Genomic DNA, 72,089 nt, shown 5'->3' with positions numbered 1-72,089 from the left:
CATTAACGTAATATCTGTCAGCTTTGGCAACACTAATCTCAACATCAAACACGGTGTTTTATATCAAACTGTGTCGATTAATGTGGACGAAAAACACGAGAAAACGCGAAACCTGACTGGTGAGATATAATGTCATGGTGAAATGTCAGCTAATGTTATGTGTTTCTGTGCTTTTGGTGGATGCAAATGTGCATGTTAAGCTACGTTTTTGGGCTATATTGAGGTAAATATATATACTGTCTTTATTGCTTTAAGATAGACGCTAACAAACGAGGAAGAAGTCATGCTGCGGTGGATCCTTGGTGGACGGGAGGCTCAAGGCTCAGTGGAGGTGAGATTATTTCAGTGCAGTTCAGTCCAATGAGGTTAAATTAATGTTTTTAGCATAAATGCTAAGATCCTGTAGTACCGATACAGTACTGTCATGATTAGTTAAAACAACAGTCAGGAGCCCAAATGGACATTAAAGCCTGTTTTTTCTTGCTGTAATCATTCCTCCTGTTCATATTAAACATTAGAAGATCCCTTAGTAATGCACTTACAATGTAAGTGATGGAGGACTAAACCCACAGTCCTCCTTCTGTGTAAAAAATAAATGTATTTGAAAGTTGATCTGAAGCTTCAGTCGTCCAAATGAGTCAAATCAAGTAGATCTGTTTCAACATTAGTCTTTTTAGTGCCAAAGTCCCTCTTTTTAGTTGCTATTCTATTAATTGTTTAATTTAATAGTTGGAAATGAATCAATTCATCGATTAATTGTTGTCATCTTCCTATAAACCTGTTTGAATAAATGACGAGGCTTGCAAAATTAATGTCCCCAAACACTTACAGTCACACTAGGAAAGTATCTTTAAAAAATAACAGAGTGCATAATGTTTGATTTTAGCTCCTACAGTATAAATACAAAAGCGCTTATAATGCTGTCTGTCTTAAAACAACAGTCAGGAGCCCAAATGAAAGACTGATCCTCCTTCTGTATAAAAAAATGTGTTTAAAAGTTGAAGCTAATATGAAGCTTCAGCCGTCCAAATAAGTCAAATCTTCATCTTCTATGTTTCAACGTTACAGTGGTTTTAGTAGCAAAGTCTTTTTGTCACTATTCTTCCTCCACAGCTCAACAGGGAAACACAAAGAGGGAATTTAATGCTAAAAAGACTGTAAATGTGTCAGATATCCACTTGATATGACTAACTCAGACTGCTGAAGCCTCATATAAGCTTGAGATTTTGAGCTTTTAAATGCATTTTGCAAGTATTGGATTTTGGACCATCATCACTTACATTGTAAGTCATTATGAAGGGATCTTCTAATGGTCAGTATGAAAAGGAGGAATGATTACAGCAAGAAAAAATGAAGGAAAAACTGTCTTGTGTTATCTGGATGTTTTTCTTGCTGTAATCATTCCTCCTGTTCATACTGACTATTAGAAGAGCTCTTCATAATGCACTTATAATGTAAGTGATGGAGGACTAAATCCACAGTCCTCCTCCTGTGCAAAAATAATTATTTAAAAAGTTGTTCTGAAGCTAATATGAAGTTTCAGTAATCCAAATGAGTCAAATCAAGTAGATATCTTTCAATATTATGTATTTCTGGTGCCAAAGTTCCTCTTTTTGTAATTATACTTCCACCACAGCTCAACAGGGAAACACTGTCCAAGGAAACACAACATTTTATACATATATTGTACATAATTCAGATTTAGATAACTTTGACCATAGTTACCATGGAAACAACTCCCTAGAGACTGGCCTGGTCCAGGTCAAAGTAAGCTTAAAGGGCAGGTTCACAGTTTTCATGTTAGAAGCTGAAAGTAGGGAATATTTTGCCTTTTTGCTTAAAAAATTACTAACTTAAAATAATGTCATGCTGAATGATTGATTGATTCACTTATAATTGCAGCTGCTCTGTTTTTTTGTAAGGTGGCACTGGCACCCACCATAAAGGTTTTGAAACCACTGCTTTTTTGTCTTTTATAATCTTATCATATGTCGGTGTAATATAATTTCTTAATCTGAGATAAAAGTAGTCCAGTAAAAAACATTTCCCAATATTTCCCTCTGAATTGTAGTGTAGTATAAAGTAAACTAAAGCAGCTATAAAGTAGCAATAAAATGGAAATACTCGAGTGAAGTACAAGCCCCTCAAAGCTGTGGTTAAGTAGACCGTCTGCCTGTGAACCACAGCCTGTTTGTCTCACTACTTTCCCTCTTATGTCTGCAGAAAAGCTCTGTGTTGTGCATTGGAGAGGAACAGCCCAAAAACTGGTTCACTGAGCTGCAGGTGCTGAAAGGACATTTTGACATTGTTCGATTTCTGGTGCAGATTGATGACTTCAGGTAAGCAGACCACAAACCCCCTCCCCCACTTCTTTTCCCTCCCTCTCTAACCTCACTCCTCTCTACCCTTGACTGGCCTCTATCCCCTCTGTGATTGACAGGAGATCCTCACCTACAGCAAACTTACAGAGCATGACAAGAGCCCGATCATCACCGCTATGTGATTGTCTGTGCACAGTACAGTAGAACCAAAGCCCCCCCTTTTAATACCGTCCATGCACACATGCACGCACACGTATAAAGGTTTCGCACCTGCTCTCCTCTCTCCGTCGCCCCTGCCTTTGTGGACACGTGCTGCACACCGGCATGGTAGAGTGCGTCTGCATAAGTGCTCAGATTGGGATTTATAACAGAACTAAGTATGTGTGTGTGTGTTGTGTGTGTGTGTCAAGAGGTGGAGGTCGCTTCACGCCTGGTCTCCTCCAGTAATAACCCCCTCCTCTGGGTCTCGTCCTCTCCGCACACAGGTCCACAGTCGGGGGCAAAGGCCAGAAAATTCTCTCCAGATTGCTTTTGAAGTCCGAAAAATGTATCCTCGACAGTTCCTCTCTTCTCATTTTATCTCTCTGTTTTTTATCCAGTCATCCTGTCTGTTGATTTTGGGGAGCAGGTAGTGCGGATGGCGGAGGGTCAGAGGGCAAGTGAAGGCGGTAAGCCCCAGGACAGATATTTTTTAAGGCGTCTTAAGGTGGTAGATGGACCAACGGGGAAATGATCCCTCACACACATAGAGATAGATATTGTCTTCGCTGTGTTTGACTAGCGAGCCTCCGCTAAAGATGAGGCCTGCCAAGTGCACATCTCACACTGAGGTATTTATGTCACGTATGAGTCTACTCCTCCAGAAACAACTCATACCTTTCATCTCATGTTTTCCAGATGTGCCTCAGCGGGGGATGATGGCCTTGTGTTGGTGTGGAACGTTGAGGTAATAATGCTGAGAGTTGATTATTCCCGTGCATCGTATGAAATTGCACACGACACACTGGCACTAATTGCTTTTTTTCTCCCCCTTTTTTTTTGTCTGTTAGACTGGCGAGAGGCTGCAGGAGCTGAGGGGCCATTCCCAGCAAATAACAGCCATAACAACCTTCACTTGTAGTAATGGACTCATGTCGCACACTTCGCTCATCACCGCCTCCTCAGACCGAAGTCTAAGTGTATCCTCAATCAGTTGATCAATACCATTCGCAGAGAAAACACGCCCACACTTTAAACAATCACTGAATCCATCCATATGTAATTATTGTGTTTGGAAAGTCAGGCTTGATTCTCCTTAATCTTATTTGTCAGTTGTGGGATCCTGATACAGGAAACAGGGTTCAGACTATTTCAGATCTTCAGTCGTCTGTAAAGGTAACTGAGAAGCTCCCCGTCCAGATGTGAACCTTGTTATATGTGTCAGTGACAAATAAGGGTTGGCAAGATGAGCAATTCAAAAATATCTTTAAAAAATGTCTTAAAAGCAGCGTCAGGTTTGTTAAAATGTACATTTTGTATTTTTAAACAAATAGAAATAAGAGGAAACGCTGCTGCACTGTAGCAGTGTTTTCTGTCTGGTCAAAGTAAAAAAAAAAAAGAAAAAAGATGAACTCTGAACAGCTAATCTGCTGTAGCCGGCCAAACAGGAAACAGGAAACACATGCTTAAATTTGTTGGTTAGACGGGCTTGTAAATGGGGGGAAAAAAGCAACAAATATTTGTGCAACGGAAATGTTATGTGACCGCACCTTTAAACATCAAAGTTAGGTCACTAGCAAATGAAGAAGAAGAGGAAACTTTATTTTGGACACATCTGCAGGTTTATATCAACAAAACAAACATAAGACATGATAAAAAATTAAATGAGCAGAGCAGAACAGGAAGGTCTTGAATTGTAGGAGTTAACACATTAAATTTGATTTGAGCGTAATTGTATTTGTTTAGTTTATGTCATTTATCATTATTAGATTATTTAACATAAACCAACCAATCAACTTTTGCAGTTGGAATTATAATGAAACTAATCATTAGTTGCAGTCTTATATTATATCCTTAAAGAGGTTTAAAAAGGTCTTAAAAGTCATTAAAATTTGTTATTAAAATATGTTCAGATACTCTGGGGAAATGTAAAGGTTTTTAATATTGATTGGGTATCAGTCAGACATGATCAATCCATAATCTGTTTAATAAAGTCAATATCTGGACTGATACTGATACCAAATCTCTTGACACATTCTCATCCAAGTTCCATAAAGTTTGCATCTATTGCAAACTATTGCACTGGATTGCATTAAAAGTGTTCATAATATTACATTCACCTTCATGCATTTCACAATTTGATGCATTTTAATATTTCTAAAATTAATAATTAGCAAGTTTTCCCATTAAGATGACCCAACACGCACTAAGATATGTCATAGTGTAAAAGCCATATTACAGAAAGCTGCACACTCTTTCTTTAATTATCAATGTAATGTAATTCAAAGCCAACAGAAGTTAATATTAAGTCCAGTTTAATCTTAGCAGCTGTTGAATATCTATGATGATGCTCTGTGTCGCCAGCAGCTTGCAAAACAGCAGTTTATGTGATTTGTAATTAGTACGTAATAATCAAAGGTTCCTGTTGTTAAAGCTACTTGTGCTTCATGTTGCGTCTAGTTCTTGTATTAATCATTACTCTCTGATAAGAACCAGCCTGAAATACAACCCACTAGTAAAATATCTTTAATTTATCATTAATTTATAATAGTTTTTACAGTTTTTAGTAGTCACAGCTGTAGAAATCTTCACTCTTTGCTCGATATATACTAATATACAACATATACAGTACGTCTTCGTCCCTCACATCAGATTTTCTTCTTATTCCAGTCGTTACTATACCAGACTTTGGGCAATTAAGTTTGTGTTGGCAAGATATGTAACACACCAATTACAATATTTGACAGTAAAGGTTGTTCTGCCAATTATAATTTAAGATAAAATGGTAATTGCCTCCTCTTGATCATAGATTAAGGTTAATTGCAGCACCTATAGGCTAATTACATTTGATTTCTTCTCTGCACTGATATTTTAGTGCGTGTGCGTCTGTGTACTGGATGTGTGCTAGCGTGCATGTCCAAATTAAAGCTTAGCACATGTGTCCTTATTTCATTTGTTTTTTTCCCTCCCTTCCTTCAGTGTTTGCTGGTGCTGGAGCGGCTGTGTGTGTGGGTCTCCGGTGGGGAGGAACTGTGCGTGTGGAACAAAGATTTTCAGCTGCAGTGTCACAAGCAGAACCACAGCGACACCGGTGAGGAGGGAAAATAACCCACGCCAAACATTTCTTGTGCGTTCGATTGTTGCACCAACTGCGTCTCACCCCTGACACCGCTGTTTGCACACAAACTGATTAATGTTGTTATTGTGTTTTTGGCATTTTGCAGGAATTACTGCCTTGATAGAGCTGCCCAAGAACTGTATAGCAGCAGCGATGGATAAAGAGATCGGTAAGAGAAAGATTCTGATGATCTCCAATGTTTTTTTTCTCAAATACTTGAAATCTACATCAACTTTAAACTAATTTGGAGCTTTTTCTTTTCTGCGCAGTGATCTACAGGCTGACGGTCTCCACTGATTCCTCTATGTCAGTGGCTGAGATCCGCTGTCTGTCCGACCACCAGGATCAGATTCGAGCTCTTATCAACGTCAATGGTCAGTCGGCCATGAAACTCTGTGAAACATAACCAAAATCAAGGCACCTGCATTTGATAACTTAAACTCTGGTTCAAAAATATCTTAAAAATAGTTTAAAAAGCAGCATCAGGTTTGTTAAAATGTACATTTTGTATTTTTGTTGGTTTTATGTCATTTGAAATGACATTTGCACCATTTTTTTAACCAAAAGTAAGACTGAATGCTCCTAAAAATGTCAAATGGTGTAACCACAAAAGAATGATAAATATTATATATTTTATCCACCTACAGTGTATTTAAGTGGACTTATACTAATAATTACTTCATTTAAAATATATTAATGGTTCCTGATCTCCATGATTCCCCAGATTAAATGTAATATTTAGAACAATTGTATTTCATTACCTTTATTTAATATAAAAAGTTATAATGTAAGATCATGCCAAACTAGTTGATATGGTGTTTTATTGAGAATTTAGTGTTTTTAAGCAAGTTGAATTATTTGGTACACATTTTTTAGGGTTACACCACTTAGACATTTTTGCCATAATCTTCCAATATATTCTTTCAAAATGGATTAAAAGCTGAAATTTTATGCTGGTCCACAAAAATAGAATGTGTGCAAGTTATTCATATGTCGATTTTCACATTTGAACCCCTTTTTAAATTTGACTAAACCACATGGACACAAAAAAACATAATTGACCCATATTCTCTGTGTTCCTTTCTAGACGGGCTCTTCGCCAGCGGTTCCCACATGGGCGAGTTGATTCTGTGGGATGCGATCGATTGGAACATCCTGGCCTATGAGCACATCCTGTGGGAGGAGTCTCAGGCCCAAGCTGAAATACGAATGGGCGCTCCCAAACCCAGCGAGATGTCCATTCAGCATCTGACCACCAACGGAAAGGTGAGGAGGATGAGATGGATGGATGGATGGGATGTAAACTAAACTGCTTTATAATCCTTAACTTGATATTTGTGTGTTTTCTAGCTCATCCTGGCAGCTGTGGGCAGCGGTCTGTACGTGTACAGTGTCCTGACGAAGACAGTGGTGGCGTACAGGAAGGTCGCCCATGACTCCAACATCTTACACACCATGCTGTTATCTGACAGGTAATATATCCCACATTAACTCACTCCTTCTTATTTCCAACCTCTCCAAAGTGTAGGAAATCAGGGCTGCAGTATTGAGTGCTTCCTTGAATGCACTGTGTGTGTGAGAGTAGCTTGCACTTCATCTTTTACCCACATGGGGGCGCCACTGCCCTTTAAAAATGCTTTAAAGCCAGATCATATCAGTATATTTACATGAATTCACTGAAAATGCTCCTGAAAGTGTAGCAGAACTACAAAATACACTTCAAATTCTTTAAGATATGTCAGATTTTATTAATTTATATTTCATCAATTTTTTACTGGTCAGCTTATGCTGTCTGGATCTGTGGTGTATCTGCAAAAACTTTAATTATGCAATAATAATTTTGCATATTGAATTCAAGATATATTTAAAACTGAAAATGAATATATGCATTATCAATAAAATATCAATTTAATTTTAAACAAATGGAAGCAAATATAGAAAATCATAATGTACATTTCCACAAATTCAAAAAGCAAATGTTGCAAAAAATGTAGTTTATTACGACAGAAATTTCCATAAATCTCACTTAAATTAAGTTTTTGTCATTAAAAAGAAAACTTTACATTCAGTATTACCTTCAGATGACCTAAGCAAATCAATAAAATGTTGTTTTTTTCAAATAGTGGATTCTTTGGGGCCATGATACCAAATTAAATCAATCCTCAACAACATAAAAAGAGGCCTGTAAAAAAAGTCAGGAGGCTGTTAACAATGAACCTGGACCTGGACATGTGTGTCCAATACACTCTGAGTAAGACTGCTTCTGGTTATCATCAGCTGGTGTGTCTCTGTTTCAGTGAGCTGATGTCCTGCTCTGAGGACGGCAGCGTGAGGATGTGGGAGATACAAGACCTGCCTTTACCTGCTGAACCAGCCACTCCAGGTGACACACACACACACACACCCACACACACAAACATGCAATTTCAGGTCTGATAGGATGCTACGAACACACAGACACATCAGGGCCATCGTCCCATCTTTGCTCCCCCCTGTGGATTCGCCATCTGTGGAAAGCTGGATGTCGTTCATACAAAAGTATGAATCAGAAAGTTCAAAGTCGGAGTAAAATTGCCTGCACTCAGTGTGTGTGTGTGTGTGTGTGTGTCTGTGTGTGTGTGTGTGTGTGTGTGTGTGTGTGTGTGTGTGTGTGTGTGTGTGTGTGTGTGTGTGTGTGTGTGTGTGTGGTTGATTGTCCTGATATGTGGGTGGCTCGGAGGTGCGGTAATGCAGTCCAGATGTGCTATTGTGTATATCAAAGGGAAAGTGGACTTGCAGCAGCACTCAGAGAGGCTGTGTTTTCTACTTTAAGTGGGGTGGTCTGAAGCTGAGTGTGTGTGTCTGTGTGGTCACGCTGTCTTTGATGGTCTAACTGTCTGCAGTCGGTGTGTAGCAGCGGTTAGATTGCGTAGAGATCTTGGCCGGCGACAGCGCTCGGGCCGCATCGCTCGCTAATCATCACCAGAGGCCACTTATTTGTCTTTAGTTTGTTCTGTGTTTCCAGGAAAACGATCAAAAATCAATCACTTGCATCTCGTGTGGTCTTCTGGCTTCTTTGTCAGTGTGTGTGTGTGTGTGTGTCAGTTTGTGCTGGACTGTGGTGTGTCAGTTCTTCATCTCCTTCTCTTTTATAGTGAGATTTGCACATCTGGAAGTCCAGTTTATCTGCTTTCACTCATGGAAAAAAGCTGTAAACACGTCACTGACATATTATCACCTTATAAATATACTGATAAGGCAAACTTACACCTACTTACACATCCAGCATTCATTCGGAGTCATGTTTTTGGTGACCTGACAAATATGGTCCAATATTTTACCTCCTTTTAGCTCTCCAACTCTACTGAAAAATATCTTGATTTACGATTGATCAAAACTGGTTCTTATGACGTGTTATACTACCACATTGGAAATCAAATGTGTTTCTAAGTGTACTGAACAGCTTTTCTTAAAGGTGGAGTGAAAAACTGACTGTCACAGAAAGAGGAGGGGGACCATGGAGACGTTATATTGTTTAAATCACAGCGATAACAGCACCTGGAAAGCAGTCAAAGTGTTGCTATCAGTTGTTCACATTAAAACATGACATAACTAGGTGTGTCAGGAATGAAAAGAGAGAGCAGTAAAAACTCTGGCTTCTTTCTCATCCTCCGCACAGCTGGCTAATAATGACATGAAGTGGGTGTGAGGGTTGAATAGTCAGTTTTTGTTAAATTAAAGAAATGGCCCTCTAATCTGATCTTGGAAATGTGTAGAGGGAAGAGATTTTCAAAGATATCCCACCATCTGACATGCACATCTAATAGAGTATAACAGCCTCTTAAAGTTTAATATTCACTCACCTTTTAGCTCTGTTTTGGTGTTGTAATCCTGCAAAAAAATATCTTATACTTAAACTGCTAAATGCTCCGTTTTGTTCGTAATCTACTTGTTAAATCTGAGTGGTGAGAGTGAACAAAAACTGTATATTTGTAGTCTGTAAAACCAAAACGAGCTGAAAAGCCAAAATCCTCTGTAGAGTTGAGGGGAACTACAGAGAGAGTGATAATTATAAAATTCAGAGACAGACTGTATAAATATTTTCACCCTCAAAACAAGTTGATAAATTCTGGTTGATGTTTTGCTGTGATGATGTAAAATGCTGTTTTTAGCTTCCATCTCTAACTCAATATATTAAAAAGAATCATACAGACTCAACTTTCTTATTCAAGTCTTCTTTTATTCATTATTCTAAATATGTTTTATTCCATTTTGCATTAAACCAGGGTTCTTTGGGATGTGGAGTTTTGGTCGCTCAAGTAAACAGGCTGGACCTCCGTTAAAGAAGATCATAGACGTCCCAAACATCCGGACGCTGGAGCTGACGGGCGACTTGATCGGTCACTCAGGAGCAGTCCAGGTAAAATCTCATCCTATATAAACTAATATTCCACTTTTATAAAAATACTGCTTTAACAATCCTGTTTTTACACTTCTGTCAGATGTTTGTCAGCTTCAACGAGAACGGGCTGGTGACGTGTTCGACGGATCACCTGCTGATCCTGTGGAAGAACGGAGAGAGGCAGTCTCACCTGCGCAGCCTGGTGCTTTTCCAAAAACTGGAAGAGAACGGAGGACTTTGACCTTTAACCTTTTGAGACACTGCCTTAAGAAAGAAGTTTACTGTTGTTGTTGTTGATGATGTGAATGTTTGCTACAAATCATGTGAATTTACTGTGATGATTGTTGTTTTTTTGCCTTATGAATTATGTAAAGAAGTATTTAATTTTTATCTTTTAAACCTAGTAAATACCTCACCTCAGAAACAATGTGTGAAGTGTTTTATTTTAGCCTGGAATATTTTACTGATGATTTAAATATAGCTGCAACTGACTGTTATTGCCATTAGCATCATTATTAGACTCCATGGTGACATCTTTAGACTCCTTGTTTTCCTAAACCAAACATTGCATTACCATCCTTATATAAGAAAGAAAAGCAACAAATCCTTTCATTTATGAAGCTTATTTTGCTTGAAGAGTGACTGATTCGATTATTCTATCATCAAAATAGTTGCCAAATCATTGACTAATCGTTGCAGCTGTGGATGTGATGTCAGTGGAGTCATCTCGTACTGGACGTTCCCCATTATGGATCATGTTCTGGTACATTCAGGAGGCTTGTCAGGGTTTAGCACAGTGAACCCTGCTCCTGGAGAGCTACTGCTCTGCATGTTTTAGGTATATCGCCCTGCTCTAACACACTTGATTTTAATAATGAACTTGTTATCAAGCCCTTTGACAAGCTTCAGCTGCTTGATAACGAGTTCATTATTAGAATCAGGTGTGTTAGAGTGGAGCGATATACCTAAAACATGCAGGACCGTAGCTCTCCAGGAGCAGGGTTGGAGACCACTGGTTTAGCAGGAATATATATGTTGACTGCTGCTGTCTCAACACCTTCAGACCTCCTTCTTATTCCTCTTCATGTTTGGTGTATAAGCCTTTTTCACGGCCCTTTGTTGAAATTTGGGGGATTTTTCAGCTTCAAACTACAGTCAATTATTTAAATAATTCACCAAACTAAAGCAACCAGTTGACCGTCAGTTATTCTATGATGGCTATGAGGGAAATGTTGCAGCTGCTGCTTTATCCTGCAGGTTTCCTCTTTATAACATCTGCCTGATCAGAAGGAATCTACACTCTTCTTCATCACCGTGATTTTAACTCACATTGATGTATTAAGTCTCTTAGTTTAAATTGGCTGCTGCCATTCATGTAACAACCATCATATTTAAACGCTTTAATCGTCTCTTACAATACATTTTTGTGTTTGACAGAGAACATCAAAATAAGACATCATAATCCAGAGAGAGCAAAATACATTAAACTTTTCAAACAAACATGGTCGATTTTAAGTGACTCTGACAGTAAAAGCTTTTGTCACTACTATGCATGAGGCAGTAAAATCTTTCAAAAACACACATTACAGTTCTCATGGCCAATAATAATAATAATGATAATAATAATAATAATATTTTTTTCTTCTTTGAAAAATAATATACTGTATATAACATTAGCGCTTTCTAATTATTGTTCAGTTTTTTTTATAAATTATACAAAATAACACAGAGTTGGCACGTTGTCCGCAGCCATAGCCATCAGTGTCAGAAATGAAGTAGACGGAGGAAATAGAAATCACTGTGAACGATGAAGGCTTATCATTACATAACAAGCAGTTATACAATCCGGTTCTGCCTCAGTAGACTCAAAGCGAGGCTGTCATCTGATCTAATTGATATCATCACATTCCAGTCATTGCTGCTCACAGAGGAATAGAGGAATAAAAAATGAAAGAAGAAAAAAAAAAAGGCATGTTTGTCTGACATGTAAATCTGAAATGTTTCAAATTGTCTTTTGTGAGTAGAAATCTTCATAATCGATTAGCAAAAATATTCTTCTCGTGATCCGTGAGAGCGGAGCGGTCATGAAACATTCAGAAGTGGAGCCATGTTTCAAGTCGCTGTAAAAAAAAAAATTGAAATCTTGTGTTTTGTTTAGTTTTTGAGAGTTTTTGGAAATTATCCCTGCAACATATAAACACCCCCCCAAAAACAAGAAAAGTTACATAAAAAGGAAATTATGCAAAAATGCAAAGCAAAAAAACTCATATATTGGCTGCGTATTTACAGTAACAGCAGGTACATTAGGTAGTTTACAGTGTATTGCAACAATAGCAGACCTAAAACAGTGAGACGTGACAAGATTAAGGCATTGATTAAGACCTTGATCAATAAAAATTACTACATCATCATAAATACATTTAAAACGTGGATGTGATCAGTTCTGTCTCGTTAAAGTGAAAACTGTAAATGTGTAATTCACATCTGATCCAACTGCACCTGATTCAGTTTCTGTCCTTTAATCTTTAAAAACTTCATAAGTGTACAAAACAGAAATGATCCAATGTTCAGGACCTTTGTGACAAAAACTATTAACACTGACTCACCAACTCAAACAACTGTAGCACAGACCATAAAAGCAACATTCCCAAAGTCAAATATATATATGTACTGTATATTTTGATCTCATAGGTTACTTTAAATAAAACATGTATGGCTTTTCTTGTATATTTTTTTGTCTTTAGAGGAGAGTAGGAGATACTTCAACCAACCTTTGTTTCTGTAAAGATGACCAAAGAATAAGGCACCTGTAAAGAGCTCTCTGTGCCTTTGGTTAATACTGTAATGTGTGTTTTTTTCTTGGATTAACACACACATACATTCATACATACTGAACACACACACAGCAACATTTCCCACTTCACTCACTCATATGGAGCCTTTTGGGTACAAGAACTGGTCATACATGATGATTCAGCTCAAGTAGTGTATGGATATCTGCAAATCTGCAATTCCTACTTCATATATTGATTTTCGGGATTCTCTTTAATGCTGGCATTAGTGCTTCAATACTGTTTCACCTTCAAATGTCAGAATTAAAAGAAAAAAAAAGTGCTTTGAATTATACAGAAACGCATTATCTATAACTTCTTCAATACTCAAATTTCTCCGTTTCTGTTTATAAATGCTCATTTCTTGATAAATCATGGGTTTGTCTACTCCTGATCACTTTGGGGTAATACTTTATTTCCTGTGGATCCTTCCCTGACAGATTTACTATATGTACGACTTCTGCAATACCCTATTTTAGCCACTAGAGGGCAGACACATCCTCCAAATCTCATAGCAAAAAAATGGCCTTTGTCTATTTAAAAATCATGTGCAACTAGATTTCTCCCCCCCCCCCCAAAGAAAAAGCCAACTGCAAGGTGAATTGTGGCAGAAGGAGTTTGAGACACAGTAAAAGTGGTTCAAGATTAAAATATGTGGGCAAAAGAGCTGATTAGACAGAGACTGGATCTAAAACATGGCTCTGATGCCTCCTTCACACGTCTGTCAACACGCTTTGAGGTCCATTTCCACCTTGAACATATAGCTACATGCTACTTTAACAACAGCACTGCACTGCAAGTGTACTGTTCAGATTTGTTTCTTCTTATTTGGGTCCAAGCATCTACAGTTTGTGTCCTGTCCAGTGTCACATAACTGAATATGTGACATCTGATATTTTTTGTACTGAAAGCTCTGATACAGTGCAGTTCTTTTCCTCCATTTGTTATCACCGCAAAAGTATAGCAGTAGTTTTTTTTTGGGGTGCGATATTCCTGTTACACCTGTTACGTGGCTACATGATCTTCACAGCCCTTCTTAAATCTCGCCTCTATATGTGGGACTGGATGTCTAGAAAACCTTTCAGCTGGACCCTGGTACTCAGCTAACTGTCTACGTACAAGTTTTGTACATACAGTACCAGCAAGGACCCCTGATTGCTAAGAATTTGGTCCCTGACACAAGTCAAAGTGTCTCTTATATTGTAGACAATATATCACAGCTCATAAGAAAGAAAAAAATCCAGCTGAGCACCTTCACAAGTTGGCAATTTTAAAAATAAGTTTGAAGGTGTAAAAAGGAGACACACACACAGATCCACCGACAAGCCTCGACAGATCTCTGGGTCTCTCTTGGTACTTATTTTCAATCAGTGCCTCTAGCCAAGATCACCACCTCGTCGCCACATTGCTTTTATGACAACAGACAGATGCAAAAATTAAAAATATTTGTGAAAAGAAAAAAGAAAAAAATTAACAAGAGAGACGAAAACTGCGAAAAAAAAGCAAAGAGTAGCTCAAAATTAAAATGTCTTGATTAGCTAAAGTGCAGGATTCTGGTGTGTTGCACTGTATGGTACAGATTGTCAGGTGAGCCACGAGGTCCACACAGTTTCATAGAGGTGCTATTAGGAATACTTAACAGAGCCATCGAGTGGCAACAGGAAGGAAGGGGGGTGGTAGGGGTCTTCAAATGACAACCTATTCTCCACTGAATCACACAAGAAAAGAGGCTGTGATTTGAGATAGAAACGGCATCAGTCGTTGACGTCAGCTCTCACGGTCCCTGGTCGCCCATCTTTGGGTCACGATTGTGTCCTGGGTCAAATGAGAGGGCACAGAGCTCCGTCGAATCACAGCCGAAGAGACTAATTGTTCCACCGCGCGGGGGGGGGGTCACACCCTGCTCGAAGTGCCGCAGGAGAGGAGGGGGTCGACAAGGAACCGGTCAAGAATCAGGGGCAGGGCGCAGGCTCTTACACTTCATCTCGTCCAAGCCTTTCCAGTACTTGTAATTCTCCGACAGGTGCTCCATGAGACCAGGCAGGCTGGCGAAGGCTGAGAAGAGAAAGAGACGTTGGGTTACAGAAGAAATAAACAATGACACACATACAGTAGCTTTTTTTTGTTGCATTCAATACGACTGTATGAACAATGAAATTTATTTTGTTCCTCATGTCTATACTAGCTGTAAGAAAACCCTTTATAATGCAATTCCAACAAAAGACAGAGGACAAAATCCACAGTCCTTATTCTGTGCAAAAATGCAAATCAAAGCTGAAGCTAATATGAGACTTCAGCAGTCTGTGTAAGTCAAATCAGAGAGGTATCTTCTAAAGATATAGAGCAGGTCTTTAGTTTAAAATTCCCTCCTTTTTAACACATGAATCTGCTGTGGCTCTACAAGAAAAGGGAAACAAAAACTAGTGAATTTTATAGGGAGGTAACTGATGAAACCAATTAGGGTTAGAAACCATTCTAAGGTAATTAGACACAATGATTCTTATTTTCAGGTGATTATACACTAATTATTTTATCCCATTTCTGCCAAGTCTCTTCTGCTAGATACCACTAAATTTTACACAATGGACCTTTAATTTTCTGACATTTTAAAGACGATAAACAATTAAATCAATACAATAATTGACAGATTAATCCACGGTAAAAACACAAAAATACTCAACAAGATAAAACCGACAAAAGCAGCATATCCTCAGATTAGATAGTCAGCAACTAATTTCTGTAATTTTATGTTGATCAACTAATCGTTTCAGCTCTAGAATGTATTATGTAGTTAAAAGAATGCAACTTAATACAAAATGGAAGAAAAAAACCCTGATTTGGCCAAATCTGACTGCAGCTGCCTCATATTAGCTTGAGGATTGATGGCATTTTTGCACATAATTAGGACTGTGCACTTTGTCCTGCAACAACTTACATTGAAATCACATTATAAAGTCATTTCTTCAGAGCCAGTATGAACAGCAGTGAGAACAGACTTGAGAATATGGGAGAATATCCTTCTAGGTAAAAGAAATGAATGAAATTCCAGGAACAAACACAAACACCTGTCAACTCATCAGAAACCTGATCATCTGTGACTTCCTGTCATTGTTCCTCATGATCTATAAGGGAGGACGATGTGTGTGTGTGTGTGTATGAGGGTGTTTCTGTGTGTGTGTGCTTAGTTCATGTACAGCGGTTAATGTTATGTACACTCTGCAATGTTGCTCCCACATAAAAAACAGAGACAGCCGGGGTTGAAAGGTCTCCCTGCCTTTCCTCTGTCTCTCTCTCACACACACACACACACACTGCAGAACTTGTGTGTGTGTGTGTGTGTGTGTTCTTGTTCTGTTTACATACAGATTTCCGGCTCGTTCCTGACCCACGCTGCATCTCCGCTCGGTGCCTGGAACTAAGCCTGACCCCCGCCGAGACCTCAAAATGACCCGTGGTGAATTGGAAGCGGCTGCGTGAGTGTTTTTGTGTTTAGGTGTAAGTGAAGTTCTACTTGAATGCTCGTCCCTCCCCGAACCGAGTGATCGTAAACCCCCATCCCCTCTCTTATTTTCCCAACTTCCCACTCCCCTGGCGCCCTCGCAATTTCTGTCCGTCCCCACTGGCATTTGAAATCTTTCCGTGACATCAGAGCCCTGTTGACAGTAAACAACTTCCCTCTTGGGGAGACTAAACTAAAAGAGAAATTCAGTGGGAATGGGGAGTTATAAGCACCATTACTATCCCTCCCCATTTTCTTATGACTCCTCCTCCTCCTCCTCCTTCTCATCCTCCTCCTCACCACCACTTTTCCTGCATTTTCCTATCCTGCAATCTGCCAAGAAAAATGAAAAAGTCATAGAAGGCTGGAGTAAATTTTTTCGGGGAGTTGTCTCTAAAGAGCAATATATCAAAAGGTTGTTAAAATGTGGTTTAGGGTTGCAACTGAAATGGAAATCCCATCAAGGAAACAGATCTGTATGAGGATCAGAAAGTCTCTGAACGACAAAAATGAATATTTGACTGTGTACGAGGCAAGTAAATGAAACTTGAGGTTTTTTTCTCTTTCTTCCCCAAAATCAAACCCCTGTGCGTCAAGTATAAACTCATACTTAATGTCTGTACTTAATTTAATTATCCACCAGGGAACAAAACTGCTTGTGAGTTTGAGACATTTATCACAAAGAAGGACAGACAATTTGCAATTAACTGAGGATGTGAAACAATATTCATCAAACATACAGTATAACCGGGCAACAGGCAGAGGAAAAGCAGGTGAGCAAGCACCAGCAAACAGCTACTACAATTCTATAAAAGTGAGCATTTAAGTATTTAAAGAGGACATATAATGCAGATTTCCAGTTCTATATTTATATTCTGGGTCTTCTTAAGGAATATCTTTACATGATTACTTCAGACCTCCTTCCTGATCTGACATTATTATAAAAAGTAAGCAGTAGTACCTTTGCAAATCAAGCTTTCAGAGCAGGCTGAAATCCTGATTTTTAAAGCTTAGGGTCCCTTTTTATACACTTTCATCTAAAGATAAGCAAATTCTACCATGTTTAACATAGAGATCTGACATTATAAAATTATATAAATCGCAAAAAGCAAGATATGACCCCTTTAAAAAAAAGCAGTGCGTTGCCATAAACAACTATAAACAAACATGCTTCCTGTGTGTCTCACTCACAGCCTCTGACTTTTGACCCTGATGTTTTACTCACATAATCAGACTTAATAGTAAAATGTATGGGGCGCACTAAGCTTATTTGGGAATAAAGTGGAAAAGGAAATGACTAAACACACAACAGTACATGTAAACAACCCACACAGAGATAAAACAAAAAAAAGAAGAAGACATGTAAGCACACTGTAGCAGAGGGAAAAAATGAATGAATGAACTCGTTGTTCTTACCATCCCAGGCGTCAAACATGTCAGTGATGAAGTAGTCTATGAAGGAGATTTGAGATTTGGGTATGCTACAGGTGTTCCTGTCAAACACTGGCATCACCACCGGCAGCCCTTGTCTTTTCTCCTCATCTGTCTGCATGGCACACACACACACACACACACACACGTACATCATATTTAAGAAACAAAAGATAAACACACACTCAATCTAAAGCTGCAGCTCGTAAAAATATGATAAATTATACAAAATGAGACAATGCAAAAAAATGATCCAGAGAGCTGTGTTAGTGTTGTTCCCGCACCTGTGCAAAGTACTCCTCGGAGATCCGCCCGGCCCATTCGATGCAGAGCTCGAGCGGCCTGCAGGGGTTTGCCACATCTGCACACTTGATCAACATCCTCTTTATCAGCAGACGGTTCTCTGGAGAGTTTCTAATGTTAGCCTGACCCTCGCAGTCGCTGTTCATGCTCTGCACGAACAATGTGGAAAAACATAAGCATCTGCACATACTGAAAAAATGATATATGCATGATACTGTATATAATAAGAAATAAACACTACTAACTAAATAACAATCTCAGAGCTTTGAGCTTTCTCTTTTAAAAAAAAAATACAAACCAGTAAAATGAAGTTTTACTGTCTTTTGTGGCCTTTCTGGGTGATTTAATTCAATCTGACACTTACACTTGTGCTGGTCTCTTCTATGGCAGCCATTGGCTTGTTGATGCTGTTGACGAATTTGCTGACGTGCTCAAAGTGTCTGGTCATCTCTGTGGCCAGCACCATGTCAATGATGGCCTGCCGCAGGTTTCTGAATTGATTCCTGTCAGCAACGTGAGGGGAGGATAATGTGAGATTTTGTGTCTAGGACTAAGCATGTGGAGGGAATATATATATAAAACCACACTAGTGCTATGGCTGCTACTACTATGGCTGACCTGTCGATGTTCTTGAAGATGTTGCTCTTGCTGTCTCGGACGGTGAGCTGGAAGGCGAGGGCGGCGTGGTGGCTCTCCAGCACCGCCGTGTCGTTGTACAGGATAGCCAGTTCACTGCTGGCGTTGCACAAGAAGGAGTTGGTCCTTCCCGGGTGATCCACGTCATGCACCGTGGCTGCTATCAACGCGGCCACCTCGTCCAGCTGGTCCAGACTGCTCTGAATAAAACAGCAGAGACACAGAGTCATGTCAGTACCGCTCTGCTCTGCATGTACACAGACACCAGCCAGAGCTTATTGGTTTTAATGAGTAATTAATAATGTTAATATATCACTCTGCACCATGGATTGCAGTGCTTATACATGCTTTTCATTATGATGTTGATTGGTTTATTTTGGGGGCTGTTGTGGATGCTAATGCTAATAAATCATGTTCAAAACAGAGCCAGCATACTCAGAGATGTTTTACACCATATTTGTGTTTTCACTTTAACAGCATCCGTGTCATCTTTGACATTTTGCAGCAGCTCACTCAAATAAACAAAATCAAAGCATACAACTTTGACATCTTGGCTGTCATTCAAACAATCTGTGTTTGTTTTTATCAGCTGTTAATTAGGAAACATCATCATGAGATTTAGTGACAAAAGGGAGACGAGTCTTTCATATTTTGGCCACCTAGTCATATAGAATATGTCTGATATGATTTTCTGTTCAGTTACAAGTGCTAATAAATTGAACACTGATTTAAAAACATCTAATAAGTCACATGTGTATACAAACACATCAACTCATTTTCCAAACAAGCACATGTCCAGCAACCAAAAGTGGAATTTGCAGAAGCTAAAAAAAACAAAAAAAACCTCGAAAAACAAAAACAGGGAATTACTTTTGTTTATTTTGGTGCCTTAGTGTCTTGTTAGTGTACATAATCCAGATTCTTGTAAGCAATGTTTTTTATTGGGTAAAATCTACATAGCACAAGTCAACTCAAGTTTATTTATACAGCCCAAAATCACAAATCAAAATTTGCCTCAAGGGCAAACAACACTCTCTGTCCTCAGATCTTTGGTTTGAATAAAGAAAAACCTCCCAAAGAAATTCATTTAATGGGAAAAAGGGAAGAAACCACAGTGGGAGCAACAGAGGAGAGATCCCTTAAGTCCTTATCAATCTTTTTCCTTGAATATAAATCAGTAGAAGTTATGAAATGCATTAAATGTTTCTTTTCTTTGGCTTTTGACACCATGTAGAGTGTTGATTTTATGTGTATACATGCATATTTTTATCTTGTGCGGGCAGTGCATTTTATTTATTTTATTGCTTTTATCTTTCTATTGTCTACTTCATCTTTTTATTGTGCTTCTATTGTGTTATCTATTTATTGTGTTTTATCTTGTTGTGCATTACTTTGGAAACCTTGTGTTTGTTAAAATCGTGCTATATAAATAAAGTGGATTTGATTTAACATTAATAGAATGAAAAAGGTATTTGTAGTCCTCATATAGCACATAGTATATTTAAAAACATTGCATTTGGTTGTGATTATTAAAATATGTTAAAACCAATGTAAAATTCATGATATGTAAAATATAATGTGGAGGATCTATGTGTTCTACAGCTATGCTATGTTGGTATGATTCCATCCAGCTGTTCAGGAAGTAACAACCGCATAAACTTAACTGAGCACATGACTAAAGCAACAAATGGAGCACAGCGTTAGTTCAGGCACTGAAGTTGCATGAGCTGTTTTTGCATTAGCTGTTTCATTCATGCTTCACAGTCTCACACTGACATCTCTGATGATACGTTTATGTTGATGCTGTAGCTCTCTCTGCCTCCCCAACCTCTGGTTCATGTGCTAAGATTTAATGTACACACTTTGGTTTTCCTGCTAGGAGTACGGTAAAGTTCTTTTAGTCTGCTAACAACAAGACATGACATTTGCACCATTTTTTAACCAAAAGTAAGACTGAATGCTCCTGAAAATGTCAAATGGTGTAACCACAAAAGAATGATGAATATTTTATCCACCTACAGTGTATTTAAGTGTGCTTATACAAATAATAACTTAATTTAAAAGAAACTTGAGATGGTTAATGCCAAACTAGTTGATATGGTGTTTTATTGAGAATTCAGTGTTTTTAAGCAAGTTGAATTATTTGGTGAAAAGTTTTTATGGTTACACCACTTAGACATTGTTGCCATAATCCTCTAATATATTCTCTCAAAATGGATTAAAAGCAGAAATTTGATGCTGGTCCACAAAAAAGAATGTGTGCAAGTTATTCATACGTATATTTTCTAGTTTTAACGCCTTTAAATTCGACTAAACCACATGGCCACACAAAAACATCACTGATCCATATACTGTGTGTAAATCATTTCATATGTGTGTGTTTTTTCCTCTAACCTTGACTCTCTCTTTGCGCAGGAAGTATGCAGTAGCGTGCAGCACATCTGCAGCGTGCGTGGAGTTGTGGTAGGAGTTGGAGGAGTGGTAGCTGGCCTCGATGAGCTGGAGCCAGGAGCGCAGCGTCGCCTCCGAACAGTTCAGGAACTCGCACACGCCGAAGCTCGTGAAGATCTTCAGCCCGAGGTAAGTCAGCGGTCTGCAGGGATCACATGGCGCATTAAATACCAAAAGTAATGTAGCCTTTATTCTTCCTTATGGCACGTTTGTTATCCTGCCTTCTAGCATCTTCTTTTACTGTGACTATGATTATTAGTTGAAATATCTTCATGTAGCCTATACCCTCATTAATTTGGATCATTATTAGCCATCTACTGAGTTATTGTAGATTTAAATGTTAGAAAAGTAGATTTTCTGTAGGTAGCAATATTCATAAATGGACAGTTTGACATTTTTGGGAATATACTTTTTCATTTTTTGCTGAGAATTAGATGAGAAGTTAGATGAGTGGTGCAAAAAAGTTATGTTTGGTTTATTTTGGTCATGAAACTCAAATGCACATGTATAAATAAAGTAAATAATTATATATCCTTGTTTTCTCCATCTCTCTTAGAAACAGTGACAAACCAACAAGAACAGGAAAAAAATAACTCTAGGCTAAAAGCAAATGAGTGTATTCTCAAAATGTCCAATTATTCCTTTAAATGCTTGTATTTATATTTTATGAAGAAGAAATTGACACATTGACCATTCACATAAGAGGGAGAAGATTTAACCACTTTTCTTTTTTCTTTTTATGTCAAAAGACATAATCTGCCAATTCTGAGAATACCAAAGACATGTGATGTAACAGTTATTATACAACCTATTTGATCTGGTCTTCTCATTGCCATCAAGAGCACAGACAGACATCTCTAAAGTGTCCAAAATTAAACGTTTTAATTCATCCAGAGGGATGAGACCTTGAATTTTTAATGTCTTCTGTAATTAATTCCACATCTATATTGTGCGAAATGGAAAGTACTACCCAAGTCCAGCATTCACTTCATCTTGAATATCTGTGATACAGTTTGAACAACAGTGGTTTTTAAGTTGTTGATATATTGCACCGAGGCAGCTTTTACTAGGAGACGTTCATAAACAAAAATTATATCAATAAACATTAAGTATCTGCTGAAATGTTACATGTTAACTAAATCAAACGACTTCAATTCTGAGCCCAAATTTAAAATCTTTTGCGTCATTCTGGCTCCATCGTCTCCGTACCTCTTGTGTGTAGCCGCCTCCAGCTCCAGGATGTTGAACTCCCAACACTCCTCATCATTCAGCATCTCGGCGATGGACGGAGGGACGTCATTCAGAGTGACTGGGATGGCCAGCTGGCTCTGGCTCATATCTAGGGAACAAACAGGAGCGTGCACACACACACGTACATTGAACTCATTGTGATTTTGACCATAAAAGGGGGCAAACCAAGAGGGAGCGCTGTGTGGGATTTGACAGATGAATAATGGACGACTGTATCAACCTTGGCTCTCTCATTTTTATATACATGTGCAAACACACTAAGTGTCTTACGTTGTAAATTTGGTCCTTTGAGCATGCAGTAGAAAGATGGTGCAAGATAAGATTGTTTAAAAAAAAAATCAGTACGAGCAGAGCCGAGATGACGATACTGTTTCCAACTTGATGAAAAAGAAGATAGCTTCTTGGAAAATACACCCTTGATTTAAATCCTCTCAGTTACCTTGTCTTGTGACTTTAATCATCATAACGGAGTTACGTAATAAGCTCGGATGGAGAAATTCACGCTAAAAAGAAATACTACTGCGCTTTCATCAGGACAATAACCACCCTTACACTTCATATTTATTCATGAGATTCACTCAAGACGGCAGACCTCATGTTCCATAATCTCAGTAGTGATTAAGGCCACAGGCGAACACTCCCGCCTGTTCTCGACTCAACCTCTCATTAACATTAAGTGCTGTTTGGCTTTGTCTTAGTCATCTTTTAGAGTGCGTTAATTACTGAGCTTTAGAGGTGCTGGTGCTGAACTTTGGACAGACCCAAGCTTCCCCCTTGTTTCCAGTCTTTATTCAAAGCTCAATAAACAGACACGAGAGTGGTATCAATACTCTAATTTAACTCCGAAAACACATATTTCCCAAAATATCAAACTATTTCTTTAAAAAGGATAGGCTCATCATTTTTTAGGTTTGTCTTAAAAACAACATTCAAGTGCCCAAATGAACACTGATACAGGTTTTAATCATTCCTCCTGTTCATACTGACCATTAAAAGATCTTTTCCAAAAAACGCTTACAACGTAAGTGATGGGAGACAAAATCCACAGTCCTTGTTTGGAGCAAAAATGTATTCATATTATCTGAAGATAATATGAAGCTTCATCTGTCTGAATTAGTCAAATAAAGTGCAAATCTTTCACTCTTACAGTCTTTTTAGTGCCAAATTCCCTCATTGTGTGTCAGTGTTTTCCTGTTCAGCTGCAGTGGAAGGATGATAACAAAAAATAGAGAGTTTGGCAGTAAAAAGACAGTAACTTTGAAAGATATCTACTTGATTTGACTAATTATGACAGCTAAAGCTTATATCACCGTCAAATACACTTATAATACTTTTTATTTTTTTACACAGGAGGAGGACTGGGGATTTTGTTCCACCATCATTTACATTGTAAGTGCATTATGAAGGGATCTTCTAATGGTCAAAATGAACAGGGGGAATGATTACAGCAAGAAAAATATGGGTCAGTATTCATTTTGGCGCTTCACTATTTCTTTAAGACAGATTTGGAAATTTGTGAATCTATTCTTTAGTGCAGGGATTCCATCTTCACACCACGACTATGTTCACTGCTTGACTTATTGTGTGTTATGACAGCACATTAGTCGCATTGTGAATGAAAGACACTTAATTAAGTCACAGTCTCTGCACACCAGCTCACCCACACAGGTGTTCTCACTTATCCCTGATTATTTGATCTTCTCAGTGGAACAGTACGTGGCTTTACTGAGAACCTCCTCACTCCTGTTAATCCTACTGCATCTGTTACATGTGTTCAAGACACCTTAACACCTATTTCTTTCTTCATTAGTACATCAGTTAATTCCCAGCATATCTCTGCCCTCAACTTCAACCCTTAAAATAAGTCTAATAAACCATAATAAGTGAAAACACATGTGATAGGTATTTAAAAGAAGGTAATAATTTGATTTATATTCATACATGATCAGTGACATGATGTGATGATTTGTGGGTTACTTACTTTTCGAGAAAACGTACTCGTTCCCAGAGAGTCTCCGTAGCCCATCCTGGAAAAAAAATAATGACAGAAATGGTTCAATTAATTAGATCTATAAACAGAGTGGTCAAGCTAGTAATAACACATCTTTAAAATCTGCATGCACTGATTTTTTGGCCACTTTTGGGGTAACGGAAAAAAGTTGCAAACACAACATTAAAATATCATCAGCTATTAAGTTGATATGTTGAACTTGTTAGCGAACGGTTACTTATTTCCACATCCAGCAGCTACGGAACAACATTATCATTCATTTGGAGTCGTGTTTCTGTCCACCTGCTGAATGTAAGTCCAATATTCACTCTCTTTTAGCTCTGTTTTTGCTCTCTACCAACTCCTGAGGGGAAATACCTGGCTCTTTTCGCTGCTAAATGTTCCACTATGTTCGTCAAATAGTCTACAGCTAACTGTGTCTGTTTGCCATTTGGTGCTGAGCAGGGTTGTGTAAAATTTAGAGCCATCAGTGTCTGAAAACAGCTGCCTGCAGCCGGACAGCTAAACAATGAGCTGAAAGTTGCAATAAATCTCAGTTCGAGGGGAGCTGCGGAGTCGCTGATAATTCTCTGAACTTTCATCACTTGAAATGATTCCTCTCACATTTCACACTGTTATTTGAGACATTATTATAATAAAAAAATATATTATACATATTCATTTATGCTTAAAAAATTCTGTTACACAAATCTTTACTATTAACAAGAATAGCAGAACGGGTTTAAAGGATAAAGCTGAAGGTTTTATTCTTTTTTCCCCAAAATTTCAGCAAATCTCATTTTAAAAAACCCCAAAACCAATCATGTATTGTCCGTCTGTCAATCCTCTTTAACTTCTCCTTCTCCTTCATCTTCCTACTGAAGATAAAAATCTTAAAAAACAGCTCACAAACATGTTGATACGTTTCTTTAAGGCTCAGTACTTTCCCAAAACAGCTGAGCTCGGTAGTTTTTAGCGAGCGTTATTCAAACAGGAGGCATGTGTTGGAGGGGGTGGGGTGTTATTTTCAGCTACGGATTAACACACATTTAGAGTAGCAAGTATTTTGGCAGCTGTCCAGCAGTGTATGTGGGATTGACTCGAGTCAAACTACAGCTAGTGTGTGTTCACGGTAATGAAGGAATATATCGCCCAGTGGCTCAGTGGTGTGTTTTTAGAGCTCTTTGGCACAAAGTAATAAGCTACTATATATCAGGCTTTTGGGGACAGAAAAGATACTTGTCAGCAGGATGAATTTATTGTTGTTGATCACTGATAGTTTTGGTCTTTTCATGGGTTTTGTTGACAAAGAAAATGGCCAGCTTCATCCTTTAAACTGCCTTGGAAGTGTGCGATAATTTGGTATATAAAAATCCTCCTTGCTGGAAGTTGATGGATTTGGAAATGCACAAATCAAACTCTGATTTCAGAACAGACGTTGACATCTGCATGATGCAGTGAATCACCCCGTAGTTCAACAAATTAGAAAAAAAACCTAAACATAACCTCTGTTGGCACTCCAAATAAACACATTAGATTTTACTTTGGAGGCCAAAAAATCCTCAGTTCAACAAGAATGCATGTTCAGTTTCATATGCATGAGGTAAGAACATTTTTAACCTCTCCTTATAAAGCATCTATACTTCTGAATGAACTCAAGCATACACTGTATTAAATATCTACACTCCCTCTCTCTTACACTCATGAGCCCCCCAACCAGGTCGTTGGTGTGGGGGTCGTCTTCTTTGGAGGCGAGCTGAGGGGAGTAGAGCTCAGTGGTCCTCAGGATCTCCAGCACACGGTCCAGAGCCTCAGCCACCGTAACCGGACTGCTCTCCTGGGCTGCGTTGATGATGTTTATTACCTAGGGAAGAGGAAAAAGAAAAGAAAAAAAGTCCCTTTCTGTTACAAAACAGACTCTGCATACAAGCAAATGCACAAAGAGCTCTCTGCAAAGACATGTCGTAACAGAGTGCTCCTTTCTTTGTGCGTTTGTCATGGAAATGTGCATGTGACGCTGGGGAAATGTCGTCTGGGGTAAAAACAGCTAATAAAGCTGCTTTTCAAACACAAAAGAGCATCACAGGACCTCGCATTAGGAAACAGAAAGAGACAACGTGACACACCGTACACTGTATATGTGTTATGATCCAACCTACAGCTTAACATTGGGCTCATTACTCCTCCAATAGACCTTCATCAGAGCAAAAAACAACCGAAATGTACAACAGCCTCTTCCCACAAGCCATAAGACTGCTAACAAATGCATAATGTTGCACTTTTTGCACATCTATACATCAGAAACCTCTTAGTTGATTATTTATTATGATTTTATCAGGCACTTAATTGCTAACTAATTGTTTTTTAATTGTTCTTATGTGTGTGTGTGTGTGTTTTTTAAGGTATGATTAGTTATTTATTCTATTTTCTCTTGAGCTTTGGTCCCGAGGAACGCAATTTATTTATAAATGTATATTATTTATAAATCCGCTGTATGTATTTAATAGGATATGGTTGGTATGACAAATAAATAAACCTGAATTTGAACTACATCACTACAGCAGAGTCATGGAGGACATCAACTGTGCATATATGTGTGGAGCAATAAATTCAAAGACATACTACGGTGCTCTTTCACCACATAATTATCAATTCTGTAAACAATTAATTCTGTAAAATACTAAAAAGGCACAAACTAAAAATCATCTAGCAAATAAAAGTTAGTTATGTTTTTTCCTGTAAGGAGAAGGTCTTAAAGGTTTACTATGCAGGATTTGTTGGTTGGTGTTAGTAAGCACAGCATTCAAAGTCGTCCCCTCCTCCCCGGCTCAACTAGAGAGAGAGAGAGCAGCGGTGGTGGCGCAAAGCTGTAAATCAGATAAATAAAATGTTTTCTGATTGTTTCATTGTGGTTATGTTTTAAAGCACAAATAAACACACTAACATCTCCAAACAACCATGCAGGAAGGCGTTATTTTGCGTGAATGAAGAGCTTCTTCCTTTCTGCTGTGGCCTCTCTGCTCTGTGTGTGTGTGTGTGTGTGTGTGTGTGTGTGTGTGTGTGTGTGTGTGTGTGTGTGTGTGTGTGTGTGTGTGACTCAGCTTTGCCCTCAGTCAAACAGACACACAGACCCGCTGCTCCTTATACATCCATGACACAGACACAGAGAACAGAGTTGAGCAGAGCAGATAGATGGAGACGGTGACGTAACCTGGTACGCTACATTACGAGTCCAGACCTCACACCCTGCACACTGTTATTGGCTGGAGGCTACACACCTGCTGGCCAAAGGGTTGATGCCCAGAAGTGCAAAATAATGAGGAAATAAGAAAATACAAGTGTACTGTCTGGGCGTCTTGTGTTGCATGTGCGGTCACAAAAAAAAAGGAAATGAGAAAATACAGGCAGAGGACAGAGGCTCTGCAGATGAATACACCGTCACACATTTCTACAGGGTCATAAATGATAGTTGAGAGGGATTTACTTTTACACGTTTTTTCATTGTTTTTAAGGAAAATCCTGCATAGTGCACCTTTAACATATCTTAAAGTGAATACATTTCCTCAAAGTCTGGTTACAGGGAATGATTAAAGTTTAAATATCAACAGGAAAAGGAGAAGCAAGGCAGTACGCACATCTAGTCAATAAAGGGATACAGTATCTTTTGATCTTGTTATGTCTGCATTTTTAACAACCATAAGAGAAAAACCCTTAATTATTGGTTCAATCAGACAAAACGGGGGCTGTAAAGGCAGCTCTAATGGCTCGTTTTTGGCTAAGCAGTCTTGCAGTAATACACTAAAATGCTCAAAGTGGCTTAATTTGGAAAAAGCAGATATCATGTTCCATCTTAGGAACCGGCTGGTGTGAAACAAGCTGCTAATGGGCCATAAAGGGACTTAATTCATGGTGGAAATCCGACATGTGCAACCTGATGACTCTACTGAGCAACTCATGCATCGGATGAAACAAGTGGAGTAATGTGTGTTTTTAAATTGCTTAAGGCGTTACCTCAATAGAGGATTCAATATGAAATTGTTCACTCAAAGAAAGATTCTGCTGTTCTCAGCGGTTTGGTAAAGCATATTTTGTGTTATGAACTCTTGTTTAAAAAAAAAAGAAGTGTTGAATTTAACTCAACCAGACTGAGACTTGGGCTAAACACACTCAGTTGAAGTCTGTTGGGCCCGGTGTATTTTTTTTAAATGTAAATACGTTTCAAAGAGCTTACTGAAGAAAAAATTATGTAAAGCCATAATCCCCCAAAAGCCTGACAATTTTGTGATATTTCTTAAAAACATGCATAATCAGTCAGTTAATATGTCCAGTTTGTTGAAATGTTGATTTTCAATTGTTGAAATAAATGCATCAGTGCAGTGAGTGTTTTCCCTCAGTTAAAAAAAAAGTAACATTTTTCAATTGACTTGAAAATTGCCACATAATACAAAGTATTCTGATTATAAACTAAATGATAAATTCTTATAAACTGTTGTCAGTATGATAAATCCAATGTGACCCCATTTGTATTTGTTGAAATGATTAGATCAGTATGATTGTTGATATTTTGTAAATGTTTTCAATGAAAATACAGTGATGGATTCTGTAGCTCCAGAGTCATACTGTTATTAAAAGTTGTGGACATTGACACTTCACTCTGATCACTGAGGGCAGTGCAGCGTTTGCCCCGAGGAGTGTGTCCTAATTGAAATGTATGAAAAATACTAAGTTCAACAATGGCTTGCATAAATCTACAGTGATCCATCTGTTGACATTTTATGCATATAATATCCTTTTTTATTATATTTTAATGCTTTGTTCAATTTTTTTAACATATAATTTGATTGTACTTGCATTTTATGTATGAAAGTTCCTCTTAAAGTTATTATCATTATTAGCCAAAAAAAAATGGATGAGCATGTTTGATCTAGTTATATAAAGATTATACTGCATATTATATGAAGTTTGTTGTTTTTATATAACCATTAGTTACTGTATGTTAAATATGTAAAATGTTTTATTTCTCAAATTTTATTCTAATTACACATTTATCTAGTCCATTAAATAGATGTGTAGTTAAAATAATCTTTTATTTCAATATATATATGCAGATTGCTGAAATTAAAGTCTTACTTAGTTGAAGAAACAAACAAACAAGTTTTTTCCCTCATAATTAGGGATGTAAAATGACTAAAATGACAGATAGCAGCATACCTTGGTGATGGGAGCCTCGATAGTCATGGAATGAATCCTGGCGACGGAGGAATATCTTCGATTCTGTAAACTGGAAGCTGCAATTCAAACAATAATAATTGTATTTACTGTATTATGATAATTATAATGGTTGATTGTTTGTCAAACCCATATAGACTTAAGTTCACAGTGCCTGGAATTATTAACCCTCATCATAAAAAGGTGAGCAAGCTTATGAATGAAAGACAAAAAACAAGGAAAGGATGTACAGTAGCTTATGAAAACGTAAAAAAAAAGGAGTAGGATGTTGTAAATACGGAGTAAATGTTAATATAAGGGGAGATGGAGGTTTAGAAGGTTGTGCATTGAGAAAGAAGGAAAGTGGTTTTGATTGAGGAAGAGAGAAACAGAAGCGGCACTGAGCTGAGATACCTGAAAATAGCAGCAGCTGCGTCAAAGTGAGTCGAGGAGGGAGGCATGTAATGTCAGCAAGCCCACCACATCTCTCGTTAGGATCTCTTTAATTCAAGTACCTACTACAACACAATCTGACTCATCCTCTGATTAGCCATCTCCAATCATCTCCCCATTCTTTCAGTTCTTTTTTTTTTACCCTGTTCTTCCTTTGAGTCCCTGCCTTTGTCATCTCACTTTATTCCCATCACGTAGTTATCTCATTCCTCTCGTCCTCTATCATTTTCTGACTCTCCTGCTTATCTTCCCTTCAGCACGGTGCTCCATCCATTCATTGAAAACAGAGGCTCAAATACAAGATAATGAATTTTGAATGGTCTTACCGTCACTACCACGCGAGCTGATTGATCTGGCATCAATTGAATCTTTCCTCCTGTCCCGGTGACGTAGGGAATGGCACTCTGTAGACAGTTAGAGAGGTGAAATGAACATTAGATGTACAGTACATGTTTATACCGGTGCAGACACAGATTTATACTGATAAAAATGAATCTCACTGCTCTATTTCATTTGAAAAATAGTATGTTTTGCTACCGAAGCACATCTAAATCCTCCAGTTTGTACCTTTCATGTATTTCAATTACATTTACGTCACAGAGCAACTGTACATATGTTTTTTTCCTGACAAATACATCAGTGATGAATAAGTCAATGATTTGTAGGTTTTCAAAGACTCGTCTGGATGAGAAAGTACTCAGATCTTTGCTTGATTAAAGTGTTTTTTAACTCATAACACAAGTTGCAACTCTTATACATGTCCTTGCATGTTTTGTTTGACACAAAAAAACATTAAAAACTTTTTTTTCATGAAAATATAAAATGATACAAAGTAAATTTGATAAAGAGAATTATAACTGAAAAAAAGATCATATAAAATTAAAGGATAGGTTCATATTTGTTTTTATCTGACTTAAAACAACAGTCAGGTGCCCAAATGAACACTGATACAGGTTTTAATAATTCCTCCTGTTCATACTGACGACTTACAATGTAAGTGATGGAGGACAAAATCCACAGTCCTCCTTCTGTGCAAAAATGTATTTAAAAGTTGATCTGAAGCTAATATGAAGCTTCAGTCGTCCAAATTAGTCAAATTAAGCATCTTTCATGTACAGTCTTTTTGGTGCCAAAGTCCCTCTTTTTGTTACCATCCCTCCACTGCAGCTGAACAGGAAAACACTCGCACACAAAGAGGGAATTTGGCACTAAAAAGAGTGTAAACATGGAAGATTTGCACTTTATTTGACTAACTCAGGCTGCTGAAGACTCATATTTACTCCAAGTGGATATCTGCCACATTTACAGTCTTTTTAGCATCATATTCCCTCCCTGTTGAGCGGTGGTGGAAGTATAGTAACAAAAAGACTTTGGCACTAAAAACACTGTAACGTTGAAACATAGAAGACTTGATTTGACTAATTTGGACGGCTGAAGCTTCATATTAGCTTCACATCAACTTTTAAATACATTTTTTTGCATTGACTGTGTATTTTGTCCTCCATCACTTCCATTGTAAGTCATTATGAAGGGATCTTCTAATGGTCAGTATTAACAGGAGGAATGATTACAGCAAGAAAAACAGGTTTCAGTGTTCATGTGGGCCCCTGACTGCTGTTTTAAGACTTGGAATAATGTGAACTTGTCTTTTAAGCAAGGAGACATATCGTTCTTTCTCCCATCTTTGACTGAAGTAGGAAATAAAATATTGCAACATGAGAAATGGGATAAAATACATATATTATTTTGTACAGCAAACAGATTATTTTTATACTAAATGGTTAACAGTGGAAAATATCGTTAAACAACCTAATGTGTTTTATAAAGATTGTTGGATAATTAATTTTGATGCTTGACTCGAAATGTAATGTTAATGCACAAGAGGCAAATTAGGGCTAATTAAAACCAGGCTGTTACACAATTATCAGTAAAGTGTGTTTACATAAAAATACACATGTTAATTTATGAGAGCAACACTAAAAACTGTGACGGTGTGAATTACCTGACTGAGAATGCTCTCCGCTGCATCTCTCTTCCTTGTTGAACTTGTGAACCTGACAGACAGAAAGCGTGAGCTGATTAAAGCCGAAGTCTGGACCGAAACCAAGAATCACTGTTGGTTTGCTTTCGCTGTGAGGAATATAATCAGCCTAATTTCCTGCTCCTTGAAAGCAACACACTGGCAGGATTACTTCTGTTGATTAAAGATTAAACGTGAGCCAACGGTTGGATGCTCTTTGAAGATACCTGACCGCAACAACCTGCTGTGTCTTAAAAATAAAGCAAAGTCTATTAATGCCTGATTATAAGGCATTTAAAGTGCACATGCATCAGAGATTTCGACATGTTTTAAAACTTAATATTTCAACACTTTAGTCCCTTTTGACCTGGATGCTGTGCCAATACAGCTAAATGTAACTTATTTTTCTTCTTTTCCCTTTTTTTAATCATGTGTCCCTGTGTTAATTGCTCATTTATCTCCTGTTATATGCCAAATATATGTCAAAAATCAGTATCAGAGTATTTTAACATAGAAATTATCTTCCTGTAAAATGGTTTCAAATGTCTGATGATGACTCATCCTGCACTCAGGGGCATTTACAAAAGTTCATCCAATGAAATGTGACTTTGAGCAAGTAACTAGCCACACTGGTGATATAAAACCACACTTCACTGTTTGTGGGTCGCGGTAGCCAACAGAGAAATATGGAGAGAGATAGGAGGAGACATGTGTTCAGATATCAGTGGGCAAAAACTTTGTTTTCGTTTCCAAAACAATGTGGCGGCTGAGGTCTAATCCGGTCATCTCTCCCTCATCGTCCTCCTGATCTAACAGCAGGTGAGGGAAGTGTGTCTGGAGCCAGCAGTCCTCTGGAGCTCTGTTTCTCTCTGCAGCTCAAACTCAAAAGTCCTGTCCACTTTTTAGCCGTCCAATCATATGAAATGTATTTGATTTAAATCCCTTTTGTAACTATACACTGCTCAAATATTCTGTTTTACTAGGAAATGCATCACAGCACAGAAGCTAAAGATGCTCTCTCTTTCGTTTCATGTGGTCTTCAAGCATTAAAATATTCTCTAAACAACAACAACCTGTGACTGAATGAATAAAGAGAAAATAGCTGATTGAACCAGTAGAGAAAGCGCTGCCCTACAAAGCCAAAAATATCAACAAAGAGGCAGCCAAGAGTCAGCTAGACAACTAAAACAAGAATGTGCCAAAATTAACTTTTGTATTCCCAAGTCTGTAGCTGAAAAATATCAGTTCTGACAAAACCAAGACTTTAATAACTCAGTTTGGTATCCAAAATAACAAAGTGATACAGCGGCTAAATCTAGTTATAATGATGTTTAGTATATATTTCAATAGTAGATAGAAAGAGGATGAAAACAACAAACAGCTAAATTAGTTCTGCTTAAAAATTGAATGTTATTATGAGATGTGAAGACCAAATACGGATTGGTTCTTCATCCGACTTTTAAAAAAAAGAAGGGATTATGTCTCTAATTGTGATATATTTTGTATGACTATCACCTACTTAAAAATAAGTATATAATATATAACATTATGGGACTAATAAATTAAACCTCAAGATTCACAAATATACCCTATATACACACCTAATTTGATTATATTGCTCCTGCACTTACAGCTGTAAAAGTGCACCTTGTAGCACATTTTGTACTCATACTAATATCCTTTCATGCAGGTAAGAATTTGTACAGTACATCCAATTAGACACAGTGAGGTAATGTAGATATGGATATGTAAAGCCTCTAATCCTGTTACAGAAGATTTTCCTCTCCCTGAGTGACTCACTGCACCTTTGCATCATACACTTTCATGTAATGATGAGCGCATACATCCAAACATACTGTATGTGTATTGATAATTTCAAGTACAAAATCAGGAAAAAATAATATTGATACAGAGAAAAATTATAAAATGTAAATGTTGAACAATTACATTAAATTTTAAGCATCCATGTCATTTTTTTGCTTATTACAGCCCCTCTCTGTCTACATTTGCTTTCTCTCAGGTCTCCAGTACCTCCCATACTGAGTAAATAGGATTAAGACGGTATAAACACTCCTAATGACATACAAGGTTTCCAGATTTAGCTGGCTGCATCCTAATGGGCTTCTTGGGCTGCAAAGCACAAACAGAAATGTAAAAAAAAAAAATGTAAAAAATATCTTTTGAATTAACGTGGACTATAGCTGGGAAATAGTTGAGATTATGATGGCCCTTAATTGAGAGGGGAAAGGCAAACAAAACTGACCCTAAACCTGCTGCAAGTCTGGAGTGGTTAGACAAATACTGCTAACTAAACAACACAATGAAATGGAAACCGTGGTCCACAGCCAAATGTCTGGGTGGGAAAAGACGAGGAATAATGTGTGGTTTTAAGTGCTCAAAAGGAAAATGTCCCAAGAAAGGATATCAGATCAGCGGTATCCTGAAAGAACCTCTGTGGCTTCGGGTTGTCTAATGGATACTGGTGTCTGAGTGAAGATGCATTACGACCCCCGACTACAACACGAAAACGTCCACAAATACTAAACATTTATTCTTCCTTTGCATCGGGGTTTTGTACTATAATGTGCGGTGAACATAAATTTAGAAAGAAGTCACAAAAAATACCACTCAGTTTTGACATTGCACAATTCAGATTGGCTTCCCTAGTTTTTCAGGAACTGGATCAGTCGCTACCATGTCTAAGGATTCCCAATCTCAACAAGCAGGAATGAATGCCATTTGGCTTTGGCAGACAGACGCCAACGGCTGATTCACCTTATGTACACACGATGAAAGAGAACAGTGAGCTAAAGCTAGTCCCTGTGCAGCTTTGCTTGGGGTATAAATAGCCCTGGCGCCTGGCTGCTAGCCCTCTCAGGCCTTAGCGGGGGATCCTGGTGCTTAGCCGTAGCTTAGCATAGTGTGACGTTATTGGCCTGGAACCAAGCTGAGAGCAGCGGCACACCTGCTTCAGGCACCGAGCTGGAAGCCAATGAGGCTGCATGCTCGGTTGAAGTATTTAAATCTGACACTTTAGCCTACAGTTCATTTGATGTATTTATATAAAACTAACTGCCAGCAATCCAAGAGGTTGCGATCCATGCCTTTTTGGACTGAAACGTTAGTTTCTCTACCAGGCTTGATTGTGCCAAGCTTTACTGTAGCATTGCTGATGGACTGACATTTGTTTAAGCTCTACAACATGACAGAAAAAAAACCAAACAAGCTCTCTTGTGTTGCTCAAAAGTGGTCTTATTTAAGTCTAAGAAATTAAACTTAGTGGGAGATTTCATTTTTAGCCTGTAAATTAGCATTTTTGGGCAGATTTAAGAGGTTTAAGATCTCAAAGCGCTGCTAATGTGCAGGTGCTCTTAATTTAAGGTTGGAACAGCATAGGCAAAAAAAAAAGAAAAAGGGTTGAATTATTGCCCCGGGTATCCAAACGAGTCGGTGTCTGATCAGTTATCAAGATTTTTATTGCCACTTTTTGAAAGCGTTTCAAAAGCTCTTATTTGACTTCTTGTTAGAAGAACCTCTATTGCTCTCAGGAGGCCTTCGGATTGTGTTAAAGCTGAGGTAAAAAAACAGACTGAAGACTGAAATCATCACTGAGTTCATCATTACCAAAGGATAACTAAAAAAGAAGATTGAAAGGAAATCAGAGTATTTATCCACTCACTTGATTATTGTTGTCTATGTGAGGTCTCTTGATGGCTACAAAATGACGAATTTTCCTGTTGGGAATCAAGAAAAGATTTTGAGTGTCTGATCTTTTTGGAAATGTACGCTACGTAACCACTTTTTGTTTATTTTGACTCACCCTCCTTGGCCGATGACCGGTGTTATCTTCACATTTTGTTGTATACTGTCGCCTGACTTCTTTCTGGCATAGTAAATACCCTGCCATTCCTTCAGAGAGAGAGCAGAAATCATGCCATGAAACACTCTCATCGTATTTCATAGGTGGGTAGATGGATAACTGGATGGATACGGTGTGACTGACCTTTCCTTTATTGATACACGTGTTGATGGTGTCCAGCAGGTCAGCTCTGTTCTTGTCGCTCTTGGGGAGTTCGGTCAGCTCTTTCCCGATCAGCTCCCCTTTATGGTAACCCATCATGCGCTCGAATGCCGGGTTCACATACTGTAACAACACCAGTCAAGATGTTAGAAGTAGAATTCAAGAAGTGTGATATTCTGTATTTTTCTCATTGTGAACAAATCCCATGAAAAGACACAAACCAGCAGCAAATTCATCCTACTAACGTGCATTTTTTTCTTCAAATCCAAAGCCTGATAAAGCTTCTTCCGCTGTGCCATAGAGCTCCATTTTTATCCAAACATGGGTGACATGTTTCTTCATTACAATAAACATGGGAGCTGTTGTTTACTTTAAATTGGTTCCACGTACACTGCAGCTGCTGTAAATGCTCACTACTGTGGGTATCATATCCACAGCTGAAAAAAGTCCCCAACACATGCATCATTTACACCTGTTTAAGTAACTTTTTATATTAACTACAGTGGCCAGATCTTGAAGGGAATTATTTAGCCTTTTTTTAAAAATAGGGTAGAGGAACAGAAGGTATTGGGAGACATTAACATACTGGGTTTCATGCAAGAACCACTCATAAGGACGTGGAGTCTTTCCTTAGAGTTTTTCCTTGTCGCTGCCGCCAAGTGCTGCTCAAGGAGGAATTTTGAGTCTCTTTAAATCAAATTAAAGAGTATGGTCTAGACCTGCTCTATGTATAATGTGCCTTGAAATGACTTTTATTGTGATTTGGCGCTATATAAAAAAAAGATTGATTGACTAATTCGTTCTTAGGGAGGTACATACAGTATGAATGATTTAAAAAACTTGTAGGTATGAATGAAATGTACAATTGTTCAGACTTTTGTCATACAAGTTGTGAACAGATAGTCTTGGCCTTAGCATTGTTTGACTTTGAATTGTAATGTTTCTGTTGGAGCTATTTGTTATTCGTGTTAGATTTAATAATTAAAATGTTAATTTATGTACTTTTTTGTTGCCGTTTGTTTTTAAGAGTAAAGCTTAATTAATTTGATTATAAAATACGTATCATTTTAGTTAATTTGAGTACTGGGTAATGCTTTTCTTTTGAGGGTAGTGAGCAGCTTGGGGCACATAGGTGAATTTAGACAGATATAGGACCAACAGTCAAGAGAGGCAGCAGACACCATTGTTTTTTGTCTGTTTGCAAAATGGTAAAATAAACCAAAATAAATGTCATGCTTGCCTAGACAATGCACTTTTTCCCCTGTGTAAGATTCATTCCTGAGGTGCCTCATTGGTCAACTGATTGAGTTTTTTTGTTTATTTTTTCTTAGTATTTTTATTTTTTATTTTTCTCAAGCTAAGGAAAATCGCCACTACGGTTTTAAAATGAACATATTTGGAGTTTGCTGATTGTTTTTTAGCCTTTGGTAATATATTTGTGAATGAATCTTCTAGCCACAAAAGTACAGAAAGGGTAACGTTAATCAGGCTGAAACATTTGGGCATTAATAGAGTCTGTTGTTCATTTACATAAGATTTGTTTACAATAACAAAAATATAAAATATCACCTACGTTACCTTTTACCGAAAAGTCTTCAGGTTATGCATGTATGCATATGCATGTGCGTGCATTTATGTGTGTATTATCCATACCTGTATGATGTGATCCTCACTTGTGATCTCCACAGCCTCTTGACAGTGCTCCAAAGCAGTGAAGACAGAGTTACACGCCCTGCAGATGAATAACTCAGGATTATAAGCACACCAACGCCTTTTGGGTATACGTATTGTCTGCCTGTGCATGTGTGCATGACCACATGATACGTGTGTTGTGATTAAGGTGTTTTTTCCCTCTGCTGTACCTGAGTTTGAACTGGCAGCGCACCTCTCCATGTTCAATCTGTATGAGCTCATTATAGCAGGCTGACACACTGCTGTTCTCCACAAACCTCTGGAGGCCAAACAAGGTTAAGTGGTGTTTGAAGGAGACAGAAGAGGGAAAGAGAGAGAGGGAGAGAGGGGAGTGGAAAATTGAATGAGTCAGGATTTACTCAGTAGCGACTTGTTTTGCAACCTTCTACGTCATTTTCACACCATCAAAGGCAGCTGACAATAAGTGCCTCTTTCAAAAAAACTGGCAACATGCTGCTATTTTAATGTCTGAAGTCTCTTAGAGGGCCAGTAAATATGCATCTATCAGAAACAAGGATAACACATTCAGGCTTATGTCTGTTTTAAACACACAGTCACGAGCTAAGGCAAATCTTTTGGACATACTCTGCTAAATCCAGCACAGAGGAGAGGAAGAACAGATGGCTCCTCCTGGTCAGCCGGTCTATACGATGACAAAAAAAAAAAAAGAATAATTACCATCTTCAACCACAATCATTTATGTTTATTTATTTTTCCACACCTACATAGAAAAGCATGTAGTTTAAAAGCCATTAAAACTTTGTTGTCTCAGTCAGTTTCTTAATATGAGTGATGGAGTCCTATGTGATCACAGTAGAACGTTAGAGCTGCTTTGGTTATTCCACATGAGAGATTTATATATGTGTGTGTGTGTATGTTCAACCCCAGTCTCCTAAAAAGTACGTTTTTCTATGCTAAATATACTTAATTCCCCAATTACATTGTAATGTCAAAGATAATTGCTGCCTGGATTATGTTCACAGGCAATGTTTTTTTTCATTAAAAAGAAGGGCTACATTTATGTTGGAGGGAGGTCAGGGTGGATGGAGGGAGTCCAAAACACAGGACATTGACACCAGAGACCGAGTAAAACACAGTCCCATATGTGGTTAGGTTTAGACAACAAAAAAACTTTGGTTAACGTTAGAGAATGATGATTGTGGTTTTATCTTAAAAGTTAATAAAAATGTAATGTCTCCTCCTGCCTCGATGCATTGCAGACTTTTTTTGTGCCTCTATGACACAATGATTATATATCTTATCCAAGTGCTGCCAGTGCCTAAATATAACCAAAAACAGCTTAATAATGCTGCAATCACCATGAGCAAATAGTGTATGACAAGATTAAAACTGTGCACATTTTACAATAGGTTTAGTATCAACATTCGTGCAGCTTACTAGATGTGTTAATTGACAAAAGGTGGCAGTATGTTTTTCTTCCAAATGTATTTCATGTTGCAAATTATTTGTTTATAACTGTAATTTGGAAAACCTGGAGACAAGGTTGGTATGTTATAAAGAAATACTTAAAAGTCCCCCTCTATTCAAAAATGTGTTTTGCTTATTGTTCGTTCGCTTGGATATTTGAGCTCCATTGTGCAGAATGATGTATGTGCAAAGTTTGACACCAGAAGGCTGTTTTCACATCTGCTGAAGGAGTAAAGTTTCTCAAGCTCTGATTTTCAGTCAGTACTGAAGGTGTGGACCTACATGCATGATATGTGACATCATAGCTAATTTCAAAGCCAACTAGGTAATTTAACATATCAGAAATACAAATTATCCCAAGCAGAGTATTTTTATATGTCTACAAACACATCTGAAGGGGATTTAGGAAATTTGAAGCTTTAACGTTTTAAGGGGCTTTAAAGCACAATTTCAAAAAACTCTTTAAAAAAAAGGAAGGTTATTAAAATCAATCATTAAAATGGTAAAATCAAACTTACTTTTGTGGCACAACGGCTAGAATAACTGTGTTTTCCGACGGCTTTGTGGCACGGATCAACCTGGAAAGAAAACGAAAAGCAGATTAAAAGTCAGCAGGAGTGTCAACAGGAGTTCATTTCATCCTCACTTTGAGCTCATGAGAAGTGGCTTGGACTCAGGTACAGAATAAACATGTGGGCAGATTGGTGGTGATGTCATTGCCACAAAAGAAGGACAGAACATTTCTGTGCTTTGCACAGGAACACCATGCACAACATCTGCTTCAGAGGTTTGACCACAAAGCCACACCGCTGGAAGAACATACGGGAAAGTGGCCAAGAGGTGGAGGAGGAAAGAAGACAGTGATGGAGGATAAAAGGAGGAGCAGAGGGAACAAATGATGGCAGAGATCCTCAAGAGGTATGAGGAGGGAAAAAAGGAAAGACGAGGAGAGAAAATAGTGAGGAAGAGAGGAGTGAAGGAGTTATGAACAGACAAGGAGCTGCTGCCAAACTGTGGTAATCAGGAGACAGGAGAGACAAATGGATCTGTTCCTTTACTTGGGGAAATAATGAAGCACTTATAATAAATCACTCTACAAAATATATGGTGGTGGCTTTTAGTGTATCCAAGAACTCTGTATGGGTTAGTACTGTATCTAACAATAACTACAACCCCAAAAGTCTCCAGAAATACAGACAAAATTAAACCTAGAAGTAGCATTCACTTGTCTTAGCTAAAAATAACGAGGAATATGCACTATTTCATCAAGACTGTGAAAAGTGAGAATGTTTAAAACACACAACATATAAAAAGTCTTTACAGACATCCTTGTAATGATGCCTGGAAGGTTTTCACACAGGCGTAAAGGCAACCATGGGACAAACATTAAACATTTTCATCCTTGGGAATCCCCATTGAAAAGTGCCTTCACAAAAGGCTTTTGTTAGTACATGTCACATAATAGAAGAATCAGGTTAAATTAGATATTTAAAATAATAAGAGATTGATTATAACACTATATGCCATTACAACTTAGCTAGTAACAACTGCTTGCCTTCAATGTCAGCATTCAATTTCCGAAATGACATGAAATCCAGACTCAGTTTACATTATACAAATATGTGCCAAATACAGATATATATAAACGCATTTCCTAAATACATCTTAAAATGCCTATGCACACAGGAAAGCTGTGTACTCAGGGGACACACATAGCACAGACCAGTACAACCAGTATGAACCTCACATTTGGTAAGTTCAGAGAGTGAATGGGTTTATGCAGCAATCAAAGAGGTTTCTGAAAAGAGGCCAGGGGCTTTTTCTGTGGAAAAACATGGACAAGAAAAAAAAGAAAAAGTAAAGACCTTAGCTCCTTTTCTTCTACATCTGAACTACTCTTGGTACCCCTGGGCCACTATCCAGCCTTCATGTCAACAAACACACTCAAACTTTGTAGTTGAGGCTCACTCAAGTGCCACTTATTAATTCTGATATCCATTATCCACTTTCTCCATGCTTCCTCTTTTCAGAGCGTAATGTTGAATTGAGAAACCTTTTGAACTCCTGTTTACAGACCACAGAGACTCAAGAGTGTGCAGCTTTGGGTTGCTGATGCCGGCAGTGCTTCCAGTGGGCACCAGATGGCGCCACCAAGCCCTCCACTACAGTTACCCAAAGCTGTTTACAGTGCAGCTGCTTTCACACAAACAGAACACTTTTGTATATTTCTGATATTTGATTGAACCTCATTATTTCAGTATTGATTATTTTTGTTTGAACTGAATGATTACATGATTTTTTTTTGCTATAAATATTCTCTGACTTTTTTTTGGCCAGTGAAGCCCTTTCAATCAGTTTCAAGTCAAACATACATGTTGGTTTGTTTGAAAACAGTAAAAGAAAAGCAAGCTAGCTTACTGTGCCAGTAAATACACATATTCACTTTCTTGCCGAGAGTTAGATGAGAAGGTCGAAACTACCTTCATGTCCATATGCTAACTATGAAGCTACAGCCAGCAGCAACTGGTTAGCTTAGCTTAGCATAAAGACTAGAAACTGGAGGAAATAGCTTCATCATCTATGTTTACAGGTAAAAAACAGACTTATCAGAACATTTAAAGCTAAGTGGTCAACACAGTATATAATGTTTGTTTAATACACACAAAAACAAAGTGTAAAGATGACAAATTGTGGTTTTACAAGGTTTATGTCCTCTGGTGCTGGTAGCCGGTTCAAGTCTGTGTGAGTTAAACTAACTAGTTGCAAGTACATTTTTAACTATTTTAATCCAATTACAAATATGCCACGGAGGTCTGCCTGTACAGCATACAGAAAGACCTCCATCTACTCATATATCTTCGATCAAAGGAAAAACTCCCCAGAAATATTACCCTTTAATGGGTAAAAAAAATTGAACAAACTTTTGGAAAAGCAACTGAGGAGGGATCAAGAGTGGTATCAATCTTCTCATCTTACCCTTGGCAAGAAGTGTAATCCCAAAACTATTCCTTTAAGCATCTTTTTAGGGAGGAGATATTCTACAAATGCCAGTCCATCAAAGACAAAATGTGAGACAACAACAAAGAAGCAGTGACAACAGTCCCCCAAAAGTAAGACTCACCGGCAGACAGATTCAGGGTCAAAGTAGCGCGAGTTGCGTCCATCAATGACTATAATCTCGTGGTGTTTGTCCAGGAAACACTCAACGGCAGACTCAGGCGTTCGTGCGATGTTACACCTGAACCCAGCGCGGTCGCAGGCCCACCAGAGGGCATCGCTTTGGCTGTCCTCCTTGGCGAACACCAGCAGGACCTGAGGGGACAGGAGGGAACGGACACCTGGGTGAGACAGTGCTACTACTACAGTGATAATTATGGAGTATCTATGTTGGTAGGTCTACACAACGTTTTCACTCTGACAGGGACGTTCTCCAGAGTAGCACAACCAGACATCAGCTGTAATATATAGTACTGACACCGAGGTTACAGAAGTACAAATGTTACTGACATTTATGGGCTTGGGTAATAACCAATGTAGCTGCTGAGCCGCTTTCTTTAAGACGTACTAAAGACAATTAGATTGAGGACAATGCCAAAACCTCCAAATGTGACAGCAGGTCTTGGAGGTATTTAACCTTTAGCTATCACCCACCTCCCTTTTATAGGTGGATCATTCTTGATTGTTAAACCATTTCAGAGAAGTTGAACATAATGTTTTAAAATGATTTATTCATTTTTTTATTTTGTTTTTCAAAATAATTTTATGACAGGGATTTATTTTGGAAAATTAGCTCAATCAAAGAGAAGAAGGGTACTTTTCCTAGTACTAGCAGTCCGTGACATTATAGTGCAAGTGTGAATTTGATGGAAGGATAGATTAAATTTTGTACAAAATTGGTGGTTGTGGTTAGCTATGTCGCCTCACAGCAAGAAAGTCCTGATTTGAATCTCAGCACGGCTTCTTTCCTCTTATTTAAAAAAAATTTAAAACAGGAACGTGATATAATATATTCCTATATAAAGTACCAGTCAAAAGTTTCCAAAAGTCAGAGGAACCTTTTAATGTGTTTTTAAAAATATCCACCACACGTTTTAAGACATAAAAATAGAAGTCTGATATGTTTTTTTCCTCCAAAAAAAGTTAAATTTCATTAAAATCCTTAAAATTACACTTCCTTTTTCTCCCTCATTGAAAAATGTATTTTACAATATTTAGCTGCAACACCCAAGATGTCTCCTTCTTCTCCATTCTCAGTAGATCTGTCTGAAATCATTCCCTATTTACTCTATAGTGCACTACATTAACCCTCCGCCATTTTATTTGAATGTCCGAATGCTGAGTGTGTAAATATATTCATTATATAACATTAGTGCCCTCAAAAAATCCACAATTTGAACAAAAGATGTTGTAAAGATTTGAAAACTGCCATCGAGCGACAGCTGATGATGACAACATAAAATGATGATGATTAGTTAGTGTCCGATATCTTGATTTGCTGCTCACTAAATAAACTGTTTAGACCCTATTATATATGAAGTAGTGACTGCGAGAGGCTTTAAGTTTCCACGTCACATTTGTGTAAAGGACTATGATTTGCTTCCACACTAGTTGTGATGTCCCAAATCATGCTTGTAGGTACATGCCCTAAACTTATTTATTTAAACTTGAGCACAAAAGGAGCTGATCAATGTGGAAGATAAACTGCACACAGAACATTTTGCACGGTGAAAATCAAACATCACCAACTGAAGAAACAAGAAGCAAACGTTTTTTCCTTTTTTTTGAGTCGAGTGGGACATGCATGTTTTCTAAATGTAGGAAAGACATCAAATTCTTTTAGCCAAGAGGAGTCAGAGGGTGGTTTTGTTCTGCTCCATTCTGTGCAGAGTTTGCATGTTTTCTCTCTTGAGTATATGTGAATTTCCTCCCACAGTCCCCAGACATGCACAACTCAGGGGAACTGCAGACTATGAACAGCTCATAATCGTGAGCGTGTTCATCTATCTGCTTGTTTTCTCTCTGATAGTCCAGCAACCTGTGCAGGGTGTCTCTCTGCCTTTTTGTTCATTGCATACTGGGATAGACTCCAGCCCCTTCCATGACCCTGAATACAGGTATTTAAAATGAAGGGGTTGAACACCTAAAACAGACATCATGTAATATAATGACTATGTCTTCTCCCAGTGAATTATTATGGAGGAGCACATAATCATAAATTAATTCTGTGTTTTGCGCTGATAGACATGAAGCCTGCAGAGCATGGACACATGTTTTTGATCCCACACTGAGTTTTGACCACGAACACACCACAGCCACCTTTGGTACAGTTGTGAGGAAACACAATACTGTTAAGAGGCACATAGAGAGAGAGACACACACATACATACATACACACACACACACACACACACAAAGTGCGCGCACACACACACACACACACACAGAAAGGCAGCTGGGCGTCAGCCAGAACCAACAGTACTCAGCTCTGCCTCACAGCAGCATCACCTCCTGACTCCCTCTAAGGACAACAAAGGATAGAGTGACAGAGGGAGTGCATGGAGGTGCAGCAGAGAGAGAGAGAGAGGGAAAAGAGAATGAACGAGTGGGTGAAAAAAAAAGTAGAGGGAGAGCTAAAGTCACGACTATCTACACTTCCTGCTACACAGTTTTAAAATGAGACGTTGAAGAAAGGGAGTAGATCAAGGTGTGATATCTATCTATGGAGCTGTTCACACCTGGAAATAGAAAGAGACAGAATATGAGAAAAGACAGGTGAGAAAAGAAAAAAAAATGGTAGATGTAAAAGAAGAGGACAGAAGGAGAAAATGAGGTAGTATTGGTGAGTGCCTGTGAAAGGTCCACAGTCTTTGATCCCGTGCTGGCTTGTGTAACTATGGCACTGGTTTGTGTAACCATGGTGCTAGCATGTGAAATTCCACACACACAGTGCCCAGTCGACCCTGGGACGACGCAGACCGCACAGATCTCTGACCTGCCACCCAAATATGTCACCAACGACAAGCCTGGTAGGAGGCGCCATTGGTCTTAATACCCCATCTGATGTACAAACAGTCAAACATATGGCTGCACTCCGTCATTCTGCCGTCATTACTGTCTTAGACACACACACAATTCCTCACGTGTAGCTCACTGTTAATGGCACACAAATGAACATATGTTTACCACACAGCATTCTTAAACTAAACACTTGTTAAATTAGATCACTTAGTGACACACAGTGACTTATTATTGGATTCAAGGTTTGAATGAAAACACTGTACGGTTGGCATGAAGCTTATCCCCCGACTGCTGCTGCGAGTTCGGAGGTTAATCTGCCATGTTTGCACACTTGAATGCCACCTAAAGTTAAGAGTTACACAAACACGGTATCATTGGGCCAACTAGCTTTGACTTCTTTATCTGTGTGTTAGCGTAACAGTCTTAGACAATTGGAGGTAGTGTATGACGTTAAAGGTGCGCCATTGAGAGTCAGTGTTACTGTTTTTACCTCACAATATTTGTTTAAAATATTAGTCACTTATAATATAAGAGTTCAATTTGTACCAGCACTGTGTATGAATTTTACCTAATGAAGGTTTGAGGACAGAAATACCTTAAATAATGTGATTTTTTTTTTTTTCACAGTCAGGAGTTTTTGATCCGACACACCGGTCTGTAAAACTGTGCAGAAGTTTGTTGCAATTATATAATTTTAAGAAAACTGGACATGATCTGTTCTCTTTACTGTGCAGTTTGTATACTTTTATACTGCTTTGCTAAACATGTGATAAAAGCCTACGAACAAGCTTTGTCTGGAGTAGTTAATGGATTTGTTAATTGGCAGGAAATTGATCTGCAGCTATTTTGATCATTTATTGGTTATTCAAAGATTTTTTTCAAAACAAAAATCTACTGTTTCCAGCTTCTTAAATATCAGTATTGGCTGTTTTCTCTTAGTCTGCTTTGACACTATCTGAATATCTTTACGTCTTGGACTTTTTCTTGGACAAATCAAACAATTTGAATACATAAACTTAACAACTCGCTTTTCTAAATGAGTGTTTAAAAGAAACCAATTAATCAATTATTTGAAAGATGTAATTGTCACAGTAATTGATCATGAAAACAATTGGCAGTTACATCCCAAGAAGCAAGTGAACCTTTCCTGAAGATTATTTTGTTGAGCTATGAAGGTCAAGAATGAGCTTTGAAGCTCAAATGTTTCATAAAACCTCAGAGACGACGGTAAAAACATACATGCTGTGCCAATAAGGCTATAAAGCCCTTTAGGTATGAATCAAGCCATTAACCCTTTATCACACAACCCTAAATGAAAACAAATGGTCTATTTGGGATCGTTAGACCGTTGCAGTGGATTTGGGTGTACGGTTTTTCAAGGATTTATTACACTGTTGGAGGAAAGGAGAGACTGGGAAGCATTATACCTGATTATTTTTATGACAGGGAATTCTTTTTGAAAACAACCATAACGACAATATGATTTATCATTACAAATATCGCATATTCGTATCAAGTTTCCCCTCATACTAGTCGGTGAAAGTTCAACATACAAGCCTCCCAGACAGCGGGTAAAAGGTTAAAATGGTGTAAAGACGACTTTTAGACGTATAAAGTCTGTGGATGCAGGTATGGGATATAAAATAACGTACAACATGTGTGTTACTTTGCCTTCACTTATCTGTGTTGTGAGTGAAGCTCATGAATCATTAGATAAGCTGAAGGAGGTGGTATCTGGAGCGGCTGAAACTCTCCAGAGCTGTGAGGCAACAGTAAACGTCAAGGAAAACTCACAATATATAACTCTCTCCTGCAAAGCATTTTATCTCTCTCTTTTCATCTCTCCGTTCTGTGGAAAGACTGAAGCGGGGAGAGGGGCGGATCGGGTCACGGATCCAGCAGAAGGCTTGAGGTACAACTTTAATGCGCTGCTTTCAGGGAGAAGTTTAAGGGTTTTATGGGGCATAAGACGAGGTCTTAGAAGGGTTTTTTTAATAAAGCTCATGGTCCCTTCACCTGCCTGCATGCTGCCAGAGATTCCTGGTGTGATGTTATTTCCAAGGGATAGAGCAAGATACTGTAGCTCAGCATGAACATGAGTGGCATGCCAGGCCTCTCACATCACTGCACTGAAGTGGGAACTGAGCTGAACTCAGAAACCCCTGGAGATCGGTCAAAACAGCGCAGCTCAAACCGAAGCAAATTAAATCAAAGCAACAGCGATAAACAAGCACCTAATAAAGTAGCTGATTCTTGAGATCAAAGCCGCCAAAAACAGAGGAATGCTTTGTGCATCTACAGTACCTGCACCCTGAGCAGCTGGTAACCTCCAGGACTCATACTTTCTTTGTTGCATAAGGGCAAATCTGACTAGCACATGGCCTAATCCCTAACCAGAGGATGAGCACAGACAATCCCTGACTCAACCCCATCTAACCTTGCAATATTCCAAAGTTCTTGACAGACAAGATAAGATCCCAGCAGCACAGAAAAGACAGACAAGGTATGTAGTAGGTAGTTTGAGGTGAACACTCTGTCCTTTACAAAAATAAAATAAATTTTTAAAGCCATGAAAGTACATTTAATGAAACATTTCAGAAAATAGGTCAAATTTTGTTTGGGTTTCCCCCCCTCCCAGTTGTGTGCCATATTAAGAGAAAGTGTAAAAGTGTAAGTGTAAAATCCAAATCCATCCATAATTTGTATTTATATATTTTAAATGTAGACATGTTCCTTTTTAGATAAAGTCTGTCTTCATGCCTGGTTACCACTCTGATGTTGATGTATATGTTTTTTTTCCTAGTGAAAGGTTATATTTACAGAAAATCTGCATAAAACTCAAATCTGACACAAGAAAACGGTCAACCTGCTAAAGACAAGTTGCTAAAGTTGGATATAAGTAGGTTAAGTAGTTGCAAAACATAATCGAGTATTCATTAATCTGTTAACAGCTGCCAACACATCATTGCATTTACTGTCATAAGCAAAACAATTTGGGGGGAAAAAAATACTATGACAGCTGTGCAAGTGTTTACAACAGAAAAAATAACAGAAATTATTATTTAAACTGAGAATGACATCATAGTTTAGCAAGGAAATTCAATCTGACTGAATAAAAAGGTGTTAAAAGCTCCTGAAAATAATCTTTTGTAGTCAAGAGAAAACAGAAATGTTTTCTAATCATTTCCTGGTGTTATAGGGATTTATTATGCAAGATTTACAGGTACCTATTTTGTTATTATTGAGAATCTTTCAATCATTTTCTTCATTAAATAAGAATACATCAGATTTTCTAGGCTGGTGTTCATTGCACCAAACCTCTGGTGTTCAAAATGTGATATTAACATTAAAAAAAACATAATTCCAGATTACAAAAATCTTGTTTCACTCACCTGAATTGGTTCTTGAGTCAGTTTCATAGGTCCGACGCATTCTTCTGTAGCTGAAACCTGTGAAGCAAAAAACAAAAAAAGATAAGGATGTGTGAATCGCAGTCACAAACCGAGCACGTAAAAACAAACACACAAAACAAACAAACAAGACGTGAGCGCTTCTTACCATTTTACCATTGATGTCCAGAAGCATTTTGGCATATTGCTTTTTTCCCCCACCCTTTGCAAAGTCTTGTCTGTCCCAACTGCGCTTCAGTGTTAAAGGTAAAAATGATTGCAATAGCCTCCTAAATCCACAAATATCTGTGCATCTGGATATTTCTGACACAGAATGGTTTTCGTGATCGCCTCTCTCCTGCACTCCGCACATGGATATTTACATGCAGTATTAGCGGCTCAGAATGGAGCTGTCCACTGCAAACCTCTTTAGAAGGTATTAGCAGTGAGCAGGCAGCCTGAACTTACAGGTTTACTTGCATAATCCTCCTGCAGGAGCATCACAAACCTCACCCTATGTATGTGTGTGTTTTCTCTGCAGTGTCTGAGCAGCTGCAACAGGCTTCTTAACCACATGCGTCACTCCATGTGGGTAAGCAACTCGGCTACATGTGCATCCTTTAAGCATATGCTCCCTCCCACTACACACACACACAAACACAAACACACATGCTTGAAAACACACTTCAAGCAAACAATAAATCATCCATGCGTCATGCTTTGGAATTAATCACCCAGGTATCGAGTTATTTTTGAGTAAATTCTGTTTTCGTGAGTCATTTTCATTCTTGAAAGGTTTGTTGGATTATGTGGTTTATTCCACATACATGTTCATAAACCCACAGGGGGATTGTCCAGGTATTAAAGACTGTCTCCAGCTGAAGAAAATACCCACAAAACAAGATAGAACAGATAAGGTAAAGAAAAAAAAGGAGGAGGGGGATTTCAGTTAATTCTACTTGAGGCATGAGCTTCATAATACTGCACACTACGCACAATCTCTACTCACCATCATACAGAAGCTGTATGACTAAAGTGATGAGGTAGACACGAGCTGGTGACTCAACCATCAGTCAGTATTATTTGTCAGGGGTAATTATGAGAAGAGGTGGACATGCTTAAACCCACATGTAGCCTCAACAAGCCGGTACTAACCACTGACTAAACGTCATCAACAGCCTGTCAGTGATACACTTGAAGAAATCTCAATAGGCTAATTTTGTTTTAGACACTTAAATACAAATAAAGCAATGTAATAATTTGTCAGACGATAAACACAAACTGCACTGACTATAACAGACAAAATAATATAGCTGCAGCTAATGATTTTTGTCATTATTGGCCACAGTAATGTCTTCAATTTGGTCATTTTTATTATGTTCCTCATAGGAAGTGTAGTGTGTTTTATGCTTTTAAAAAAGTTATTAGTTTTTAAATCATAAAGGCTTCAAATTTGTCCAAAAATATGGAAAGCAAACCTCAGAAACGTGCTTCATTTTTTCAAAGTGACAGAAAAAAGAAAGAAAGAAAAGCTGAATAGGAGATAGAGCCAGAAAGTCCACAGAGGGAGGTATGGGATGGATGAATGGGTCCAAAAAACTGAGTCTCATACAGGAAACCATTCTGAAAGCATTTATTCAAACCCAAATCAAGTCATTTTTTGTGCCTAAAACAAACTAAACCTTGAGTGGCAAGTGTGAGATCAGAAATCAGAAACGTTTGTGGTTAACATGCACACACATCCAGAGTGAGAAAACATATGCTGGACAAAATAACAAATGTGTAAAAGCAGATAAATTTAATAGGATACCACAAGTGATGTTTAGAGTGCATTGAGATCACAAATCAGAACATTTTGCCAGCTTGTTGTTGTTGTTCCAGGGCGGAAAACTTTTCAAACTAAAGGATTTTGTGATTTAACTTTGCATGACTTTTTATTCATTGAGGCATTTTGTTAATTATGTACAGTACTGTGCAAAAGTCTTAGGCCACCATTAGATTTGTTGTTTTAGCAATGCTATAATGACCATATATAATTATTTCTCTATTCTCTATTTATTAGAATACAACTAGAAAATACAGGAAACATGTATCCAGTATTTAAAAAAAACAGCTTCTATAGGCTAAATATGCAAGTAGTGTGATCTCCTCTTACACTAGAGCAATAGCAGGAGCCTGGTTCTTTTGAACCTTAAATGGAATGGAACCCTAATAATTAATAATAATGAACAATTAATGTTAAATTTTGTGTATATATTTCCTGTATTTTCTGTTTGTATCTTAAGAAAGAGACTGAAAAATAAATATATCATTAAAACGTTGCTAAAAACAACAAAGCTAGTGGTGGCATAAGACTGTTGCACAGTTCTGTATATTACAGTTTCGGGGGCCACTATTAGGTTGCTCTGCAAAACATAAGAGTGTAGACTCCTGATCAGGACAGACAGTATGGAGTTGAAAGTGCTATAGGATGCAGAATCTAAAAAGGTAATTTGTTGACAATAGCAGACTTGCAGGATAGTGTTTTCCAGTGTCATGTGGACCTCACATCACAGTTGTTTGTCTCTTAATACAAAGAGATTCTTGGCAGTCTGAACAGGAATCACAGAGAGGTCTACAAGGGTTGAAGCAAAGTGTATTGAAAGCAAAAAAAAAAAGAAGACGTAATCACTGTTGAGTGCTTCAGTGACAACAAGAAGCACAGACTCCAAAAGATGTCCGAGTGGATTGAGGATTGGCTTCGTGACAAAATGAGTAATTCTGTTTTACTTGAGGACGACACAGCCAGATGTGAACCAGGACAGGAAGCAAGGCAGTGGAAATGGACAGCTCAGTAATCACGGCTGAGAGAGAAAAATTTGGAGAGAGATCAGTCAGCGGTTAAGATTAGGAGACGATAGAGGATGGAGGAAATGCCGGAGGAAGTTGTCATAAGACACTGACTCTGATTAGAAAAAGGTGACAAAGTCTAACCTGGAAGATTTAGGAGTTAAAAGAAGAGATGGATTGGGGAGAAGAATGAGAGAGGCGACCGCTTGATTCATGAGGTTCGAGATAGCCGAGAGGCAGGTGAGGAATGACAGGAAAGACAGAAATATTCAAAGAGAGGTGAGAAAGTGGATAGCAAGTAGGCGATGTCAGACTTTATAGGAAGTCAGAGGACAGATATGTGGAGGGAGTTTTTCTTTGTGAGAGTAAAAACTACTGCAAAGATTTGTTTTTTTAAGAAAATTGATATTTTTCAAATTAAGTGAATCTGAATCTGCATGTTTTCATCAAACACATTATATAAAGCAAATAAATAGATGGGTACTATAGGGTTAATCCCACTGCGACACTGCAATGTCACAGCAGCCAAGTCGCATAAACCACTAAAACAAACAACATATTCTAAGGAAGTCAAAGAAGTAAACATGGAAGAAAAATGAACTTAAACATAATAAACTCAATTTCCTTCACTTAGAAACTGAACTAAGCAACATGTTTGGTGCATTTTTCAATAACAAGACTAAAGGTGTAGCCCCTGATCAACTCTACCTCACATGCTTTTCATTCATTCATTGGCTGGATTGGATGAAGGGGAAGGATAAAGAGAACTGAAAACACCTGTTGATCAGAGGACGCAGAGAAAAGACCAGAACATCAACTGGTGGAGTGGCATGGTGTGACTTTCCCTTCACTATTTCGGTTGATTGGGGTTTCTCGTTTTGTTCTCACCTAATCTAAAGAAGAGATTTTAGTTTGCTACGGATCCAAGGAAGCTGCAGGTTGGGGCTCCGGTGTACTTTGGCTCATCCGAGTCTGGTAAGCCCACATTTCCCATTCCTCCATTTAATCCAATCTATATCATCCAATGCACCGATTTCCACCAATATCTCACATTATGGGCCCAATCTGGGTACATAACATGTGCCAAGACATCAATACTTGATACAGCAGGCCTACTAATGTAAAAGTAAATTACCTACAATGATTAATCAATAAGTTAAGCAGCAGAAAATTAAAAGGCAACTGTTCTGATAATTGATTGATCATTTTATGTCACTTTTCAAGCAAAAATGCCAAAGACAAACACTTCTAGACATCCATTGATTAATACAAAACACAAACAAAACAGTCAGCAGATGAATCAATAATGAAAATAATCATTATTTGCAGCCTAAATTTCAGCTGTTCTGTGCTTAGAGGTAGCAAATCCTCATGAGCTTTCTCAGTTAAAAGGGATATTTCAGCATTTAGTCATTGATATTTCCCTAAAGGGACTCATAAAAGAGTCAAATTGATTTTTTTTCTTTCTTTTTTTCTTTAAAAAGGTCAAAATTGAAACAGAGGAGGCTGAGCTATCCGGATTTTCAGTGCCTAATGTGACCAAGCAACACTGGCTCTTACATTTCCAACTACATTTCCATCTTTTCATTAGACCCTCCCTGCCTGGTAAATACCTGCATCTGTCAAAGTCCACATCTAAAGTGTGCAACACTGACTTTCTGTAAACTTTACAAAGCTCCTCCAGAGCCAGAGACGACATTTTAAAACTGTTTCCACAGGCCAAGAAGTAATTGCCACGACTATTTAATTTACCTTTACGCATAAAATCTCTGACCTGCATCTAATTAAACATATAAATCTACCATCATTTATAAAGTAAGGTATTTTTTTATTCACAAAATTCTGTCACTTGTTGCCCAGAGAGGCAGAGACTCACTTCCAAGCTACACAACTGGCAGTGTTTTGCAGTTTGGAAAAGAGTGAGGGATCATGTCTTTGTTGCTGCATAATAAAAACATTTTTAATTAACTGGGAAAGACTCAATTGTATAATGTGAACCAATTTTCCATAATAGTTGTTTATTTATTATGTATGTTTACAGTTGTATCCTATTAGTCAGTATCCTGTTTGTTTTCCTATTGCAGGAGTTCATTAACCTTAACCTTAAAATAGAGTTAAACTATATATAGATAGTGTTGTTTGCATGCTGCTTTTTTGTTTTGTATAAATGTATGCTTGATGAAGTTCTGAGGACCAAAATGTTGTTATTAAAAGTGAGTTCAAGTGTGGGATTCTTTGGATTTATCTTCAAGAGAAAAAGGAGGGAAAAAATCCCTCTTGTTAAAAATATACATTCTCCACCACAGGGGATTATTTTAGAGATTGTATAGTCAGACAGGCTCCTTTTATATTGTTCCCTAATCTAAACTATCTTCAACTAACTATAACTGATGTTTTTCTTTCAGTGGAGCCGCCTCACTCGTGCAGTAATTTCAACATCTTCTGTTGTCTTTTGTTTCTGTGAAGCACTTGGCTTGAAAGGTGCTGTATAAATAAACCCTTACTTATTGGGGCCCAGGTACATCATGTTATTGCACACACTGTATACACACTGTGATGATACAGATTAAACATCGCTTTTCATTGCACATTTTGTGGCGCCGCTTATTCTCCAGAAATGCAATCAGCGTAGCAAAGTTATGGCATGTTTAATGTATTCTTTTTAAAATGCTTTTTCACTGTTTACAATGATGTTGGATTATAAAAGATGACAACTTAGTTTACATTATGGCTGGAGAACAGTGAAAAGTCGGTTTCACTTAACGTTAACACGCCAATGTCTAATCATTGTGAGTAAGTGACAAAGAGAGGTGTGTTTCTCATCTAGACCTGGCCCTTCTATATGTGGCTCTAACTTTGAAACTCAGAATTAGAAATGATACACTATGATGTTATTTCGGCCTTCAGATCGTGGCTAAATCTTCCTCTCATCCTATGCATTATATCAGGGGTGTCAAACATACGGCCCGTGGTCCAGAATCGGGCCGCCAAAGGGTTGAATCCGACTGGATGCAAAGTGTAAAATATGCAAAATACTAAATCACAATTTTTATGATCTTCCTGTTGATGTCAAACTTGATATAATTGACTTGCAACGTGATTCAGATTTTAAAAGGACACATTTTATCACTATCTGTTACCACGGTAACCCCGAACTGACAGCCCTGTCTGCAATTTTTTTTAACGCTTGGGACGATTTATCTAATTTTTCTTAAGGCATCTTAAGTCCTGTTCATCTGCTTTGTGAATAGATGGTTTATTATAGTAAAGTCATAATATATTTATATATATTATTTATAGGTTATTATGCAGTGGATTTTAATGGTGTGGCCCACATGAGATCAAATATATCTGTATGTGGCCCTTAAACTAAAATGAGTTTGACACCCCTGCATTTTATCATTTACATTTGTATCTGAACCAGCAGTGAAATGTCATGTGACTTATTTTGTATATATTGCCAGATAAATGCCAAGCAAGTCAGCTTTCATTGGATGATATTCCTCATCATTGCAGGCCTTGCTGTTTACGTGAATCACAGTCCTTGCAACAAGGCCTCAGAACATCTTATCTTCCGAGCAGGTGGCCTTCTGTCAAGCCACGATGGACTTGAGTTCGGCCTCAGTCTGCACACGGCTACACTTATCATCCTCCTTATCATTCACACTTCTTTCAACAATGTGAAGTCAGTGATAAGCTCAGATTGATCAACAAGACATTTCGATGTTGGTTACCTTTATTCATGTAAGCAGGCTTCTTCACTCAGTGCAACCTTCGGATTTGATGATCACTCTGCCAATAATAGCACACTGTAGAGGCCATCACTGCACATACTAACAGTAGTTGTCCTTTTTCTACTCAGTTTTTAGCATTCATTGTTGAAAATGATTCCAAATTATAGTGCGAAGGAGCTCCCACTCTAACACTCTCTTCTCAACATTATGAGAACAAGTGCAATTATTATGTTTAGCACTGTAATCTGGCAACTGTGATTGAGCCTCTCTGCTTGAAGTTGCTCCAAAGCAGAACTAGACCAAAGCATCAGCTGTACGTACTGAAAAGATAGACTCTGGTCTGTATCAATCCGGACTGGGAGAAAAATTTCACCACAACCTGAACCAGACTGCTTCTCAGTAACACATAACTATCAGCTTAGCTCACGTCACCTGTCATCATTCAGCCACCTGCTGGTCAACACAGTTAACAAGGCTGCTGTTGGATGTAGGAACTCCAGTTGAAGTAAATTGGCTTCATAATATTATCCAAAACAAGGTAAGGTCTTTAAAAGGATGAGTTGACTGCAGAAAACATGTTCATTTAAAGAATGTAAAACATGACTACGACACCAAACATGCCAATTTTGAACAAAACTATCCCTAAAATACAATACGTAAGAACCACAAAACTGATCCACTTAAAGTCATTATATAAAGACTCAAGCAGAATAATTGTAAAAATCAAACATTCAAGTCAAGTCAATCAAGTTTCAGTACGCACAATGAAAGGTGTAACATTTAGTAAAAATGTAATTCATATACAGAATTGTGAAATTTCATTCCTTAATGCACCCTTACTTTTGATGCAGTGGACATTTGTGAGACTTCTATGTTGCAACTTCAAAGAACAAAGGAGTCGCTGAGGGACTGAAGTTGGGCCTTTGTTGTCTGATGCGCTTAACGTAAGATTTCGAAGATACGCTTTTAATTGATCAACTCATGATAGCGTGCACAATCAATACACACCTTCACCTTAATAGAAAAATATACCTGTGTTAATTCATTCATGGCTTCTACATTATATTTGAGTTCACCTGCTCGAGACTCTGAAAAATGTCCCACTCAGAACATCCTGTATCTTTATCACAAATAACCAAATTTAAAGTGTACATATCCAAGAGTTTGAGTATGTTATGTGTTTATGTAAACACTCAAATATAATGTTGTTATTGGCCTTAAAAAATCCACACTTGGTCAGGCTTTGGTCTAACATGCCAATCAGGTGGATTGAAGCATCTAATTTGAACAAAGTTTGGGAATACAGAGTGTGTTCAAGTCTCAGAGTATGCTGCCTAATACTGGTGAAGAGTCTCCAGTGTTGATCTCAAAAAGCCTGAACATTCAGTACATAAAGTAAATACATAGATTTTCATTTTCCAAAATAAATCCGCAATTTGAGATGCAAAAATCAATATTTAATGCTCAATACTCAGCATCTATGCTACTAATCACTAATGTCTTCCAAAAAAGAGCAAGTAAACACGACTGTGCATAATATAAAAATTTAGACTACGCTAAAATGATATAACATGCATTTAAACACACACACACACACACCTACAGGAACTTCCTTGTATGTAAACAGTTATTCCAGTCCAGCATTCAAACTATTTTCCACTTCACAGCCTGGGTGACATTCCTGCTCTCACACACCCCCTTCCTCTTACATCCAAACCCAGACTGCATCCAAACTAAAAGACGCTGCTGTCCTCGGGTCATTTTCATACAGATCTCCTTCTAAAAAAACAACAGAAAAACTGCTGAATATCTTCTTTTTTTTTGTTTTTCCAGATGGCACAAACATAAATATTAAATCACAGTCACAACTTTTATTGTATCTTCTGCTGCTCTACATGCTAAGCTCCTGGATAATTTATGTCATTTACATATTTTTTTCCTTTTTGCGTCAGACTGTTGAACAAGCATAATAATAATAGTGATCGGATCACTAGTAACAACTTTAACTGTTATCCCAGAGCTGCAGCAGCAAGACTGTCGGTGTCAAATTACTCTATGATCACAGCAACATCTGACAAAATATACAAAATAAACATTAATACAGGTTAATGGTGACAGCACCTGTGTTGTGCAATTGGTTATACTGACTGTGAGGAAGTGAGTTTTTTAGTAGCTGGTTTAAATTTGAGTCTCCAGTTAAAGAAGAGAGCTGGAGAACAATTTTCTACTTACTTCAATGACTTTTACAGATGATTTTGAAGCTATAAAGTGAATGAAATAAAAATTGGTACTCAAATAAATCTGAAATAACAGTAAAATCTTCAATAATGATGACAAATAATCATTGCTTAGACTAAAAAAAAAGCATCCATTTAAAGTTAACAAGCTCAATATTAAACACACTGCTGAGCATGGCCTGAGCTGTCAGTTCAGGCCTTTTCTTTTAATGGTGCAATCACACTGAAATTCACTCCTCATGTCTATGTGCGACAGGATGAGACGCATTTGCTTCCGGTCGCAAACTGACCCACCTCCTTCGCTTTGCACAGAGTTCATTTGCTTTTGCATTTGATCCGATTGAGCTCTGACTCATGAAATCGCGAGAGAGGGGAGCGATGACCTCTTATTCTGGAAATATTGCTTGTTTATATTCTTGTTTTCATAACTTGCACTGCAAAGTAATGCTAGCAGCAGTCTGAGGACAGTGACAGAGGTTAATGACATGATGAAATGTTTAATAAAAAATGCTGTAAAAATTCATTCATGTTGTTAGTACTCAAGTCATGCTAACTCCCATAGTTTATGTTTACAACCCTACCCACGCTATTTCCTGTCCCCCTCCCCTTACTCTTGGCCCCACCATTAGGTTGAGGATGGGTCCGGCCCACTTGTGACTTTGAAGAATTCAGGATTTTAAAAAGGATGCTCAAAGCAGATCAGAAGCAACAGAAAGTTTTCTTCTTCATATTACAACTTAAAAGCTCACAGCCTGGATCTGAACACACATACGCCAACATTTTCCAAAAGAACATTTTCCCCCCCCCGTCCACATGAAAGCAGGCTCAGATGTTTTAACTCTGCAGAGTTTTTGTAAATATACATTTTTAATTGTGATAAACGCTGGTTCAGTGTGGATGGAAAACAGGGAGAAACTACATGTTTTCATATTTCAAGATGTTTTTCTATAGCATGGGTTCAAATAGCACATGTGATAGTTACACCATGTACTGTTCATACTGTAATAACTGTGCATTGTACTGTACTTGTGATGTGTGCAAACAAGATGAATTGTCTGTAACAGTGAGAATTGCTTTGTAAATGTATAAAAGGAAATAATGCCTGCACTGTTCTAGCTGAGATTTGAGACATCATGTATGATACAGGCTTGGCCAACACTCAACTTTGTGTTAACAAAAATTAAAAACTACAAAGCTACAAGATAAGATCATTTATCTTATCTCTCTTTACCTTTCAAAACTCATGCACTACAATCTACTATTTTTTACTCTTCAGATGCTAGTCATCATTACTTTGTAATTTTCCTGCCTCTTGACTGTCTGTTAAGATTTGTGTTCATCTAGACATCACCTCCAACCAGCATAACGTATGTTTGTTGTCATCATGACACTGATCTTTTTGTACTGACATGCAACTTCCTGTTTTCTTCTCAAGGGGACAACTTGTATTTTCTCACTTGTCCTGCATCGTTTTTTAATTTATCTTGTACTTTTTTTTTTTCTTTTTTTTTTTAAATAATAAAACGTACAAAGAAAGTGTCATGTTACACGAATTGTGTTAATTAGGCTTGGTTTGATAATCAGTTTTGCTTGTTTCGTCTCGTCTCTTTTTCAGAACACAAAACCTGCATTGTCGATCACTGAACTTTTGCACATCTAAATGGATAGGAGGGTTACAATGAGGCTGATAAACTGTTACAATGAGGCTGATAAACTGCTAATTCATGCCTTAGTCTGCATGTTCTTATAAGTCGTGCACTTGTGTAAGAGGCCCTGTAGGCATATCTGTACGGGCCACCAGCATCAGCTCCTTCACATGTGACTGTTCACACTCCCTGCTGCACTGACCAGAGGGGTAAACAAATGACTTGTGTTTATAAAACATGCACACACATATGCAAGCACACACACACACTGACACACATGGGAGCGTGATCATCACCATGGCAGATTATCAGGATCCTGCAGGGAAAGGCAGATGATTTTAATAATAAATGGTATCATTGATTCTCGCTCAGTCCTCTGAGATAGATGGGAACTAAAGGGGAGCGAACGAACAGCTGACAAACCAACACACTCTGCATACACATACCCTGTCTGTGCCACCCTGAACTCATGATACAAATCTATTAAAAGGTAGTATCGCTAAATATATACAAGCAGAATAACTCTTACTTTTCCACCAGTGCTCCCCACCCTCTTCCTCTATCTATCTATCTATCTATCTATCTATCTATCTATCTATCTATCTATCTATCTATCTATCTATCTATCTATCTATCTATCTATCTATCTATCTATACTGTATACTTACAAACACAGATACATTTTAAATATTAACTACATTTAAATGACAGAATATATAAATTATATTAAATGAAAATAATCTAAAATCTATAATCTAAAAGAAAACGTCTTTTGCCATGTCTATATGACTTTTACAAGCCTCTGTGATATCTTTACTAACCCCATTTAATTTCGCTGATGAATATTGCCAGACTTAAATGTCTAATAGACTATAGAACATTGATTTACCAATAGAGAATGAAGGAGCTGCCCATCTTAATGCCAGCAGTTTCCTTTGCTGCTGTGCAGTCCGCAAGTCAGAGATTGTTTCTGATGAAGAGTCGTATTACAGGAGGACTCATCGATTAGGACCATCAGTTCTGGATCGGTTGCAAGTTTAAATGACAGCCAGTCACACCACAGAGAAAAGTAATCCCATCAGGCCAAACGGTTTTTAACTGGGTGACAATCTCAGATCATATGTAAATAAGTTTCTATTAAATGTGATGTATATAAGCTAGTGTAGTTACCTTTTTCATATATGATGTGCTTTCACTGGTGTCAAATGAAACCTATAGATACATTTAAAATGTATCAGTTGACGATTCAAGGATGAAAAGATAATATTCCCCCAGACTCTTCGCCAATTTATCGTCTTCCCAGACAGAGAGAGGTCTGTGCTCCAGGCTTGTGTAATCCCTGGAGGTGTGAGTGTTCTAGTCGGTAAAGTTTTATAACTTGATGTTTTGGAAGTTTAAGTAAGGTCTCAATCTGGTCATAAAGCGGATGATCGAGGGTTTCGGGAATCCCCAGAAATTCCTACACACACACATCAGAGAGGAGAGTACATAAAGAAAGGATTGGGAGGTTATATGCATTCTGCAAGTCTTGAACTGCTCTTAAACCGCTACCATCCATGATATCACCATGGAAGCAAATGGTTGATTTTCCCCACAGGGATGGGGAAAAAACGACGTCCATCTGTTCTTAATAGACGGTTATGAAAAATTGGGGTTTGTCTGTGCCATTTTGTTGTCCATTTATTCATCTTTTCAAAAATGTTGCAGAATAGAAATGGTACAAAGCTGTTAGCGGACTGAATTTGACTGTTTGAGAGATAGGTCTGTATACATCTCTCTTCTTGAGATGAATTTGTGTTATTGGTTTCCATGTCTACCCATTGTCATGGTCATTAAAGAATTAAACCAGTTTATCAAATAACAAAACTGGAAGGCTTGAAAGTATAATTTGAAATATGGAATTGAAAGTTCAGTTTCCTGATGGATTACTTTCTGATGGACTAGTTTAATTCTTGACCATTTCCCTTTCCATACACATAGTGAAATTATGTGATAGAGTTTCTTCCAGCAGCCAAAAGTAGCTGGATTAAAAAAAAAGCTCTGAACTAACAGAAATTTACCCTGGGAAAAATGTTCACTTTTGTCATCAACATGCTACCAGAAAAATATATTCTGATCTGATTTTATAGATTTAAAAACAGATTAAAAATTCCTATAGACAATCTTTTTTAGATTGGGTTGTATTACATATCTGTCACACATATCTGTCAGCTCATCTTATGCAGCAGTGTTAAGCTGAAGTAAAGATTTGTTCTATAGTATTTTGTAAAAACTAAACTCTTCCATAACAGATAAAATGTTTGAAGATAATCTCTCACTTCCTCAACAAATAATACGATGTCATCTGCATATAAATATCCTTAAAAAAAGCTTTGTAGAATGAAGAAAATATTGATTTAATTAAAGTACAATCTCTTCATTTCTGTATTAAAGGCTCCATAGTAAGCATAAAAAGCCCAGGACTGAGTGGGTCCACCTGTCTACTACTTCTTGTTATTATAAAAGATGGAGATAAATTAATACTTGTAATGACAGCTATAATAAAAGCCTCCCTAATACCTAAAAACTTTCCAGAAGTAGGGCCAATCTAACCGCTCAAAAGCTTTTTCAGCATCAACTGATAAAATAACTCTTGGTGTGGTTCCTGGCAGCATGCCCAAAATGTTAAGCACACAACGTATATTATCTGAAGGTATGCAATCCTTAATAAAACTAAGCAGGTAGTGCCAGGTCTGAAAAGTTAAGCCATAGTGGAAGTACGTTAAACCCACATTCTTTCTAATGGCCAATGGGGGACGACTCCACTGAAGTTTGTAAGAAAACTACCTTACTTTCCACTTGATTTATTACCTCAATAAACCCTTTCCTGATGAGTTTATGGTCTAAATTCCGCATTTCAAGTCTTCTTCAATATAGCATGATGATCAATTTGAAACCCATTTAATTTAAATCTGACAACAAATCACAGTAACAATGTTGGTTAGCTAACTTTGGTTGTTCAGCGTTTGGTTTAAGTATAAGACGCTATGAGGAAGTATGTTTTGTTTTAATGGTCGTAAGTCTGTTTTTAACAAGCAAAAATAAGCGTTGGTATTATCACAGTTAATCATAGACTTTAGATACAACATGCTAAGTAAGCTACAGTGTTAGGGTCAACTCAACCCTCTAGGCTAAATATCGTCACATCTCATCAACTTCTGGCTCCAAAAATCCAAAACAGCGGCGGTCAAAATGACGAACTAGAGTCTTCAAAATGCAAGTCAACACACCAGTGGATGACATCATGGTTGCAACGTCCATGATTTTCATGCAGTATATGAAGAAAACCAGCCTGATCTCAGTTACCCAGTTTCGGAAAAATGTCTCTAACTGCAATGCTAAGACCTTGGAAAACAACATATTGTAATTACCAATAATGGACAATAATTTGAGCAGTAATTAGGATTCATTTTTCTTTTATAGCAAAGACATAAAGCAGTTGTAGCTGTATTCCCAAATGAACCTCTTGCTAAAGCAGCATTGATCATAGATAAGAGTTTGTCCTAAATCACTCCAAATGTCAGATATACTTCTGGCTGTAACCCTCTGGCTGGACTTAAATATTAATAATCTACAGTACTGCAATGTGTTGTATGATTAACGCTGATAATGGAAAGCATCCTGTTAGGATGACTAAATATTTTCATTCAATCCAATGACTCATATTGCACCCGTTTTCTTCCATATTAGGACAAACCAAGACAAGTATATGAACTTAAAGTCTCTATAAAGGCTTAAACAGCACAAGAAATTACACAATATTTCAAAAACAGATCCACAACTATCAAATAAAGCCTGTTTTATTAACCAAAGACCTAAAAGTGTATACTACCTTTACAAAAATCAAATGAAACAAACAAAAGTCTTCCAATCTTGTTTATTTTACTTTGTTATATCATCCAAATCTCATTCATGCCTGAATGGGTTAATATATTCTGAGGGTCTGATGACTTGATCATCTGCTACACTACTTCCTAACAAAACACAGCTATATCCTCTAGGGTTCGATCATAAATACGAAGAAGTATCTTTTCACATGCTCCCTCATGAGAGGGATCCATCAACAAGTAAAAAATACACAAATAATTTGATTAGACGTGCACAAAAGTCGACAAGTTCATGATCTTTAGAGTGAAGTTCTGTTTCCAAAACGCTGAATGAGAAATGCTAAGCAAGACTGTGCCGCTCTCAGTTTTCACTTTCAAAACTCACATTTCATGTATTTACTTGACAAATAACTTATTAATGCTTTTAAATCTGGTATATTAAGTGAAGAATATCTCACATGTTAAACATATGAATAACTTAACATTGATTTTGAATTTTAAAGTTCATTCATGATCATGTAAACAGCAGTTTGACTAACAAACTTAAAGGACAGCTTCACAATTTTTCAAGTGTCTTAAAACAGCAGTCAGGTGTCCAAATGAACAGTGAAAGAGTTTTTCCTCATTGTTGTCATTACTCCTGTTCACACTGACTATTAAAAGATCTCCTTCAAATGCACCTTCAATGTAAGAGGTGGAGGACAAAATCCACAGTGTGTCCACACAGTCATTTAAAAGTAGATGTGACGCTTCAGCAGTCTATGTTAGTCATATCAGGTGGATAGTGTTTCCCTGTTGAGCTGTGGTGGAAGTATAGTAACATAAAGAGGAACTTTTGCACTAAAAAGACACTTGATTTGACTGATCTGGTTGGCTCAAGCTTCATATTAGCTTCAAATAAAGTTTTGAATACATTCTAACACAGAAGGAAGACTGTGGATTTTGTCCTCCATTACTCCAATCAACACATTGTCAGTGCATCATGAAGTGATGTTTTAATTGTTAGTATGAACAGGAGGAATGATTACAGCAATTAAAACATGTTTCAGTGTTGATTTGGGTTTCTGCCTGTTGTTTTAAAACAGACTTAGAAAAACTATGAACGTATCCTTTAACTCAGGGTAATCTTTTTCAGTTTATGTCAGACTTTTCTTTGTCATGGAAATATTGTAGCTTTTTTGTCATCACAATCTTTACTTGTATAGGAAGACCTCGAGAAGTGTTTGAAAGCTTGTCAAACAACTTGATTTTTGTGTTGTAGGTTATTAATTTAGTTTGCTATGCTGATTACATAATATCTACCATGCTGAATCAGACAATGTCTCCCAGTGTGATGATTTTTAACACTGAAGCAACCCTTCGAGCTACCATTAAAAGGCATGATAATTGTTCTTAATTAGTGTAACTTCAGAGCAATGTGGGGTTAACTTAGTGTCAGGAATGAACACAAGTTGTCAAACCACAGACAATCCTTTGATTTATACCACTTGTGATGCACACTGTCTATGATTTAGTCCTTACTTAGCAACTGGTTGCACATTTTAGCTCATTTTACAATGCATTCTGCCTCTAGGAACCTTTGACCCGAGGCTGCAGGGCTGTACTTAGGGATAATAAACAACAGTCTGTAAACAAGCTTTTTGTTATAGCTTACATTTAGAGAGTTTACTGCCTCACGTTGAGTTGAGGGTGAATAAAAAACGCAAAAAGTAGAGATCACTTGCAAAACTTCACCTGCACTCCCAAGATCTGCATGGAGAAGAGAAACAGTCTCCCACAAAACTTGTAGTATAAAGTATAAAGTTTTCACCTCTTTGGACAAATAAGATCCTGTCAGACTATCACAGGACATACTGTAACATGTTGTGTTCTTCACAGTTCAGTTAAAGCCAGATCCATGCTGAAGTGCATCATTTTTTACTAATAAATAATTGATAGCCTACTGTTCCTGTCATACATCATTTCAGAAATATGCATGTGTGAGTAGCACAGTAACAGTGAATCATATCCCATGTTTTACTCACACAGTCACTGGCATATCTAATGTAGGCTAATACAGTCAATTATTATCACTATTGCACATTAATTGCAGGCTGCAGTTAATGCTGAAAGACTGAATGAACTATACATTTCATCTAGGACGTCATTTCCACTGGGGACAGAGGGGACATCTCCCTTTCACTTTTCAAATCTATTCCTGCATGGTCTAAAAGGGTTTATAGATGAAGAAGAAAAAAACAGTGAAATCTGCTTTTATTGCATTATCACACATAGAATAAAGCTTTCACAATTCTGAAACTGTGTTTTAAAGAGACTTTGGCCAGTCCAGATTTGACCAGTCTACTATATAGTGGTAGTTTACTTTACTGTCTGGCAGAATACATATTATGAACAAAATAATTACATCCTGGATTTTTGTATCACCATAGTCCCTTAATGTATGTAGCCACCGGAAATGGGAATCAATGGGATTTTTATAGCAGAGTACCCCTCCAGACCCCTTGTTTTGTGCCCCCCACCACTTCTCAAACCAAAGTTACACACTTGCATGTCGTTACAGAATTGTACTTTGACAGCCTTGGGCCTCTGGTGGTAACAAACAAATAAACAAACAAACAAACAGGCCTCCTCACGTGTAGTTTTTCACTCACGACCCTGTGCTCATGTTGTTGTGCCCGTGCCAATGCGCCCCCCATGTTTTGGGTTTTTGGCCCCCCGCTGTAGGTCTGAACTGTACCTTGACGCTGGTGTGGCTTGTCTGCGTCTCGGCCTCGATGCGGATGTGTCCCCCGCTGTTCTCCTTGCGATCCCGGCACGAGTTGTTGCGCGAGTGGCGGCTCTGGTAGGTGATGACGGAGGGGATGGAGGAAGGGATGGAGGGGATGGTCTCGGCCGCATCGGTCTTGATGAAGAGCCCGTGCAGAGTGGCCGCGGTGCCCTGAGAGATGGTGGTGGTCTGGTGGGGGGAGTTGGATTCGTCTGAGTCTCGGCAGTAGATCACGCCACTCTGAGAGACGTGGATACTGGGAGCGCAGCCCATGCCTCAGATCCCCGATAATAAACACCGACACTTGTGCACCACCTCCCCCGTCTTCCACAGCTGCCCGCACACAGGCTGCTGTTTTCTCCGGGCATCGGCTGCAGGCTCGAGTCGCTCTCTCCTCCACACACCTCCGGTTGAGCACATGAAGGGAGGGAAACGTGAGGTGTGGATGATTCTTTAATTCATGCGTCCCGTGAATCCGGTTCCTCCTCTCCTCTGCTGCCGCCGCCGCTGCTGTTACTGTAGGATCTTGGATTTCGATGTCATGTTTCTTTTCCTTTTTGTTTTGGACAACAAGGTGTTTCCGATCCCAGGCTATAATCTAAACCATTCCTTGACGGCCCTCACCGCCAGCTAACGCATCAATGAAAATTATCCGGACTAATGATTAAAATTAATAAATGGACTGGATCACCTGGCTGCTCTTATTCACCTCTTGCTTCATATCCGGCTTTGTATCTCATCCTCGCTCATCCTCTGTGTGACATGCTCGCATTTTTAGGCCTGTTAGGAGTAACTGGCTTTATGAAATCTCTTCTGTGTCTCTACTTTAGTTATTCTGCTTGCTGATCATTGGCCACGGTCCATCTCCTCTCTCTCTCTCTCTCTCTCTCTCTCCCTCCCTCTCCCTCTCTCTCTCCCTCCCTCTCTCTCTCTCTCTCTCTCTCTCCCTCCCTCTCACTCCCTCCCTCCCTCACACTAACATTATATCACTTCTCTCTCCATCATGACCCTCCAACCTCCCCAGAGGCCATGCCCTGACTCCAGGGGTCATTTAAAGCGTCACTATGCTGAATTAGACATAATGGTTAAAAAACACTCAACATCCTCTCTTTCAGCATGTACTTTAAATTGGTTTTCTTGAGCATGTGCTTTAAAAATAACCAGAAATAAATGTGAACTGTGTGCTCTGGGTGACCTATTGACAGCTGACCTTTAACAATAGCCTACCATTATAAAAGGTTATAAAAGGAACACATAAGCACTAAATATTTAAATTAAATGTCAAAAAATAATGAAAAATGTATTTGTCCAAACAGTCTTAAACCAGAGATACTCCGCTTACTACAGAAGCCTTTTTGCTTGAAAAATGATCAGTTCAATACTATCAAAATAGTTCATTAATCAATTAGACAATTAATTAACCAAGCTTTAGATGACTTACCACATAAAAAGGTACCACATACTAATAATGTTTTGTTTCTGTTTACTCAGCGATGACCCCTCAGTATATGGACACATGTTAAATCAAAATAAAACAGGAATAAACTGAGTGTACAGTGATACTGGCTTCCCAACAGCAGAGCGTTACAGCATCTTTTAGTTAATTATTTAGGTGGGTTTTTTTATGACCCACAACTTCGCTGTTTAGATTCACTCATTAGTGTCATTTCCAGCCACAGCAGACACCTCCCCGACCTGTCCTGAACTCTAACTGCTGCCTTTAAACATCTACTGTATGTACAATAAATGCAATTTTTGTTAAATATACTCATAGTATTTTTAACATTTAGTGTTCCTGTTGTGCTGCTATAACTATACCTGGCTGGTCTGTGTGTTGTTTAACTGTTGATTTATAATTGTCTGGTTTTATATCATGTTTATTTATATGTATATTCACATTGGTTAGATTATTGGTATTTAAAATTACCTAGCAGATGAGAATAAATGTTTGTATTATGCAATTTCATTCTGCTGTGCACCTCCTGAGTGTCTGGTTTTGGACTGACAATAAAGTTAACCTTTATCTGTTTGTAGTTGAAAAGCGTTTGATAAACTCGCTCTATACTAACTGTTCATATAACAGCTAAAGAGCCACATCAGATATTTCCCTCTGTAGTTGCTGGAGACCAAAAACAGAGTTAAAAGGAGAGTGAATATTGAGTTTATATTCATCAGGTCACTACAAATACAACTCCAAATTGATAATGTTGCTCCGTAACTGCTGGATGCGTAAATAAGCAAAATGTTTGCTAACATGTTCTCTATAAAAAACTAAGGCTATGTCAGTGCTGTGTTTAAAGACTGTTTCCGCTGCCCCCAAGTGGCCAATAAATCAGTTGATGGAAGTTAAATAATGTTGTACTTGATGTCTAATTAGCTTTAAAGCATCCTGTTATGAATTTTAGTAAACTGTGAACAAAGTTTGCGAGTTTTTCCACTTTCTAATATACACGCCACCCGTTTGTTGTAAATGTAAGTAGGTATGTTGTTAATTGATGGAAGATACACCAGTCAAACTTATTTTACACATTACAATCAAAAAGTTAACGTTATTGGCGTATTACTATCCAATCCAACTTTATTTGTTAAGCACTTTAACACAACCAAAGTTGACCAAAGTGCTGAACAGAAGAATAAATAAAAGACATAACAGCTCACATGAGGCCCAAAATAACATATAAAATACAAAAATAAATTAAAAGACATAAAACATGAGTAAAAATAATAAAAAATAATAGCCACGCAATAAAAAGCAATGAAAATAAGAAATTAAATCAAGTAGTTAAAGTCGACATCTTACTATCAATAAAGCCTTAATAAATGTTTTAAATAAACTATTAATAAAGTTATTGTTAATGTATTAACCTTTAAAGATCTCATAAAGTTAAAATATCTTCTCGACATCGAAGGGAACACTGAATCAACCTGTGAAATTTGCCCCTCACTAAATTCAGAAGTGTGTCCTTTAACTTAAAACATTTTTTTAATTTTTTATAATATAATGTTTTCAACCCTGAACCAAGTTCAGGGAAGCACTGTAACACTGCATGCAGGAGCAGGCCTGGCTTGGTTGGGATTTTAGTAGAGGCATATAATTTCAGCGAGTGACACTGTACAGACTGTCAGCATCACTTCATCCACAGTTTAGCCACATGAGCCACATAACCATACAAAGAGTCAGATTTGATTTATTGAATCTTTGGGGATCCCTTTGGGACAGATACCTTAGAAATAAGAGATGGAAAAAGTAGTCCGAACACTTTATCTCAAATGTACAACATGAAAGATGAAAAAAAAGCCACATTATATGAGCTGCACTTTTGCGTTAAGGTGAAAAAGATTAATCATTTTCTCATTTGTCTCTCGGATTCATTTGTATTTGGGAGGTCTGTGCACAGTAGATCTTATTTAGCATGCTCAGCACTATTAAAATCTCTGCATGTTGAGACTGCACAACGCCCCCTGGTGGCAGGCCTCACACATTTTCCACTGGGGTCCAAATTATAGATTAGCAGCTTTCGATCAAACCAGCACAGTCAGGTGAACTTAAACTATCTTCATACGAACTAAAGCTGTGCAATTATCTCTATTTCTTTTCAAATATTTTGTATAGCCAGGCAGACCACAATGACAAACTTCAGCAAGTTGACGAAAGCTGTCAACAACTGGGCTATAATCACATTATTATCCTATTACCACAATCACCATATTATCCTGTATAAGCACATGCGTGGCACACATTCACATCATTAAGAACACACGCTCATTTTTAGACATCGAAATCAACTCCAGGTGTGTTTTTCTTAAATTCTTGAGCTATAGAGATTTTACTTTTCTTTGGAAACATTTGTCAGTTTAAAAAGTTCAACAGTATAGCCAGACACATATTAGTAATACTGCCTGGAGGACAAAAGTTTGGCTCTAAAATATCATTTCTCATGTCATCCCTCCACCACTCTCTCGTCCACATTATCTGCTTCAAATCTCCATTACGCGTCAATTTTACCCCAGTGTTATAGTTTCATTGTTTTGTTCATTAAGGATTAAAAGATGTGTGACAACTGTGTTAACCTCAGTAACATGAATTCACCTACAAAAACGATTATATGCATTAACTTTTTTCTGGTAGTTATTATTAGTTATTGAAGTTCCTACCTTTCGTGGCCCATTGGGAACAGCACTCTCCTCAGTTGACAGTCCACTCATGTCTTAAAGCCACGGTGTTTTTGTCCTTTGACGTGATATTAAAATAACACAAGTCTGACCAGTGTACACGGTGCATACATACGCAATATATTGCATCTGTTGCCACCGTGTAAATAGCTGCCGAGGGACTTGGAGTCCGAGCGGTGGGATAGTTAGTTAGATGTCGGCCTCTGAACTTCACAATCTGCCTACAGACTCGGTGTCCGTGCGGCCCTAGTGTCCTCACAGTGCAGCAGCAACCAGAGAACAGTGCTGGATCAAGTATTCAAATACTTTAACCTGGGAAGGCTAAAAATATCTACAACACAATGCAAAAATACTTGGTTGCAAGTAAAAGTCCTACATTCAAATTATTATATAAAAGGAGAAGCAGAAGTATACAAGGCCTACACAAGGGCTGCAGACCACACATCATACTGTAGCACATTTCTATTTTACTTGCATTTCCATTTTATGCTATCATACTTTATTCTTCTACTTCAACACATTTCAGTGGAAATTATTGTACAGTTTACTGCACTGCATTAATCTGATTGATACTTCGCAGATTTAAGATGTGTTTTAATACAAAACATAGGATTACATCATCACTAAAATTAGCAGCATGACGTCCTGCTGTGGCATTTAAATGCTGCAGTATTAATAAATCAGGTCCCATTGTGCCTAAGGAGTACTTTTCCTTTTCCCACTACATTTAGCTGATGTATGAAATATGCATATTCATGTTTTACTCAAATAACATTTTGAATGAAGGACTTTAATTATTATACTCCATATACCAGGGGTACAATAGTGTATGTTATATGTGTCAGTACATATGAAGATTACGGTATATTGTGTGTACGTTGTGTTTACTATGTGGAGCTATATGCTCAAGACAAATTTATTTTGTTAACAATAAAGTATATCTTATCTTATTTGTAAGTGAGTTTTTTAGAAACTTTTTGAGAAACTTCTATGGATAACTTAACATGAGTAGAGTAAAAGTGCTTCTTCCACCATTGTATTAAAAAAGAACACATTATCAGACAAATGTCCTCATTGTGCATCTTTTTTAATATACTGTGTATCATAAGATTATTAAGAGTTATTATTACTGATAATATTATATTGACATATGGGCAGCATTCAAGATTATATAGATTGGAAAAATGTCATTTTAATATGGAAAAAAAAATATCACAGTGGTTTATTAGGAACTTAAACATGCTCTTTAAAAATATATGTTGGCAATTTAACACAATAAAGATCTGTCATTTATGAATCTACCAAAATAAGCTAAAACAACAAGGGCTTGAACTAATAATTATTTCCATTATCAATGCATCTAACCCTAAAAAACAAAACCTAATGCTGAATTTAAGCCTGTCAATTATTTAAAATATTAATTGATTAGTTGTGAGTAGACAAGACATTGAAGCTCATTGCTCATCCTCAACCAGCATGTTGCCTAAAAAAAAAAGAGTAATATCGTAACTTTGTGTCAGCAAGATGCTAAATACAGTCTGGAAACAAGTAACAAGTAAGAGTTTTGTATTTTGAGTAAGAAGCGAGGCCCAAATCAGACACACACTGCAATGATGTGGTGATGTTGTGATGAAGTGGTTGGTCAGCTAACATCATCACAAACAAATCCTGTTCAGTTCAAGTGATCATTGTGAAGTTGAGCTCTTTTTTACCTGCATTACCTGATTTTTTGGCCACACAGGGGCAGCAGAAACAAGCTGTAAACAACACTGACATATTATGCTTGTAGTTGATATGTTGAACTTGTTAGCAAACAGTTGCTTATTTTCACATCTAGCTGATGCGGAGCAACATTATGACTCATTGTAGTTGTGCTTCTGTTCACTTGATGAATACGGAAGTCTACTATTACTCTCTTTTAGCTCTGTTTTTGGGGAAATGTCAGGCTCTTTAGCAGCTTTAGCAGCTAACTGTGTCTATTTACTGTTTGGTTCTGGTCAGGTAGCACTTTTTTCTTCTTTTTGTTGTGTGGCCAAAAGCAGTTTCCTGTCAACTTACCTTAAAGTCCAATTCCACTGACGGTAGCAACATGCTTTAATTAACTCCCATTCAAAAAAGCCTCAAACTCTTTCAGTCTTCTCTCCTCCTCACCTGCTGCTCTGGTAGTTTTCCATTCACCCCACCTCTGCGCCACTCTG

General features: G+C 37.8%; 2 protein-coding genes across 10 annotated transcripts in view; one reads left to right on the top strand and one right to left on the bottom strand.

Annotated features, from left to right (window-relative positions):
* The window catches only part of wdr41 (WD repeat domain 41), a 10,503-nt gene extending 64 nt beyond the window's left edge, over nt 1–10,439 (top strand). Inside the window, exons 1-14 of one of the 2 annotated variants that reach the window (XM_062434620.1) lie at nt 1–119; nt 260–331; nt 2,224–2,339; nt 3,219–3,267; nt 3,371–3,499; nt 3,633–3,695; nt 5,499–5,610; nt 5,744–5,806; nt 5,907–6,011; nt 6,725–6,903; nt 6,988–7,109; nt 7,935–8,020; nt 9,903–10,036; nt 10,119–10,439. The exon at nt 1–119 is cut by the window's left edge and continues 64 nt beyond it. In XM_062434620.1, coding sequence (XP_062290604.1) covers nt 284–331; nt 2,224–2,339; nt 3,219–3,267; nt 3,371–3,499; nt 3,633–3,695; nt 5,499–5,610; nt 5,744–5,806; nt 5,907–6,011; nt 6,725–6,903; nt 6,988–7,109; nt 7,935–8,020; nt 9,903–10,036; nt 10,119–10,259 — 1,347 coding nt within the window. In that variant the 5' untranslated portion in view covers nt 1–119; nt 260–283 and the 3' untranslated portion in view covers nt 10,260–10,439. Of the gene's footprint in view, nt 120–255; nt 332–2,223; nt 2,340–3,218; nt 3,268–3,370; nt 3,500–3,632; nt 3,696–5,498; nt 5,611–5,743; nt 5,807–5,906; nt 6,012–6,724; nt 6,904–6,987; nt 7,110–7,934; nt 8,021–9,902; nt 10,037–10,118 lie in introns of both variants that reach the window. The other variant, XM_062434619.1, reaches the window with a different exon arrangement.
* Nucleotides 10,440–14,794: 4,355 nt separating this feature from the next.
* On the bottom strand, nt 14,795–65,991 carry pde8b (phosphodiesterase 8B). 8 transcript variants are annotated; one of them, XM_062434270.1, is made up of 23 exons: nt 65,689–65,991; nt 56,279–56,281; nt 48,643–48,699; nt 42,354–42,544; nt 39,751–39,810; nt 38,390–38,447; nt 37,975–38,063; nt 37,766–37,844; nt 36,095–36,235; nt 35,912–36,000; nt 35,771–35,825; nt 32,074–32,125; nt 30,398–30,475; nt 29,622–29,698; nt 26,110–26,274; nt 24,402–24,447; nt 22,379–22,508; nt 21,113–21,311; nt 18,701–18,918; nt 18,447–18,585; nt 18,064–18,231; nt 17,765–17,894; nt 14,795–14,904 (listed from the first exon to the last, which is right to left on the bottom strand). In XM_062434270.1, the coding sequence occupies exons 1-23, from the start codon at nt 65,989–65,991 to the stop codon at nt 14,795–14,797; spliced, it is 2,637 nt and encodes an 878-aa protein (XP_062290254.1). The 8 variants fall into 8 exon arrangements, with proteins under 8 accessions (XP_062290254.1, XP_062290258.1, XP_062290257.1 ...); XM_062434274.1 differs by lacking the exon at nt 26,110–26,274; XM_062434273.1 differs by lacking the exon at nt 36,095–36,235.
* Nucleotides 65,992–72,089: the final 6,098 nt, after the last annotated feature.

This window comes from Scomber scombrus, chromosome 15 (genome assembly GCF_963691925.1).
Source record: "Scomber scombrus chromosome 15, fScoSco1.1, whole genome shotgun sequence".
Classification (NCBI taxonomy): Eukaryota; Metazoa; Chordata; class Actinopteri; order Scombriformes; family Scombridae; genus Scomber; species Scomber scombrus.
The sequence above is the reverse complement of the archived record's forward strand: the minus strand, read 5'-3'. Positions and strand labels throughout refer to the sequence as shown.

Coding starts and splice junctions, on each gene's coding strand:
- pde8b (XM_062434270.1), bottom strand. CDS start 65,991: ATGGGCTGCGCTCCCAGTATCCACGTCTCTCAGAGTGGCGTGATCTAC. Junction 30,476..32,073: donor CGGAGAGCATTCTCAGTCAG/GTAATTCACACC, acceptor AACTGTCTACAG/AGTGCCATTCCCTACGTCAC. Junction 26,275..29,621: donor TCGAGGCTCCCATCACCAAG/GTATGCTGCTAT, acceptor CCTCTTCCCTAG/GTAATAAACATCATCAACGC.